A 72,089-nucleotide genomic window follows, 5' to 3' on the forward strand; every position below is an offset into this window, starting at 1 on the left:
GACTTCCCCCTATTTCCTCCATGGAGTCTTATTTTAAGAATCTGCAACTGCATATTCATATGTACTCCAATTTTTATATCAGATCATATTTGCCATAATATTCTTTACACTACAAATGATTCAAAATCCTGCTTGTTTTAGTCTGCTTACAGTGGTCTCCTAGGTAACTTTAAAAAAATTTTCCTTCTTTTATAAAGTTTTAATCTTCTTGGTTTCCAAGTTTTCCAGTCAGCTTTGCCATCTCAGCATAGCCCATCAGCTTGGTTTACCATTTTTCTCTGGCAGGGACTTTATCTTCTTGCCAGCTCTGGGCTAATAACATCCGGATGGCTATTGTTCCATACATAAAAAGTATTTTCTGCTCCTTTGGTACTGTATGTCAGTACCTGTTCTTCCTAATAGGAAAAAACCCACAGGTATTAGGAATTTCTATTAGTGCCTGTGGGTGGTGGTGGTGGTGGTTGTTTAAACAAAACAAGTCTGACAGGGTTCCCAGCTTGCAACTAAGAAACACCCCCCCCCATTACCATCAAATGCACTGCTGAACACTTTGGTTTGTCTTGGAAAGAGCTGTAGGTCAGTAGTAGAGCATATGCTTTGGGTGCAGAAGGTTCCAGGTTCAATCTCTGACCTCTCCAGGTTGTGCTGAGAAAGCCTCTGTGTCTGAAACCCAGCATCATGTTGGAGGATATGTTGGTCACCTTGGGCCCAGTCACTGCCTCTTGGTCTCACCTACCTCAGAGCAGTGGCAGATTCAGGGCAGAGCGACTGCTTCCCCCCCCCCCCGGCTGCAAGGGCCAAGGGGGCGCCTTCCCCTTTCTTCCCAAAGTCTAGTAAGTGCTGGATTTGGGAAGGTGGTGTGAGGGCTCTGACAGGGTCCCGGAGTCCCCTTGCCTCCTTCCCAAAGCTTAGTCACCACTTGTCCAGCTTTGGGAAGGAGGTGGTGAGGGAGGACCCCGCCAGAGCCTTGCACCTCCTTCCCAAAGCCCAGCGCCTGTCAGGGACTGTACTGAGGAGGGCTGCACTGAAGATGAATGGTGGGAACCACCCCTCCTCCTGATCCTGAATCTTCCCAGGAGTAGGAGGACAGTATAGATTTGGAACAGTGGTTTGCAGAGGGGCATAGTTCAGAAGGCAGAAGCTGGGAAATACTGGATGGGGAACAGCTAGCAGAAGAAACACTGGAAGAGAGAGGGTTAACAGATTCAGTGTCTCTGGATAGTATCCACCCCTCTTCCCCCAAAGTCTCGGAGAGCTCAAAAAGTGTCATAACAACAACAACAATAATAATATAATAATATAATAAAAAAATAATAATTTATTTATACCCAGCCCATCTGGCTGGGCTTCCCCAGCCACTCTGGGTGGCTTCCAACCAAATATTTAAATACAGTAATACATCAAACATTAAAAGCTTCCCTAAACAGGGCTGCCTTCAGATGTCTTCTAAATGTCAGGTAGTTGTTGTTCTCTTTGACATCTGATGGGAGGGCGTTCCACAGGGCGGGCACCACTACCGAGAAGGCCCTCTGCCTGGTTCCCTGTAACTTGGCTTCTCGCAGCGAGTAAACCGCCAGAATGCCTTTGGCGCTGGACCTTAGTGTCCGGGCAGAATGATGGGGGTGGAGATGCTCCTTCAGATATACTGGAGATATCCTTCAGATATACTATCAGAACAGAAAGCACAGAGACTACAAACTCAGATTACAAAATGTAGGAGTGATGAGGATTAATAGGGACGGAGGGGGGAGTGACCTTAATTGGAAGCACTGCAATTCTGGTTAGATGCTTTCTTTGGCCCTTCGCTGTGTTTACTAAAAGACAGTTTGATCTGCTCATTTACGGCCACAGGGGAGGAAGCTGATTCCCCGAAGCCTGACTGTGCCTCCCTTACCTAGCTTTGGGAAGGCAGCTTTGAGCTGGGGGAGGCATCAACTTTTGGCTTTGCACAGGGTACCGTATTACCAAGGTCTGCCACTGCTCACAGGGCCATCATGGGGATTAAATGAGGGGGGAACCACCTTGAACTCCTTGGAGAAAAAGGTGCCACATAAATGCAACAGGTTAATGAAATACATGTGTACAGCAAAACACATGAATAGCCCTGGTGATATATCCAAAGGAATCCATGCAGATATTCAGCCCCAGTGCAGCATTTTACCCATGCATCCTGTTAAACTTAAGCAATTCCCCCCCTCCCCTCCAAAAACTCAATTCTGCTTTGGAATTGCATCAGGATCAGCTCGAGTTGAGGAGGAGCAAGAAAACAGATTCAGGTGACATTCTCCCGAGCCCACCAACTTAGTGCATTATCATTCATGCTCCTTTTGCATTTCCTTTTTAATTTCCGATGGCCTAATGAACGAGGAGGCAATCATTCCATCCGACTAATCACAAAGCATGCATACGACTCCGCTCAAAGAACCTGGTGAGTCTGCTAAGCCGAGCCGCACAAAGAAGTGTGCTGTGCAAAGAACTGCATGAGTAATATGTCTTGAGGGGCCGGCACAGTTAACTGCACAGTAAGTAAGGTCAAATTATGTGTGAAGCAAAGACATTTAGCATAAAAACAATATTAATAATTCAGCGGGCGAGCAGGAGTGTGGAATGATAAGATACAGAGATGGAATAATGCAGCCAGCAAACAAGGGGGACATGAGGAGCTGGGGCGAGGGCACAGGGCAGAAATGCCAGTTGAAGACTCCTCTGATCATGGCGTCACGCAGCACTGGGCTTGCAATAGCCTGCAATGTTGCCATTCCATTCGGCTAACTGTTATCTCCGGCTAAAGGGAAGTTGGAGTCCAAACTTGATCTCATCTGCCGATAATGCAGAACAGAACTCTGTGGGTAGTCTCTCCGCTGGACACTAGCTTCAAAAGCAGTGCTTTTGAGGCAGCCCCCTCTAAATCATGATAGTAATAATAATGGAATAAACATTTCGCTTTGGGTGTGCTTGTTTGTGGCTGTTTCAGTGGCGTAGCGTGGGGGGTGCAGGGGGGGCCGGCCGCACCGGGCACAACATCTGGGGTTAGGGCAAATCCATGGGTTAGGGGGCGCAAATCCACGGGTTAGGGGGCGCAAATTACTTGCCTTGCCCCGGGTGCTGACAACCCACCCTACGCCACTGGGCTGTTTCGATCCAGTCCAGCGACCTTTCGTTCTCCTGCTTCTGCTTCTTCTTCGCACTGTAAGATCCAGGGTGTCTAGCAACTGTCCCAACTCCTAAGGCTGGAGGTGTCTGTTGCCCCCTCCATGATGAGGGCATGGAGGAGGCCAAGCGCACAGCCAAGCATGCCACAGTTCAGTGGTTGGTTCCTCCTGATCACAAGAGAGAAAGCCGAGATGGGGTGGGCTCTGTGCTTGGCCTCCTCCCAACAATGCGATGTCACACACGCATGACATCACGCACGGAACATGTGCAAAGGCCTCCTCAATCTTGGGCACAAGACAGAACTGTTAGAATTTGTGCTCCACAATTGCAGTCATGGGATTTTTTGTCTATAACATGATATGTTTGGACTCCACAGAGTGGGAAGTGGCGGAGACAGGATGTTTGTGCTCCTGTGTTCCGTGAAGTGGGACTATTGTCCTTTGTTCTTTTTCTCTTTGCTGTCTGATGCTAGAGAGAGAGGGAGCCATGTTGCAGTGCTCCATGTGTGTTTATATGTAAATAAAGGAGAGTAGCCAAAATGCTGAGTTGCTGAGGTCTGTTACGCAAGCTGCGAAGACTCTGCAGATCCCTAAGTGTGCCGGTGTCTGTTGGCATCGGTCGCTGTGCTGTTCGGGCTGAAGAGAGCTTTTGAAGCTCCCGAAGGATCGACCAGGAGGGAGGGAACATGCCAGTTGGGCATGTGTGTCTGCCAGGGTCCTACTCGAGAGTAGGATGAGCTCCTGATGAGCTCCTCTGGTCCACAACCTGCTGGGGGAGTCTGTTCCACTGTCAAACATCTCTTACTGTCAGAAAGTTCTTCCTGATGTTCCGTTGCAATCTCCTTTTTTGTAACTTGGACCCACTGATTCAATTCCTACCCTCCAGATCAGGAGAACAGACTCCCTCAAGAGGTCATGGACTCCCCTTCCTTGAAGGTTTCCAAGCAGAGGTTGGGTGGCCATCTGTCATGGATACTTTAGTTGAGATTCCTGCATCACAAGGGGTTGGAGTCCCATCCAACTCTACAATTCTATGATTCTATGACTCATGGCAGAAAATCCCGTGCTGTGGTTCCTGTCTGTGGCAGCACTGTGTAAGTTTTCCAGATGGAAGAAGTCAACTCTGCTGTGGGGGAGAGCTGGAGGGCAAACGTTTGTCAAGTAGCTTGCGGCTCCAGACGTTGCCTTCGGTTCATGGCTGTCAGGTGTGTGTGCAGGAGCCAGGCCCTGTGACCAATAGGACTCTGCAGGACTGGGGCCTTCCTAAGTTTGTTCTGAAGAGGCAAGGCATGGCCACACAGGTGAGGCCGATTGGTAACTCACTGCACCTTGTGGCTAGAGCTGGGAAGGGATATAAGGTCAGCATTTTCCCTTCGGCTCTTTGCCACAGCAACACGTTCCCAGCCTTGCTGTATTTGACTCCTTGCTTCTTGATCCTCAGACCCCTGACTTCGTGACTCCTTGCTTCTTGATCCTGGGACCCTTGACTTCGTGACTCCTTGCTTCTTGATCCTGGGACCCTTGACTTTGTGACTCCTTGCTTCCTGACCCTCCGACCCTTGGCTTCTTGACTCCCGGCTCTCTGACCCTCAGACTCTTGGCTTTCTGACTCCTGGCTTCTGGACTCCCCAGTGGCGTAGCGTGGGGGGTGCAGGGGGGGCGGGCCGCACCGGGCGCAACATCTGGGGTTAGGGCAAATCCATGGGTTAGGGGGCGCAAATCCACGGGTTAGGGGGCGTAAATCCACGGGTTAGGGGGCGCAAATTACTTGCCTTGCCCCGGGTGCTGACAACCCACGCTACGCCACTGGGACTCCCATTCCTGCTCCACCCTGCCATCTTGCCCTTGGTCCCGACGTCCCCAGCCGGGACTTTGATCGCCCATGAACCAGACCGTAACAATGGCTGTGCTGCAATGACACCCCCCCCCATTTGACAATAAGCATAGCTTGCGGTATGGGCTCAACTGCACTTGGAACAAAGTGTGGAGGCTGCTGTGCCAGTTTCTTCTGGGCCAAAATATTGGAGGGTTTTTGAGAGAACCAAAGAACAGAGGTAATAACAACAGAAATCAACACCCGCTTTTCAGCTGGACTTGCAAAATGCCTGAAGGGAGTTCCGCAATCTGTAGTTGCGTACACTGTGGGGCCATTTATGCTCATGTTTTCCTGAGTGAAAGACCTTCTGTGCTAGACTTGTTTGCTTTCCACCCACATTTCTGCAAGTTAAGGGCAACACAACTGCAGCCTCTTTCCATTCAACACCAGCTTCTCCTTGTAACACAGGGCAATCAAATTCACAATATTTGAATCATATCCAGTATCTATTACTATTGGAAAATAGCCTTGTGGCACTGAGTGTGGGTGGACCAAAGTCTACCAATAGGCTTAATATGTGCTGTTTCAAAGATGCCTGGCCCCATCTGTTACTATTCTTATATTACAATTATAATGATTGTGAGGAGGCAGCTGAGGCAGTTCCTCCTGGCCTCTGTGTTGTCCTGTTTTTGCCCTGGCCAGATTGAATACGTGCAAGCCACATATGCTGGGTGTGGGCTTAGGGATGCATGCCATGAACTGGCTGTGTCAGGACAATGCAGATGGAGGGTTAAGGACCCCAAGGAGGGATCCAGCAGGATATGCCACGAGTGGGGGAAATCTGCCATTGATGATTTTTTGGGGCAGGCTTTCTCAGCTTGTTCTCTTGCCTCATCCATCCCCATGATGGGAGCTGCTAGTTCGACCCCTCTCTCTGCCTCCCCTTTGCTATCCAGGCTTTCCTGGCTTGGCATAGTCACTCCTTGACATGTCTGCCTTCACGCTGACAGATACTGGGAGTAGCTCTCTTTCCAGAGGGAGACACCTCCCTTGTCACCCTGGTCTAGGAGGAGTTTACTGACAAGGGGGCACAGGGCATTTTGATGACCACAATGCCATCTGCATGCTGCAAGAAGCTTACATGCATGAGGAACATGCATCCCATAATAGACATTTGTCCAGAAGCACCCTAAGAAGTTCAGCCAAAAGCTTCATGGAAAAAAGGTGGGTTGTGGATTTTGAACGATGTTCTAGGATGGACCATGCATAAGAAAGGAAGAGTGGCTAATAGGTGAAGTCATTCAAGTGATCAGGAGAACTTTGGATGGCCAAGAATGGTAGAGCAGTACAAGTGAAGGCCACAGGAATATATGCCCAAGGTAGAAGTCGAGAGATGATCTAACACAGGTGTAGTGAACTTTTGGCTTTCCAGATGTCATTGGACTGCAACTCCCATCAACCCAGCAAGCGTGGCCAGTGGCCAGGGGTGATGGGAGTCAAAGTTCAGCAACAACTAGAAGGCCAGGTGCTCTTCATACCTGATCTGAAGTATGTGGAAGAGGCAACTGTTTCTTCACCTAACTCTTTGTATATTGCTGTAGGCTGTGTACATCTGGTTTAGCAAGTGAGCTAATCACTGCTTCTTCAAAGCTGCTGTTAAGGGGATTATCTCAATTATCAGAGTTTTTTAGCAAGCAGGTTTGTGAGGACAGCAGGAACGATAATGGGATTAGCGGTCACCTTAGCAGTGCCCTATAAACATGTTAGCTTCCTTGATGAGCATGGAAGAAAATGACATTCAAGAATATGTGTTGAGATGTCTCCCTGTGCATCTGTTGATGGTGATTAAAACACAGCAGAGGGATTTTTTCCACTATGCCACTCATTTTATTTTATTTTATTTTATTTTATTTTATTTTATTTTATTTTATTTTATTTTATTTTATTTTATTTTATTTTATTTTATTTTATTTTTAAAAAACCTCAAGTCAGGGTGTATGAACACACACCTCGTATTGTATACAGTTCCGGCCCACCCATAAGGCGGGGTGAAGCAGCTGCCTCAGGCAGCAGCCCCACCCCATCTACTGCCAGATAAGGGAGATGTCCGCTGTGGCAGAGCAGGACAAGTCCCCCATCCCATAATAATGCTGAAGACATTCCCACTGGGGCTTATTCTTTGTAGGGGTGTTTATGATCACAGCTACAGTGTTGCAATTCTAAGTAGCTAAGTCACTCCTTTGCAATATGCATATATTAAGACACTGGGGAGTGCTAAGTCTCCATTTCTTATCATATTTTGCTAAATGCCCCCCTTTTCCTAGCTGTCATGGGCCAGGAGTCAGCTTCACCTGCTGAACAGCTGCCTGAAGGGGGAGAAGGCAGAAGGACTCCACCTGCAGATGATCAGCCTTGAGGGACAGAAGAAGACACTGATGAGAACCAGCTGAGTCTGGTTTTTTAAACAGAGCTCTCAGCAGCAGTCAGATGCTGGAAACAATGCCTGTGGTTCCCAGTCCTAACTTGCCGCTCTCCATCTGGCTCTTTTGCTCTGTGATCATCTGGATTCCCTGCCTTCGGATGTGGAGCTTGCTCTCAGGTAAGTGTTCCTTGGCGATTCTTAGCCCCTGTTTGCTCAGCAACAGAACTCTGACAGGGCTGTGGCACTAGTCCAGAGAAATGTGTTGAGATGCTGCTGTTACGTTCTCAGTTTGGCATTAGCAGTATATGTTGGAAGAGTCACAGCAAACAACAAAGGTATATTTGAAATTTGAAGAGAAGGGGGTAGTTGTAAGCATGCCCTCCTGGTTTAAAAGCACCGTATGCCATTCTGAATTTGGTTCAAACTCCTTGGAAGTTAGGGACCAATTCAGAATATTACCAGGACTCCCTGCTGCTAACATCCCCACCTTCCTGGCTTTCCTACACACATCTGCTAGAATTCCTGCTCCATGACTGCAGTCATGGGATTGTTGTCTTTCACATGGTGGTATATGTTTTGACTCCACAGAGTGGGAAGTGATGGAGACAGGATGTTTCTGTTACTGTGTTCCATGAAGTGGTACTATTGTCCTTTGTCTTTCTCCTTGCTGTCTGATGCCAGAGAGAGAGGGAGCCATGTTGCAGTGCTCCGTGTATGTTTATATGTAAATAAAGTAGATTAGCCCAAATGCTGAGTTGCTGAGGTCCATTACGCAAACTGTGCAAACTCTGCGAAGCCCTAAGTGTGCCAGTGTCGGTTGGCATCGGTAGCTGTGATGTTCAGGCAGAAGAAAGCTTTTGAAGCTCCCAAACGATTGACCAGGAGGGAGAGAACATGCCAGTCGGGCATGTGTCTCTGCCAGAGTCCTACTCGAATGTAGGCTGAACTCCTGACAGCATCTACCTGGAAGAGGGGAAGAGGAAGATACTTGACAAGTCTTCAGTGTTGCTCTGTTACATTAACCCAGCAGTGTCCTGGGTACCTGGGGAATGTAGCATCGGTTTATCTCACATGAATAAAGGTAGAGATGGGAATCTCCAGCCTATGGACTAAATCCAGCCCAAAAGACTTCTCACTTTGCCCCCCAGCACCCTCTACAGGCTGATTTCCCAAGAATCCTGGTCAACAACAGACCCCTCAAGTGTCCTGATTTAATTGGGACATCCCAAATTTACAGAAGCTGCCCTGGCTCCTGAACTCGATCCAGGATGCCCCGATTTTCCCAGAAGTCACTCCAGGCCATGCTGCATCTACTGACTTGGCGAGGGCTGGGGCAATCTTCCCAGGGCCGCTCTAGAGCCCAGGGAGGGTGTGGTATAGTGGTTAAGAGCAGTAGACTCGTAATCTGGTGAACCGGGTTTGCATCTCCGCTCCTCCACATGCAGCTGCTGGGTGACCTTGGGCTAGTCACACTTCTTTGAAGTCTCTCAGCCCCACTCACCTCAGAGTGTTTGTTGTGGGGGAGGAAGGGAAAGGAGAATGTTAGCCACTTTGAGACTCCTTCGGGTAGTGATAAAGCGGGATATCAAATCCAAACTCTTCTTCTTCTCTTCTAGGGCTCGCGGCATCTGGAGACACAACATCTCATGAGCAGGAGGCTGAAGATGGGGAGGGGAAGAGCAGGTGGGCAAGGAAGGGTTTAGTGGCAGGGAGAGGGCAAGCGACAGAGATGAGGGATCATGGGGAGGACTCCCCGGGTATGAAACAATATACTGCTTTGCAGCATTCTGGGACACAACGGAGGTCCCATTGCAAGTCCTCACCATTGTACAAGATGCATGTCCATTGCAACCTCAATATGAGTTCTTGTTTCAGGGTGGTGTGGTGTTTGTGATTGGTTTTTGTGGCACTCCTGCAATATCATGTGGTCTATGACAGGAATGAGCTTCATAATGGCCTCAGAATAAAAGGGATGGTTTTCCTTTGGTGTGGGGATAAATAATTTTACCTAATCCCATTCTGAAGTGCAGGAGGAAGTTCATCCACCACTACAGGTATTTGGAAGACAAGTCAGACATATTCTTGCACGATTAATAACCTGAGATTTCCAAGATTTCCCCACTTGATCTTCACCTGTCTGTTCATATTTAATGCTAAGATATCAGATGTTTCCCAATTAACCTTCTAACCAGAGATGTTGCTAAATATGCTAGATAACAAGAGCGGTTCTTGCAAAGATCTTGGAACTCATTCAGTCTGTCATCATTGCACAACAATGCTATAAATGCTATAGCTATGTCATCTGTTTAGCCAAATTGTTGTTGATTTTGAACCCCCAGATAATGAAAGCCATTGCTTTCACCAAAAAGTTTCAATATGCCCTCCTTAACACTTGATAATCCAAAAGCAGCTTGCAATGAGATATTCTCCAATGAGATGACTCCTATACCATTAAAGGTAAAGGTACGCCTGACAGTTATGTCCAGTCGCGGACGACTCTGAGGTTGCGCGCTCATCTCGCTCTATAGGCCGAGGGAGCCGGTGTTTGTCCGCAGACAGCTCATGTGGCCAGCATGACTAAGCCGCTTCTGGCGAAACCAGAGCATGGAAACACAGTTTACCTTCCCGCTGGAGCGGTACCTATTTATCTACTTGCACTTGATGTGCTTTCGAACTTCTAGGTTGGCAGGAGCTGGGACCAAACAACGGGAGCTCACTGGCGGAAATGACTGGCAGAATCCGTGACCTGGGAGAAGAGTTGGTGGAAGAAGACTGGAAGAAATTTAAAGACTATCTTCAGAAATACTGTAAAATTAATGAATGTTAAAATGATGTTGGATTGAAAATAAGTGGCATTAGCAACAAAGTTAATAAGAATATGCAAAAATGAATTGATAAATGGATGAAAATATAGAGTTATAATATGTTAAGATATAGAGTTAAGATAAACGAAAGAGGGTAAGGATTTGCTGATTTGATTATTTAAATGGGAATACAAATAGGGGAGGTGTGAGGAGGCCAAGGAAATAAGATAACGAGTTAGGGTTACAAAAATGGATTTGTTTTATTTTCCTTTTCTTATTTTATGTATTTTTCTATGTTTCTTTTATTGTATTTCTTTCTTTTTATATGATCTTTTAAATTCATGTCTTTGTAAAACTCTAATAAATATCTTTAAAAAAAAACAAAAAACAACGGGAGCTCACCCCATTGCGGGGATTCAAACCGCCGACCTTCTGATCGGCAAGCCCTAGATTCTGTGGTTTAGACCACTGTGCCACCCGCGCCCCTTATTTCTTTATTACTTCCCCTTTAGTGCAATGCTATGCATGTCTACTCAGAACCACAAATTCAATCGGTCTTACTCCCAAGTAAGCAGATATAGAAATGCAGCTTTATTCTCTGGTGCTCATCACTGGTCTTACCTCCTATATTCCTGGGTTTATTTTTGAGCAACAGTTGCATCTGCCCAAAACAACAAAGCGGCTCGAAAGAAGGTGACAACCTTTCATATGCAATTGAATGAAATCCGCAGTCATCCAACTGGAGAAAACCAGCAGCCGGCAGTGACAAGCATTCATTGTGTCTGCCTTTCAAACAATCAAGAGGACAATAAGGGTTGAGCAATCAGTCAATCAAGACGACAATTGGAGAAAACCAGTGTCTGGAAATCTCAACATGAGTATTGAAAGGTGGGTTTTGTGTGTGAAAGTATGGAGGGGTGAGAAATGCAAATGTTGGCTCCCAAACCAAATATTTGAGTGGGCAACTCTTAACCAAATTCTGCAGTGAAGAGACAGTTTGTCCCTGCCCCAACTTCTCTGAATAGCAAGAAGTTTCAGAGGTGACCTATTTGAAGAGAGCAGTGATTTACTGTATAGTGGATTTTAAATACCTATTTATAAAAGTAAAGTCAGGTTGCTGAGTGCCAATCCATTTGGAAAAAAAGGATTCCCTGGAAACAAGGTAGAAATTTCCTGTATGCTTGATGGACTCCTAGATATTTAGAAATTCAACCTTTGGAAATTATGGATAGTATTTTAACTGCTTTGGTTCAGCTGTATTTTTGCATTGTGTTATCTTGTTAGCTGTCAAGGGTTTGTATCCATGAGTGGCAGCTTAGAAATGTCTTAGAAGTGGCTAGATATTGGGGGAACACCTGGAATAGAGACCAGGGAAGCACATCATCTCTGTGTGTATCCATTGTCTCATCTGCCTTGGTACCAAATTCTGCTAAGGAAGAGCTATGCTTCGTTGTTCTTTCCCATTTGCATTTAGGGGCAGGTTTGAATATATTTTGGGGGTTTCAACATGATGCGAGACGGTAGCAATTTAGAGAGAGAATCTCTTACGTCTGTTGGTTTCCAGGCTGCGGAGTGTCAAATTAATCCTGACTTGGGGAGAACATGGTGACAGGAATTCCCCCCTTGACGTTCTGCTTTGTCTCGAATCATCCTAGTAAATAGTTTTCAGCGGATGCATTTGCATGGAAGTGGCTAGGTCTGATAAATCAGCGAGGCTGGAGTCAGATTTGCTTCCCGGCTTCCCTCTCCTTCCCTCCCTCCTTGTCTTTCTATTTCCCTCCATCCAGTACATTAATATTGATTACTTGAAAGTAATTCCATCTCTGAGTGTGAAGGGTTACACCTCATTGGCTCCAACAAACCTTTAATCTCTGTTAAGATAGTGTATGGTAAATTAACTGTGTGTGTAGACATCATAGAGATTTGGCAATGTGGCTATTGTGGGCATCCTTTTAAGAACATGAAAAACAAAACTTCCTGAATCAGGCCAATGGCTCATCTAGTCCAGTATCCTGTTCTCACAGTGACCAACTAGATGCTTATTTTTATTTTATTATTACATTTTTATTAAGAGAATTTCATTTATAAAAAGAGTAAGGAGGGAATGAAAGAAGAAGAAAGTGAGAAAGAAAAAAAATACTGTTACATTGCCATGCATTAATATAGTAAAGGTAATGGTACCCCTGACCATTAGGTCCAGTCATGACCGACTCTGGGGTTGTGCGCTCATCTCACTCTATAGGCCGAGGGAGCCAGCGTTTGTCCACAGACAGCTGCTCATGTGGCCAGCATGACAAAGCTGCTTCTGGCGAACCAGAGCAGCACACGGAAACGCCGTTTATCTTCCCGCCGGAGCAGGAGCAGGGACCAAGCAATGGGAGCTCACCCCGTCACGCGGATCCGAACTGCTGACCTTCTGATCAGCAAGCCCTAGGCTCTGTGGTTTAACCCACAGCCCCACCCGCGTCCCATTAGAATAATATACACATCTGTATATTAATGCATTCCTGCCAACCTAGCAGTTCGAAAGCACATCAAGATGAGCGCCGCAACCCCAGAGTCGGTCACGACTGGACCTAATGGTCAAGAGTCCCTTTACCTTTATATTGTACTAATACACATATAATTGTCAATAACCTAATGTATTCTGTGCAAACTCATTCCAAATATAATTGTGTTTATCCAAAGAAAGTTTGTGTCTATAAACTGGCAACGTATGAACAGACATTGTTGTCATGTCACCAAACCATTGATTAAAGTGAATTGTATCTCTATTCTTCCAATTCATCAGTATCAGTTTCTTGAACACCTTTAGTGCACACAAAATTTATTTCTGTTGTCCTGTTGTCAGTATCCATACAATGGGTATGCAGTTCAAGAGCATATTCACCTCTGGAAATCTCTTTCCCTCCCCCTGTAGTTTCTCTGGTTTGCCAGGACCCATGGTAAGAAATCTATATTATAGTGTTGTGGCACCTACACTTCGGAAACCCCTGCCTACTGACATCAGGCAAGTTCCCTCTATTCTTTTGATACCTGCTATTTAAAAAAAAATCCTTTTAGACAAACCTACCCAGAAACCTAGAATCCTGGTGCATATTCAGTTTATTGCTGGTTTTCATTTTTAAAAAATGTCTTCATGCTAATTTTTTCCTAATTTTGCTTTACTCTTTTCGTAAACCACTTTGAGGTTTTTCACACTCAGTTTCAATGAAATAAATACATTGCTTAATTTTAAAAGGCTGATGGTACCTGCCATATAATGTAAATGCCTTCACATTTGATAAGGACAATAACCTCATAAGACAGATTTATTTAAAACCTCACCAGGCAAAGCTTTATTTGGAAACAAAACGTCCATTTCCCAAAACCCTTTGGGTGTTGGAAGTGGGCATCCAGGTTGAACCTCTGCATTATGTGGGAGGGATGATAGTTTTTAAGCAGAATTTAAGAAATCGGAATTCACTCTGTTCCTTTATATTCCAACTTCCTTGTATCTTTTTAAAGGCAGAATCCCTTCTGAATCATGTCACTAAGGTGAAGCCTCTTACATCAGCCATGATGGACAGTACAATTTTCCCCACAACTCCCCCCAAGTGATATTTTGATTCCGGTTGTTAAAAAAAGAGAGAGATTGCTTTGCAAATATGGGAATGGTTAAGCAGGTCTTTGAAAAAATGTTGCTGAAGGTCAGGTCTTTCAGTAGGGAAGCAGCTGTGAGAGAAAGGCAAGGGAGTCACCTGGCAATTTTAGGCTCTTTAGGTATTGTAAAGGTAAAGGGACCCCTGACTATTAGGTCCAGTTGTGGCCGACTCTGGGGTTGTGGTGCTCATCTCACTTTACTGGCCGAGAGAGCTGGCGTACAGCTTCCAGGTCATGTGGCCAGCATGACTAAGCCGCTTCTGGCAAGCCAGAGCAGCGCACGGAAACGCCGTTTACCTTCCCGCCGGAGTGGTACCTATTTATCTACTTGCACTTTGACATGCTTTCGAACTGCTAGGTTGGCAGGATCAGGGACTGAGCAACAGGAGCTCACCCCGTCACGGGGATTCGAACCGCTGACCTTCTGATCGGCAAGTCCTAGGCTCTGTTGTTTAACCCACAGCGCCACCAGCATCCCTTTAGGTATTGTAGGAAACAGCTGAAAACCTGACCTGTGCAGATTTGAATGTCATTATGTTAGGTCTTCTGGCCATTTGCAGCTTTCTTTAAAAGAATGGTGTAAAGGGATCTGAGAGAAATCCAGTAGTACATGGGTTATTTTGGTGTGTGTGTGTGTGTGTTATTTGTATGCCACCTTTCTATAATTCAAACCATGCCCAAGGCAGCTTACAGCATGAAAAAATACAAACATAACAAAAGCAGTTACGAACAATAAATAAAACGCCCAAAGTACACAACCAAATTAAACAATTTCCACATAAGATCTGCATTAAAGATAAAAAGCTTAATATTAATAATGGCAACAGCCTCTGCCTGCACCCAACAATGCCCTCTAAACAATTCCGCAACCAAAGGTCTGTTCAGCAGTCTCATCTTTTGTAGCTGGAGACAGTCCGGGCCAGGTGGAAAAACGCCTGCGAGGCAGAGAGCAGATCTCAAAGCCAGGATGGTCTCTGGTCTCTTCAGCGGCCTCAGCTTTTGAGGCTGGAGTCAGTCAGGGCCCCACCCTCCCAGGCCAGGTAGAAAAAGGCCTGGAAAGCAGGGAGCAGGCCTTCCATGACTCTCAAACAAGATGGTTTCCACAGATTAAAATTTGGGCTCAGCAGAACCCTATTTCTCCTCTCCCTTACTCAATCCATATGTTCAGCACCTGCATCTGGTAAACGGGAGGGATATGGATCATGGGAAATGGAGTCCTGGAGAGTGACAGGTTCGTCACCCCTGCTGTTCTCCATCCATCCATGCTTGTATATTGGACCCATGCAAGAAATTGCTGAAGCAGACCATGCATAATGATGCGAGCAAGCCATTCATTACCTGCTGGCCAATAGCGCGTTCAGCAGAGTCGAATAAGTATTGGTGGCATATAAGGAAGGCCTGGCAATTAATCTCTATTTAACATTAACATATGCTCATTGACCCTGATACTGATTAAATTAAACATGCTTCTTCTGGCACCTACTTTCCAAATGAAATATTCAGTATCCCAGCCTTGCTACATCTTATTTATTAAACAGCTGATTAATTAAGTGGTTTTTCCTAAAGATGGAAGAATGGGGGCGGGGTGATGGATAATAATCATGGTGAAACCCGTTGTCTAGGATGAAGGCCATTTTTAAAATTATTTTTTGCATAGACTGTAAAATCAAAGTTGAAATTAAATCTGGATCTGTAGGCTGCTACACACACATGAGTGTAAAGACACACACACACATACCTCATAACTCTCAGAAACCGACAAGGGCATGATTAATAACTCTGACCTTTTAATGCAACAGGGCTTATTCGTCTAGTCTTTCTGCAGTTCCCTCCTGTCGGGAAAGGAGAAGGAGCTATACCTCAATGGTAGAGCTCCTGCTCTTTCATACAGAAGGCCCCAAGTTCAGTTCCTGGAATTGCCAGCTGAAAGGCTGAGCTGGAAAATGGCCATTGCCTAAGATCTTGGCTGCCAGCTGGGGCAGCGAATACTGCCTGGTGACCCTTAGAACTTTTGCAAACTGGATATATTAAACGTGTACGGAGAACTGAATGATAAGGTTTTTTCCCCCCATGTTCTTACAAGGATGCCCACAAATGCCACATTGACAAATCTCTATGATGTCTACACACACACTTACTTAACTATGGATGAAGGGCAGTGTACAAATTTAACAAATAATAGCTCAGTTGGTTACGATGTGATGCTGCTAACACCAAGGTCTCAGGTGTCCATGAGGGACAGCTGCATATTACTGCATTGCAGAGAAGTTCTCACAGTGACGAGCTAGATGTGGTGTAGTGGTTAAGAGCGGTAGTCATGTAATCTGGGGAACCGGGTTCGCGTCTGTCAGGGCAGCCCTGACAGCGTCTCTGCTCCTCCACATGCAGCTGCTGGGTGACCTTGGGCCAGTCACACTTCTTTGAAGTCTCTCAGCCCCACTCACCTCACAGAGTGTTTGTTGTGGGGGAGGAAGGGAAAGGAGATTGTTAGCTGCTTTGAGACTCCTGAAGGGGAGTGAAAGGCGGGATATCAAATCCAAACTCTTCTTCTTCTTCTAGATGCTTATTTTTATTTTATTATTACATTTTATTAAGAGAATTTCATTTATAAAAAAGAGTAAGGAGGGAATGAAAGAAGAAGAAAGTGAGAAAGAAAAGAAAAAATGCTGTTACATTACCATGCATTGATATACAGATGTGTATATTATTCTAATACACATATAATTTTCACAGCATAAAAATACAATATAAAAACGAAAGGCTGATCTGTTGGGGCAAACAGGGCACTGCCCCGTCAACCTCAGTCAGTCCTCCTCCTCAGTCTACTATCACCCTTGTAGAACTGGGTAGAAGATAGGACAGAAACTAGACTTAGTTGGCTCCACTTATCAATGGCGCTGGTTGCACCTGCTCTTGGGCTTCCCATTTTCCACCCTGCCAGTTCCAAGGGGCACCAGGCAGTATTCGCTGCCCCAGCTGGCAGCCAAGATCTTAGGCAATGGCCATTTTCCAGCCCAGCCTTTCAGCTGGAGATTCCAGGGACTGAACTTGGGGCCTTCTGCATGAAAGAGCCTGGACTCTAGTCTCTAGATGATCCCCGGGGTCCCTTCCAACTCCATTCATCTATGGTAAAAGTAACCTGACTTCTCTGTGGGATGATAGGCCATTCAATCCACACAAGGAAGTCAGAAGAGCTGTCCAGCACTGTCAGAAGCCAGGAAGCCTCATAGTGAGTTGGAGAGAAGTTTTCCTGAAGGTACAGTAACTAGACTACCAGCAGGCTTATGAAGACTGTCACACCAGTAGCTCCCCAACAAAAACTGAATGCTCATCTGGACATCCTCCACTCCCTGGTTTATTAGAGGAATCCTGATCCTTCATATGACCGTGTTTCCTCTAATTATTAGGATTCTGATAAAGGATGCTTTGTGCTGCCAGGCAAGGGGTGCACTGGTGGGACTGAGTATTGGCTCAGGCCGATTGCCACCTCCTCCTTCAATATCTAGTGGTGGTTCTGGAGCTTCAGAACTGAGAGGGTTATCCAGCTGGGTACATAAGTCCTTCTGGTTCTCTGGCTGAAGTGATGTCCTGGAGTACCCCATCTCCTCCTGGACCTGTTTGGTGCTGGGGCCCATAGTGGAGTCCTATTCACAAGGAAGTGAGAGCTGGACCATAAAGAAGGCTGATCACCAAAGAATTGATGCTTTTGAATTATGGTGCTGGAGGAGACTCTTAAGAGTCCCATGGACTGCAAGAAGATCAAACCTCTTCATTCTTAAGGAAACCAGCCCTGAGTGCTCACTGGAAGGACAGATCCTGAAGCTGAGGCTCCAATACTTTGGCCACCTCATGGGAAGAGAAGACTCCTTGGAAAAGACCCTGATGTTGGGAAAGATGGAGGGCACAATGAGAAGGGGATGACAGAAGGCGAGATGGTTGGATAGTGTTCTCGAAGCTACCAGCATGAGTTTGACCAAACTGCAGGAGGCAGTGAAAGACAGGCGTGCCTGGCACGCTCTGGTCCATGGGGTCACGAAGAGTCGGACATGACTAAACGACTAAACAAAAACAAATTCATAAGGAGGTCTTGCCCAGTTCCAACTCAAGGTCCTGACAACTACCAGCAGATGCTGGTTGCCACACTGCAAAAGGAATAATCAAGATGTGTCTATTAATCTGGGCAGATGAAAGGAACATGGTAAGATTCTTGGGGGGGGGGGATGAATGGGAAGACAGCTGAGGGTTAGGGTCACATTGCAACATTTGCTCCTGCAAGTCATCAGGAGACTCATAATTTAATGATGTCTTGACTTGCTTTGCAAAGAAACCAGTAATTGGAGCACTAATTAAGGAAGAAAGTGGGATGAGGCACAAAAGGTTTTCACTGACCAATGCTGGGGGAAAATGAAGCTGCTACAGTTAGATGTTTATGCATCCGTTGTGCAGACTTAGTTGACCATGGGGCTGAGGGACAGGGTGGAGATGGTGTTTGTGCATTTGAAATGCTACTCTTTTGGGTTTTGCAAACTGGATATATTAGACGTGTACAGAGAACTGGATGATAAGGCTATATTCTATTTCAAGTGTCAGAGAAAGTAGTAATGGGGGACTTCAATTACCCGGATATTTGTTGGATGTCAAACTCAGCCAAGAGCATAAGGTCAAACAGATTCCTCACTGGCCTTGCAGACAACTTCATTGTCCAGAAAGTGGGAGAAGCAACAAGAGGAACAGCCATTTTAGATCTGGTCCTAACCAATGTTGATGACCTGGTTAGTGGGGTAGAAGTGGAAGGATCATTAGGCGCGAGTGATCATGCTCTTCTGAAGTTTACTATACAGCGGAAAGGAGCAGCCAAGCATACTAGGACACAATTTCTCGACTTTAAGAAAGCCGACTTCATAAAACTTAGGGAAATGCTGGGTGAGATCCCATGGACAGTAATACTAAAAGGAAAGGGAGTTCATGATGGCTGGGAGTTTGTTAAGAGGGAGATAGTAAAAGCACAACTTCAGGCAATACCAATGAGACGGAAACATGGAAGGTGCCTAAAGAAGCCAGGGTGGCTATCTAAAGAACTTTTAACTGAGTTAAGATTAAAAAAGAATGTGTACAAAAAATGGAAAAGGGGGGAAACCACCAAAGAGGAATTCAAACAAATAGCCAGCACGTGTAGACACAAAGTCAGAAAAGCTAAAGCACAGAATGAACTCAGGCTTGCTAGAGAGGTTAAAAGCAACAAAAAAGGCTTTTATGGGTATGTTCGTAGCAAAAGGAAGAACAAAGAAACAGTGGGGTCACTCAGAGGAGAAGATGGTGAAATGCAAACAGGGGACACAGAAAGGGCTGAACTCCTCAATGCCTTCTTTGCCTCAGTCTTCTCCGATAAAGAAAACAATGCCCGACCTGAAGAATTTGGAGCAAATGATTCAGCAGAGGAAACACAGCCCAAAATAACTAAGGAGATAGTACAAGAATACTTGGCTAGTCTAGATGTATTCAAGTCTCCAGGGCCAGATGAACTGCATCCAAGAGTATTAAAAGAACTGGCAGATGTGATTTCAGAACCACTGGCAGTCATCTTTGAGAATTCCTGGAGAACAGGCGAAGTCCCGGCAGACTGGAGGAGGGCAAATGTTGTCCCTATTTTCAAAAAGGGGAAAAGAGAGGACCCAAATAATTACCGCCCAGTCAGTCTGACATCAATACCAGGGAAGATTCTGGAGCAGATCATTAAGCAAACAGTCTGTGAGCACCTAGAAAGGAATGCTGTGATCACCAATAGTCAGCATGGATTTCTGAAAAATAAGTCATGTCAGACGAACCTGATCTCGTTTTTTGACAGAATTACAAGCCTGGTAGATGAAGGGAATGCAGTGGATGTAGCCTACCTTGATTTCAGCAAGGCATTTGACAAGGTGCCCCATGATATTCTTGTAAAGAAGCTGGTAAAATGCGGTCTTGACTATGCTACCACTCAGTGGATTTGTAACTGGCTGACTGACCGAACCCAAAGGGTGCTCATCAATGGTTCCTCTTCATCCTGGAGAAGAGTGACTAGTGGGGTGCCACAGGGTTCTGTCTTGGGCCCGGTCTTATTCAACATCTTTATCAACGACTTGGATGATGGACTCAAGGGCATCCTGATCAAATTTGCAGATGACACCAAACTGGGAGGGGTGGCTAACACCCCAGAGGACAGGATCACACTTCAAAACGACCTTGACAGATTAGAGAACTGGGCCAAAACAAACAAGATGAATTTTAACAGGGAGAAATGTAAAGTATTGCACTTGGGCAAAAAAAATGAGAGGCACAAATACAAGATGGGTGACACCTGGCTTGAGAGCAGTACATGTGAAAAGGATCTAGGAGTCTTGGTTGACCACAAACTTGACATGAGCCAACAGTGTGACGCGGCAGCTAAAAAAGCCAATGCAATTCTGGGCTGCATCAATAGGAGTATAGCATCTAGGTCAAGGGAAGTAATAGTGCCACTGTATTCTGCTCTGGTCAGACCTCACCTGGAGTACTGTGTCCAGTTCTGGGCACCACAGTTCAAGAAGGACACTGACAAACTGGAACATGTCCAGAGGAGGGCAACCAAAATGGTCAAAGGCCTGGAAACGATGCCTTATGAGGAACGGCTAAGGGAGCTGGGCATGTTTAGCCTGGAGAAGAGGAGGTTAAGGGGTGATATGATAGCCATGTTCAAATATATAAAAGGATGTCACATAGAGGAGGGAGAAAGGTTGTTTTCTGCTGCTCCAGAGAAGCGGACACGGAGCAATGGATCCAAACTACAAGAAAGAAGATTCCACCTAAACATTAGGAAGAATTTCCTGACAGTAAGAGCTGTTCGACAGTGGAATTTGCTGCCAAGGAGTGTGGTGGAGTCTCCTTCTTTGGAGGTCTTTAAGCAGAGGCTTGACAACCATATGTCAGGAGTGCTCTGATGGTGTTTCCTGCTTGGCAGGGGGTTGGACTCGATGGCCCTTGTGGTCTCTTCCAACTCTATGATTCTATGATTCTATGATTCTATGATTCTATGATTCTATGTCTCTGAATTCCCGCTTCCAAGCATCACAGGTGGGAAAGTGCTGTTCCCCTCAGATAGGCTTGCTAGACTAGACGAGCCTTTGACCCAATCTAGCAGGGCTCTTCTTATGAAGTCATGGGAGAAGAACTAACGCAGTGAAAATAAGAGTTGGTGGATACGTAGCTTTTGGGTGGAAAAATCGGCATTTTCAAGTCTGGTTTTAAAATTCTTTCTGCATATCTAGCTTGGGCTTAAATTGTGTGAGAATCTAAATCCAATGATTGATGGGGTCCTAAGGTGATTTGGGTTTTTATTTCCTTCCTTCATTTCTAATTACTGGTTTGGATGCAATCCAAACCAAGTGAGTGATGAGATAAATAATCCCATTTATTCTGAAAACATGAAATAGCTTTCATTACACCGTGTGTGTTTCTTTTGCTTTTGTTTGATATTGCAGGTATTGTTAACTCTTGTTCTGGTACTGTACTCATAATTAAAGCAACAATGGGCATTTCCATTAAAAAAAACAAAAACCTACAGAATTGTGGAAACAGAAATTATGTCATGCTGGGCTGAAATTCTGTGCTCGCTGCATCAGTACGGGAACAAATATTTCCCTGAAGTTGAATGCAGATTACTTTAGAAAAACAAAAAGCATATGCATCCAGATATTAAAAACAGATTTCTGCAGATGTAGCTCCAGTTACAAGCAAGAAGGAACCTGCTGTGTGTTGGGCAAAGGACTGTATATAGTTATTTGGTACGGCCTGAATTACTCCACCGAGATGCGCCGAATTTCTTAATCGAAACATATGGTGCAGCCACATTTACAGAGTACAGTTAAACCAAAGGCTGTCACTCAGTTGGAATATGGTTGGGAAAGGGCAAACCAAAATGATCCAGGGAGCCTCAGGTTGACCCACCCTGGGGATTTTTTGAATGGTTTTTCACCCTGGCTGTCTGTCCTTCCTACCTAATGTCCAGCCCCCTGACAGCCACAGTTTGTGCTAGCGCATCTGAGACCCTCTGATTATGTCCACTTTGTTTTGGCCCTCAGATAAATCCATTGCACAGCCTTAAAATATATATTCATTAATGCTTCCATTCTCTCTGTCACCTACTATTCTCAAACTAATAAGAGCAATTTCATTACATATTCGAGGAGGAGGGTGGGGGAAGGGAAGAAAGAAGGAGGAAGCCAAGCTTTTGTGTGAAGTTAATAATTCCCACTGATTAATCAAAGGTAATTACATTATGAGAAGTTATGTCTTCGCGTATCCCGAACCATAAAATGAAATTCTCATTAAAATTATATTGCATTCATTACCTGTGTATACCCAGATTCCCCGAGATATACATTATATAAGAATCTCCACTCCAATATTGTTCAGAAAAACTCATTACTATGATTCAAGACAAGATCTTGTTTGGAGGAACCATGGAGATTAGTGTAGGTGAAACCCCCTCGTTGTTCTGCTTTGAATATAATTTTGCAAAGGCCACAAAGTTCCTTCATCTACAAGTCAACGCTCTACAGATTTCTGTCCAGGATTTCCCCCCCCCAAAAAAAGACTATTATACTTTCACTCACTGAGGAACAGAAGAAGCTGTCCATGCAGCTCAGCAACATCTCAGGCCAGGGTCTCTCTTGGAGATGCCAAGGTTTGAACCTGGGACCTTCTGCATGCGAAGCAGAAACTGAGCTATTGAGCCAGAGCCTTTCTTCTTCACCTATGTATTGTATTGCTTTTATACAGCACACCTCTATAGGTGCAACATTTCAGGAGCCAAGCAAGAACTAAATGGTACATACTTCAGTTTATGGAGAATGTCCAAAAATGTGTGTGTAGGTGTTTGTTATTCTTCAGAAGGAGGGTATAATTCTTTGATGAATTTGTGACATTTGAGTGTGTGGTGTTGATATCCACAGGTAAATATTGGCAATCCCAGTTGGGTTTGTGAATGCCTGGAAACCAGCAAAATCTCCTACTTTTTGAATGCTGCGCTGGCAAAAGCTGACAATTATGAGTAGGTGCAATGCTTTTTTTCCCTGGGAGGATGCAGGTGTACGCATACCGCTAAACATTTTGTGAATCTTTGTACTTTTGTCCATTTACTGTATTTATTTTCCCCGATTAGAACTGTAAAATCATGATTTTCTTGAGCCAAAATGAGTACCCCATAACATTTCTTTTTTAAAAAGAAAAAAAGCACTGAGTAGGTGACATGCTCAGTTGTGTCCATCTCACTGAGTTGTCTCCTTAGACTTGTGTTCTTGGTCCCGTGGACGGTGTCTACTAATTGAGGAGGCCGTTTTTGCTGATTCCCTGAAAATTGGTTCTTGAAGGTCCCCTGACCTTTCGGAACTGACTTCTGGAGAGCACTGAGGATGGAGAGGGAGCCAGCTGGTATCACTACCTCTCCCATTGGTGGGCGCATCCTATCGAAGCAACAGCATGAGGAGGACCATTTTGGCAAATTCACAGAAACATGGGGTTATCAAAAGCTGCCTTATGCAAAATCAAACCTATCGTCCACCTATCAGTGTTGTCAACACTGACAGATGGCAGGTCTTCGAAGTTGTTGCTGTAAAGAGCAGAGAGTAACTCCACACACACACACACACACACACACACACACACACACACACACACAACGTATGTGTACCCTGAACAGAACTCTGTAGGTACGTCCCCTTTAAAATGTAAATGGCGCCCCTAAAAAAAAAATAGCTTGACATTAAGGAAAGATAGATCTCGCAAGATGTTAATGGTTACAATGAAGTTCTAGAAATATCACGCTTGCTAAAGCCATTATGTTTTTGTCAGAAATTAGCAAAAGAACATTCTGATCTGACATTCTCCTTTTATGCCCCAATCTCTTTGCAGCTAGACACTTGTAACTTTATAGATGATAGCTTATAATTATCCGGTGTGTACCTGTTGGTTTCTTTAAAATATAATTTCCAGGTTAGCACTTTACATTCTCCTTTCTCACTGGATCATTTCACTAATAAAGTCTCAAAGTGTTTTTTTGTGAAGAAGATTGCAAGCACCAGGCTCATCGTTATTATCTGGATGACATCTTCCGCGAATACACCTACAGGGGCAGATAAAATTGTTGGGGCGATGTAGGGGGTGGCAAATCTGCCTCCTAGAATGCCAGTTAGCTCTTCAGACTTCAAATAATCTCCCTGGGATTTTGTCGTTGTTGTTCTGTTATTATTTTTCTTAAATTGTATGGGGAATTCAAATTTCCTTTGCAACTGCATTATTCTCTGGGAAGAAAGGAGAAATCAGTTTTGAGATGACGTAGCTGAAAGACAGCAAGCAAATGAATGTATGGAGCAGATGAGTGTAGCTTAAGAAATCCCAAGAGGACCCACTAATTATACTTCACACAGAATTGTTAAGATTATTGTCCTCCACCATCTCAGCTAGAGAATCATGCCACAGAATGATTGACAGAGGAGAACCCATTTCTCTGCACCACAGAGACACAAACAGGCTCCAGAGTTGCTGCTCGATTGCAGAATTAATAGTAGTACGACTCATGCAACACGTTGGCGAGTAATATACACACAATAATTACCAAAATAATTATATATTCTTTATCAATCTTCTGAGAAAAATAGAAAACCTTGTGCAAGGCCACAGAAACTTGCGAACTACCCAGCCTAAGGTGAACTTATAATGTCTGATTTCAATAGATTTTTCAAGTGCTGAACCCAGTCTTTTGCTTTCTTTATCTTTTTAGGTAAGTTCATGAAGATACCAACAAAAGGTAAGTTCGGTGTTGTTCACAATACTGAGAGATGCCAGTGAAGTGGTAAAGGTAAAGGGAACCCTGACCATTAGGTCCAGTCGTGACCGACTCTGGGGTTGCGGCGCTCATCTCGCTTTACTGGCCAAGGGAGCTGGCGTACAGCTTCCGGGTCATGTGGCCAGCATGACTAAGCCACTTCTGGTGAACCAGAGCAGCGCACGGAAACGCCGTTTACCTTCCCACCAGAGCGGTACCTATTTATCTACTTGCACTTTGACATGCTTTCGAACTGCTAGGTTGGCAGGAGCAGGGACCGAGCAACAGGAGCTCACCCCGTTGCAGGGATTCGAACCGCCGACCTTCTGATCAGCAAGTCCTAGGCTCTGGTTTCACCCACAGCGCCACCCAAGTCCCACTTATGACTATACTTAGGCCCATTACCAAGATGCTGGCCTGGCTACTTCAATAATTGAATCCTCCATTAGATTTTAACCCTTACTGGATCCAAGGGATTAGAAGGGATTCGGGAATCATACAACCCAACCCAGCCCCCAAACTCTCAACAATATTAAAAGTAAAATATCAGAAATTTATAAGTTTTAACAAAAAAAAATCTGTATGAAGCACTACTCCTCAAAAGTCGGTATTGCACCCCTATGAGGTTCTGCGCCCTGGGTAGGGATAATAAAATGTTACTCATGCTTATAAAAAGTTCCCTCCCTGTTGGCCGCCAGAGCTGGGCCTCTGCAGCAGAAGTTCTTTGAGGTGTTTCCTGGCAGAATGAGACTGAGACAAAGCCTCTGGGAAGTTTGTGTTTGTTGTTTGGGCTGAACTTGTACAACCAATAAAGAGAGGTTTCCAGTCTCCTCGGTTGTTAATCTCAGAGCTTGGCACAAACAGCCAGCATTTTTACTGTGCACAAATTCTCTTTCTTCTTTAAAGTCATGTTCGACTTGCTTGAGGTTACTTTTTACGTGCCCCTGGAGTGTGTGGCGGGAGAGGCCTAATGAGTGAGAAGCAATGTGAAACCTTTTTTATTGCCGTGTGTGAAGGCTTACAGACTGACGTGCTGTGGCAGGGGATATGGGACCTGTGGCCCTGCAGACATTGATGAGTTTCTATTCCCATCAGCTCCAGCTCCAGCTCCCAGCATGGCCAGTGGTCAAGGCTGATGGGAGCCATAGTCTGACAACATCTGATGGGTCTCAGGTCTCCCCACTCCTGCGCTTCAGGAAACATGATCCTGGTGGTGTTTACCTCTGAAATCTCATACGCAACAAATCTGATAGAACTCCAGGTTGGGCTGTGTTACTCACAGATTCTACTTAGGCAGCATTAGAAGTCACATGACTGCCAATTAAGTGCATGGTCAGGTGACCCAGGGAACCAATAAAGTCCATGGCTATCTGATGCATGGATGAAAACTAGCAAAGATTGGGGAAGGGCCAGACCACAGTTCAGAGGTACCAGCTTGCATGGGAGATTGTGGGGCGGGGTGCCAATGACACATGTAATGTTTTTTTTTATATATAAAATATTTATTAAGGTTTTAAAAATTTATATAAAATAGAAAAAACAAAACAAAAAAACAAAAACAATAAAAATACATACAAACATACAAAACACATACACCAACAAGTATAATTTCAATCCCTTATATTCATAAAATTTACTTTCCCGACCTCCTCATACCTCCCCTTTCTGTATTCCAATCTCTAATTAATTCAATTCAGCAAATCCTTCCCCTAATTTCTGTATAATTTTTAACCTTTCTTTTCTTGATCACATAATCATTACAGCTTATAACCACTTAATTTCTGAATCAACATCGTTCTAACCTTCAATAATTTTACAATGTTTCCTAAGATAGTCCTTAAATTTCTTCCAATCCTCTTCTGCCGTCTCTTTTCCCTGGTCTCGGATTCTACCAGTCATTTCTGCCAGTCCCATATAGTCTATAACCTTCATCTGCCATTCTTCCACGGTGGGTAGATCTTCTGTCTTCCAATACTTTGCAAGGAGTATTCTTGCTGCTGTTGTAGCATACATAAAAAATGTTCTGTCCTTCTTTGACACCAATTGGCCGACCATGCCCAGAAGAAAGGCCTCTGGTTTCTTCAAGAAGGTATATTTAAATACCTTTTTCATTTCATTATAGATCATTTCCCAGAAAGCCTTGATCCTTGGGCATGTCCACCAAAGGTGAAAGAATGTACCTTTGAATTTACGGCATGTAATGCCTTGAAAGAAAATATGAAAATGATTTATAGGTGGTACATGACTCCAGTCAAGCTCGCAAAAATTTACCACTTGCCTGATAATAAGTGTTGGAAATGTAAAGAGACTGAAGGTACAATGACACATGTAATGTTGTGCACAGCATAAGGTTGTTGTCAATCATAGAACTGTAGAGTTGGAAGGGATCCTGAGGATCACCTGGCCCAACTCCCTGCAATGCAGGAATATAATAATAAAATAATAATAATAACTTTTTATTTATACAGGAATATAATAATAAAATAATAATAATAACTTTTTATTTATACCCCGCCCTTCCTGGTTCAAAAACCAGGCTCAGGGCGGCTAACAACAAATTTAAAACACTTTAAAACACTTAATTATAAAAGCAGCATAAAATACAGTATAAAAACATGAATAACAATAAAATTCAAAAATCAATCAGATAATCCCCAGGGCTAGCTGGCTGAATTCTACCTGGGCCAGCGAGGAGACCAGGGGAGAATTAGCTGTGGGGTCTCAGAGTGGGTGATCTTTATAAAAGGGGAGGGGGAGGGAAGAGAATGGAAATAAAAGATCAGGCTGAATTCAAATTAAAGGCCAGGCGGAATACCTCTGTCTTACAGGCCCAATGGAAGGAGGTTAAATCCTGCAGGGCCCTAGTTTCCTGGGACAGAGCATTCCACCAGGTCGGAACCATCACTGAGAAGGCCCTGGCCCTGGTGGAGGATAGTCTGACTTCCTTAGGGCCCGGGACCTCTAAACTATGGTTTTTCATGGACCTTAAGGTCCTCTGCAGGGCATACCAAGAGAATATGTAGCTGTCCCAAAAAGGGATTGAACCTGCAACCTTGGTGTTATCAGCACCATGCTCTAACCAACTGAGCTATCCAGTACAGCTCCTCTCTGGCACTTGGCCTCTTCCTCCTCCTGCTGCTGCCGCCACTGGCCAGGGGCCGCTTCCCTTGTCTTTCTCTTACACAGCAGGAGAAGGAGCTGTTGGCTACTGGACTGAAGCCATGCTGCACTCAACTCCGTGTTTGCCCTTCTCTGCCCCCTGATTTTATTTTGCTTTTTGCCAATTAATTTTCATTGCTTTTCAAAAACGTTAACCAATTTAACATCGCATTAATTCAAACTGAATGCAAATTTAAAAATGACTTCCCACCCCGCCATCTTGATGTTTTGATTTCCACCCTTATTAGCTGCTCAGTATCACATACCTTTTCAAATGACATTTCAAAAACTTAAAATATTTTAGCATTTTATCTTTGATTTGTTCGATTTTCTTTATCTTCATTTCCCATCGGCTGCTCATTTTCGATTCCTGCTAGACTTAACTATAACATATTCCCTAATGTCCCTGTTTTGAACATTGGTGGGGCCTGCCCCCTCCCCCACAAAAAATATTGGAGGGGCCAAAAGTGCTGGGCCCCAAGGATTTGGTCCCTATTCCTCAGTGATCAAGCTTCTGATTTGCACCCAGAACTTCCTTGTTGCCTGCTATCTTAGATAATTTTAATGGGGGATGCCACTGGTGAAACCTATGGCCTTCTGCATGCAGAACATGCAGCCACACAATCATGCATTTTCCTAAACCAGCAGACCACTTGGGTCCTAGGGTTTTTAACCAACGCTGACAGGGTTTCCAGCTGGCAACTAAAAGATTTCCCTCCTCCCATTAACTTCAAATGTGCTGCTGAATCATGAGATGGGAGCCCTGTAGTTTGCATGGGGAAGAGGTCATAGCTTAGTGGTAGAGCATCTTCTTTGTGTACAGAAGGTCCCAGATTCAACCCCCAGCCTGTCCTCATAGGGCTGGGGAAGATTCCCTGCTTGAAAACCTGGAGAGCGACGGAGATGGACCAATGGCTTGACTCAGTAGAAGACAGCTTCCTATGTCCCTGTGTTCCAGTTGACTTTAAAAGGAACTTAGATTGCTAGAGGATATATCTATCACTAGCTCTTAGTCACAATGACTAAATGAATTTTCCAGATTCAGAGGCAGTATTGACACTGAATGTTTGGCTGTTGGGGAGAAGTAGAGCACGCTATGCCACTATGTCTCATTTGAGAGGTTCTCAGATGTTTCTGAGAACATTTGGCCATTGTGGTAAGTGATGCAGTGGCGCCTTGGTTCTCGAACTTAATATGTTCTGGAAGTCCGTTCGACTCCCGAAACCATTTGAAAACTAAAGTGCAGCTTTCGATTGGCTACAGGAGCTTCCTGCACTCAAGCAGAAGCCACGTCGGACGTTCGGCTTCCAATAAACTTTCGGAAACCAGAACACTTATTTCCGGGTTTTGGGTGTTCAGGAGCCATTTTGTTTGTCAACTAAGCTGTTTGAGAACTAAGGTATGATTGTACGTTGGACAAGATGGCTCTCTGGTCCGATCCAGAAGGTTCTTCTCAAGTATTCTTGTACATTCCTGGTGGCTGCATATAACCATGGGTGACTAACAGGTATGCAGAGACATCCTGCATGATTTTATCTAAGTTCCCTTTACTCTCACAGGTCATGAAAAGGCTGCCTGTGTCTGACCTTGCAGGTTTGGGGCAGAATCAGTGCAAAGGCAATTTTAGCTGAGAGGTATTCAGCATCAACATATGTATTTCTGATGTTTGTTTATTTAAAATTTATAGACCATTGCTCTGCTCTATCAAAGCTTCCAATGCACTTCACAGTTCAAACAAAAAACAAATGTGGTATTAAAATCAGTTCTACAATCAAAAAGCCATGAATACTAAAGAGTTTGGAATTAGATGAACTTCTGTTTATTGTTCTGTTCTCCTAAACGAGTTATTGTTGCATATTGTGTAATGCTACATTTTAATAAGCGCTTGATGGTTCAAGTGTTTATATGAACCTGTAACTTAATTTATTGAGGGGGGTTGTAAATTGACTTAAGGAAAGGCAGGATATCAGCACAGAAAAGTAAAGTAGCAGTCATCACTTGAAGTTATAGTCATCACCTGATAAATATTCTGGTTGAACATATCCTTGTTTTGGATTGAACAACCTGTTGGTTGCAAATTCAGCCATTTGGCCAGCATTTGTCTGAACAAGACTAAAAATGCTGGTATGACTAGCTGGACCTAATACTGAGTTTTTCCTCTTCCACTTAGGAAACTGCTGCTTGGAGGACCTGACTAAGCCAAGTGGTTTAGGATCCAGGGATCGTGTCAGGCGGTGCTTGCAAAGAGCAAGGGGAGTACTCACAGGTGATCTTGAAAAGTTTGGTCATCCATTTTTGCTAGAATGTGTTTAAAAATAGGAATGGCCTGATGGATCGATCTGACTTCACTGCCTCATCCATCAATTGTTTGTTGACTTAGAAGGAAAGGCAGCAGCGACTGTCATTTATCATTGGAGAGGATCTTTGGCCATAATGAAGGTCAAGGAATAGGAAAATGTGTTTATATGGATCCCTATAAATGGGTTTTGAATTGATAAGTCCTTGGACTTGCCTTAGAACTCAGAGTAATGCACCTGCCCTTTGCAGCCTTTGACTTATTTTCCCATCAGTCCTGTCTAGCTCCCTTCGTTGTCTCACAGCTATTTGCTTATTAATTAAAATATTTTTTTAACCACCTGATATCATTCGAGCTTAGGGTGGAATGCAACAGTAAACAGAAAATGTCTTCATTTTCACCCACAACCATAAAACAGGAGCATCTCGTCCAGTTTCCTGTTCTCACAGTGGCCAGCCAGATGGAAGCTTCTTTCATTTGAACCTTGTCTGAGGCAGGTGTTCTTCCTGAGCTCTGGCCCAGTCCTGTATCCTTGGCTATTCCTCAGTCTTGACTATGTTCTCTTCACTTATGAGTTGATGCAAGCCTTCTGGCTTCTGGCTCGACTCAGTCCACAGAGCCTGACAGGTGCTCATCTAGCAACCCCTCAGCACAATTGCTGAATTCTCCTACCCTTACCCATACTCCTAGACACACAGTAGACCAAAGATAGGAACTTTTTCCCAGCTGAGGGCCATATTCCCTCCTTGGCAGCCTTCTGGAGACCAGATACCAGGGAAAGCAAAGCATGGGTAGAACCAGGAATGTGATTCTTATCTTGTACAGTAGGCAACATTCCAGCCATGCAAATGTCAAAGGTTTCTATGAACACACAGCTACCTTTCCACCCTCTGTCCGGGCAACCAAGAAGCATTAGTAAGGTTTAAGAACACATTCCAGTCTGGCAGAAACACTGAAGATGGTGTGGAGCAGGGACAACGAGGGGCGTGGTCTGGAGAGGAGGTGTGGCCCAGGAGAGTCCCAAGGGCCAGGAAGAGAGGTCTGGAGGGCTGCATGAGCTCCTGGACCTGAGTTTCTCTCTCCACCCCTGCAGAATACAGAGTAGAAACAGATGTCCTACAGCCTCACTAACATTTTGGAAGAGGGTAACATCCTGTCCTGGACTCAGGAGAGTCTTCTCTTATAGGAACCCTACACCACAGTCAGGAAAAATGGTACCTCTCCCCAATTCTGAGACATGGAAAACACAGCAAAGCAGAGGCTCATGTGCAGTAACTGGGAAGCTGTAGATTTAGCGGACGGGTCACATTTTTAACCTCCAAAATAATGTCTTGCAGCACTAGGGAGAATAAGGATCTTGATACATCCCGATTAATGGGTGATAAATGATTTAGAATCCACTGAAAATGTAGCTGCAGGCGATCTTGAAGTCTCTAGAGAGGATTATCCAACAAAGAGATTTCATTTATCACTTCCCCCTCCCATTCCATACAGGACTGAGAATGAATTCTTTTTATAAAGTAAAGCAGCCAAGTTGTTAACTGGGATCTGCTGGACTGAGCATCAGTGAGCATCTCTGGTCAGTGTTTAAAGATTTCCATTAGCTCCCAATATGCTTCCCAGTGAAATTCAAAGAATCTGGGGTCAGGGTATCTGAGGAGTATCTTGTGGACTTTCCAGTCCACTGAAATTGTCACCAGAATTCGAATTCTGGGTGCACCCACCTTCTTCGGTAAGATGGGGGGGGGTAATCAGAGACACCATCTTTTCTGTGTGTTGTTGTTGTTGTTTAGTCGTTTAGTCATGTCCGACTCTTCGTGACCCCATGGACCAGAGCACGCCAGGCACTCCTGTCTTCCACTGCATCCCGCAGTTTGGTCAAACTCATGCTGGTAGCTTCGAGAACACTGTCCAACCATCTCGTCCTCTGTCGTCCCCTTCTCCTTGTGCCCTCCATCTTTCCCAACATCAGGGTCTTTTCCAGGGAGTCTTCTCTTCTCATGAGGTGGCCAAAATATTGGAGCCTCAGCTTCAGGATCTGTCCTTCCAGTGAGCACTCAGGGCTGATATCCTTCAGAATGGATAGGTTTGATCTTCTTGCAGTCCATGGGACTCTCAAGAGTCTCCTCCAGCACCATAATTCAAAAGCATCAATTCTTTGGCGATCAGCCTTCTTTATGGTCCAGCTCTCACTTCCATACATCACTACTGGGAAAACCATAGCTTTAACGATATGGACCTTTGTTGGCAAGGTGATGTCTCTGCTTTTCTGTGTACTGCACCTCAGTAATGGAGCATACATTATTTACTTACTAGATTTAGATCCTGCTTTTCAACTAGAGCCCTCAAAATGGCCAAGAACATTTTAAAAACACAACAGATACACCAAGAACCACATGTTCACAAATGCTCCTTCCCATAGGGCAGATTATGTCCACTAGCCTGTGATGGCAAGGAGGGCAATCTGCTAAACATATTTACTCAGGAGTAAGCCCCACTACATCCAATGGGTGCTACTGCCAAGTTGACATGCATAGGAATGCACTCTTAGCTTTTGCCAGATCTTCTCCATCATGTACTTCAGTCTGATTAGTTTAATTGGGTTTAATTGTTTATTTTGACTGCTTTCTGGAACTGCTGGTTAAACCACTTAGAACTACCTATGGTGGAAAGGCAGGGCAGAAAGGTTTTATATTCCATTGACTGTTGGTTAGAGCATGGTGCTGAGAACACCAAGGTCACAGGTTCGATCCCCATACAGGACAGGTGCGTATTCCTGCATTAAAGGACTAGATGATCCTCAGGGTCTCTTCCTGCTCTGCAGTTCTATGATTCTATAGGGTACCACTGCCCATGATGAAGGATGTTGTTTTCTTTTTCTGTATCTGTATCTGTATCTGTATCTGTATCTGTATCTGTATCTGTTTGTGTGTTTTTTTAAAAAAACAACATCAGAAGCTTCCTCTCCACACTGAGAGTCAGTATGGTGTAGTGGTTAAGAGTGGTAGACTCGTAATCTGGTGAACTGGGTTCGCGTCTCCACTCCTCCACATGCAGCTGCTGGGTGACCTTGGGCTAGTCACACTTCTCTGAAATCTCTCAGCCCCACTCACCTCACAGAGTGTTTGTTGTGGGAGAGGAAGGGAAAGGAGAATGTTAGCTGCTTTGTGACTCCTTAAAGGTAAAGGGACCCCTGACCATTAGGTCCAGTCGCAGGCGACTCTGGGGTTGCGGCGCTCATCTCGCTTTACTGGCCGAGGGAGCCAGTGTACAGCTTCCAGGTCATGTGGCCAGCATGACTAAGCCGTTTCTGGTGAAACAGTGCACGGAAACACCATTTACCTTCCCGCCGGAGCAGTACCTATTTATCTTCTTGCACTTTGACATGCTTTTGAATTGCTAGGTGAGCAGGAGCTGGGACCGAGCAATGGGAGCTCACCCCGTTGTGGGGATTCGAACCGCCAACCTTCTGATCGGCAAGCCCTAGGCTCTGTGGTTTAACCCACAGGGCCACCCGCATCCCTTGAGACTCTTTAGGGTAGTGATATAGTGGAATATCAAATCCAAAGTCGTCGTCATTGTCTTCTTCTTCTTATCTCAGATCAGACTCAGGTTCAATATTGTCTATAGCATAGCATTGGTGGTTCGGAGAAGTTGTCTTTAGCCAGCATCAGTAGTAGGTGTATAGCAGTCTAGGAAACAAACCTGGGGCGCTCTGGATGTTGTTGAATGATATCTCCCATAATCTCTGGCCACTGCCTACGCTCACTGGGGATGGTGGGAGTTGAATCCAGCTACTTCTGGAGGGCCTCCAGTTTTCCACTCATGGCCTAAAACACTAGCAACATCTCCCCAGGAAGATCTTACCCTGTCCTGCCTGGTTATGCCAAGGTTTGAATCTGGAACCATCACCATATGAACCATATGCTTCGCCACTAAGTTATGCCCAAGATGCTTTTAATGCCATTTTTGTGATTTTCGTGTTGATGAATTTCTGCGTTGCCAGAGTGTCAGAAAGAAACACTAAAACCTTTTGTGATGCAATTGTCTTTTGAATTCAGTCTTTATGAAAAATTCACAAGGAGTTTATGTTTTGTATGTTTAGTGATGAATCCCGTTTGCAGATCAAGGAAGATTTTGGGGGGTTGGTAGGCAGACAAGATCTTTCTAAAGTGACTATGGATTTGTCTTGTCTGTTTATGTACTACAATATTTTTTTTAAAAGCAACACCATTCCCCCGCCCATTTTTTATTCAGGTTCTCGTTTATGATGAAATATTATTTCATTTTTAATTTCCTAAATATAATATCACACACACGCACACAGTTCTAATCTCTAATGTCATACACAGGAGTATTAGGGGGAAAAAACAAATGTTATGAGCAAAATGAATGCTTTCTTGAGGATTGCCTGTAATATATTATTTAGCTTGATATCTCCCACGATGGCAGAGGGAATAGCACGGTACGCTTAATTCCTGAAGACAATTTATACATTAAAAATAAATTGCGAAAACCCCAGTGGCTTCCAGCATGTTGACACATTTTAAATTAAGGATAGTAATGGGAATGACTGCTACCTCTTTAAATGAGAAAAGAGCAATCATTAGCAAGGACTCATTTCGATAGTGCAAGGGGAAGAAACGTCTTTGTAAAAAGTATCCCCTGCAAAAAAATAAAAAATAATATCACCTGTCAAATTACACCACTGCTCTTTTGTCTTTGTAGTGTGGAGTCTTGATGCTGACAACAAATCTCTCAGCTCTTTCTCCTTTTGCTAAAAAATAAATAAAAATGCTATGTCTTCTTTTGACACATAATCAGCACGCCTGCTTCCACATCTTCATAGCTTGATCAGTGGTTATAATAACTGATATAATAACATATCAGAAGCCTACCTGGGCAAGATCAATGGGCTGCCCAGCTGATAACCCCATCTGTGCCAAAATTATTTGGGGGGAAGTCGTTAAAGTGGTATCATTGCACTTCAGTCGTATGATGTGAAATTTGGCCGAAGAAAAGCTACACAGGATAGATCAGGATAACGGGTGGGGGGGCAAGTAAGCCACTTCCCTCCACCCCCATCTCCACTCCCCTCGGCTGAATTTGACCTGGAGAAATATGCCTTGCAAATCACTCAAAGGGGACAGTGGCCCCACTCCCCCTGGAGTGCTGTGAATTAGACGAGTTGCATGAGACGAGTTGCATGAGACGAGGACCATGCAGTAGCTGTCACCATCAGCATACCCCGAGGCCTTGTATGCAAACAGAGTTCAGCCAGAGCTCTGCTGGGAGAGACACAGGTGGGACTGCTCTCTCAATTATTCCTTTTTTCCTGGCTTGGAGGCAATGGAGGCAGAGAAAGGTAAGGATGCTTTGCAACAGGAACGGATAACCTTTTCCCTGCTTGTGGGCCTCATTGCCCTCCACGGAGCCCTCTGAGGGCCAGACACCCACAGCTCACAAAGAAGAGTGAGATGAAACCTCTCAGCCGGGTACAGCACAGCAAAAGGGAGAGCCAGTGTGGTGTAGTGGTTAAGAGCGACAGACTTGTAATCTGGGGAACCGGGTTTGTGTCTCCGCTCCTCCACATGCAGCTGCTGGGTGACCTTGGGCCAGTCACACTTCTCTGAAGTCTCTCAGCCCCACTCACCTCACAGAGTGTTTGTTGTGGGGAGGGAGGGAAAGGAGCATTTTAGCCGCTTTGAGACTCCTTCGGGTAGTGATAAAGTGGGATATCAAATCCAAATCCAAATTCTTCTCTACTCATCAGCTGCCTGATCTGATAAGCAAGAAAGGGGCCATATGCATCCCAATTTGGGCAGATGAGGAATGAGTCCATTGAAAAGGCAACAGCTGGATTTTGTAATCACCACAAACATCAACGCCTCACCCATTGCTATTGCACATGGGCTGTTGGCAAAGTTTATTTGTCTCAGGCGCAAATAATGGTTGGGGGTCCAGAACCTGGTCTACTGACTAGAGCAGGCATCCCCAAACTCGGCCCTCCAGATGTTTTGGGACTACAACTCCCATCATCCCTACCTAACAGTACCAGTGGTCAGGGATGATGGGAACTGTAGTCCCTAAACATCTGGAGGGCCGAGTTTGGGGATGCCTGGACTAGAGGTTCTCCACCTCTCCTTTTCAATCTAACCTCCCTTCGTCCAGGCTCTTTGAAAACTTTCCTTGAAAAAAAATAAAGTTTCTGCTAAGGTAAAGACCTTGCCCCATGGCCACCGGCTTCCTCCTCTGCTCCTCAAACCAGCACGTCTGCTGTACAACGTTTAGCCTTGATGAAGAGGTGCTCATGGAGATGGTAGCTGTGGTGAGTTGCTTGAGGTGGAAGAAGAGAGGACAGCTAGGGTTCAGTCAGGATCAGGATTCTTAAAAACAAGGGCAGTCAGAGGCAGGTCTTTCAGGACCCTGGACAGAGCTAGATCAGGCAACCTGTTCCAAAAAAAGAGCCCATTCTCAACTGAAATACAGGAAGCTGCCTCAGACAGTTAGTCCAACTAACTTGGTATTGTAAATATTAACTGGCAGCAGCTCTGTGGAGTTTCAGGCAGGGAGTTTTTCCCAGCCAGGAGATGCTGGGAACTGAATCTGAGAATATCTGCACATTTCTACAGCTGAACAACTCTCCTTCCCCTCAAATACTGTCGTTGGTATCCATCTCTCTCAAGAGGAAATGGAATGTGTCTCTGTGGGTGAAGTCAAACCGCAATGTTGGAAGCACCGAAGTGACTTCACCTGGGCAGTGTTTATGGAAGTCCTGGGCTGCCCAGATGAAAATACCCCCTCTCGGCCTCACTGATGTGGTCCAAAGGAAAGCAGAACAACACATTTGGCACCAGCTTGGCTACTGGAGTTGCTGGAAGGAGCCGTCCAAGGCACCATCCCACCGTCTTGGATTTGTGTAGGCTGATTCCTCCTCACCCTTTTATTCTCCTGCAAGGCAGCGAGGTTTAGGATCAAAGTTTCCTTTTCCAATCCTAATTGCTAAATACTGGAAAAAAGAAACTGTGCCAACAAAAAAGGAACAGCAAGACAAACTAACAGAGTATATTGAACTGGCTAGAATAACAGAGGCAATTAGAGATCACACTAGACAAGAGTTTCAAAAAGCATGGGGGAAATGCAGAGAACATTTCACAAAAACAGTGCTCTAAAATACATAACTGGACTTGTTTCGATTAATGTCTGCAGAAGACTTTGTAGATATTTAAGTTATAATTAGAAAAATCATAATAATTATTCATAAAGGAAACAGCTTATAAGAAGTAAATACAGGATAAAGGAAGTCTTTTATTTGGTTGTTTGTATTGTTGTATGTTATGCTCATTGTATGTTATGTTCACGTTTAATGAGGGTGGATTTCTGTATTGGGGGGGTGGGGGTTTATGTTATGTTGTAAATAAAATTTCCAATAAAAATTAAAACAAACAAACAAAGTTTCCTTTCCCTAGATGAGCTACCTTCCCAGGCGGATGAGCGCCATCTGCCTCTCTCTTCCCTCTACAGCAGGCATAGGCAACCTCAGCCCTCCAGATGTTTTGGGACTACAACTCCCATCATCCCTGACCAGTGGTCCTGTTAGCTGGGGATGATGGGAGCTGTAGTCCCAAAACATCTGGAGAGCCGAGGTTGCCTATTCCTACTCTACAGCATGAGCAGAAACCACCTTCTTGACCGTGGGGCCCGCTATTGGTCTTGTCCACTCATTCTGCCGGAGCCCATCTCCATATGCAGGGTATGTCCCTAACTCAGAGGGTTTGAGTCCCATTGGCTACCCTCACCTGGTTTCCCAGGGTCTGGTTGCTGTCACATGTTGACTGCTTCTAGGACCCACAGGTGAGAGCTGAGTGGAGGGTGGGGGCTAAAGGTGAACAAATGGCCCCAGATGGAGCACGGGAGGATGCCCCCACCATACCTAATACGCCATACCCTCCATATATATATATGAAAAGCTTTTCATTCATAAGACAAATATGACAACCCCTACACTGTTGTTGTTGTTGTTGTTGTTTAGTCGTTTAGTCATGTCTGACTCTTTGTGACCCCATGGACCAGAGCATGCCAGGCACTCCTGTCTTCCACTGCCTCCCACAGTTTGGTCAAACTCATGCCGGTAGCTTCGAGAACACTGTCTAGCCATCTCATCCTCTGTCGTCCCCTTCTCCTTGTGCCCTCCATCTTTCCCAACATCAGGGTCTTTTCCAGGGAGTCTTCTCTTCTCATGAGGTGGCCAAAGTACTGGAGTCTCAGCTTCATGATCTGTCCTTCCAGTGAGCACTCAGGGCTGATTTCCTTCAGAATGAAAAGCCTTTCATTCATAAGACAAGTATGACAACCCCTCCACTGCAAAAACTAGGGAGACCAATAAATCCCAGCACCGCCTTCATTGTCGTAACTGCAGTGCAGCTTTCCCTGCCTTGCATTTCCACAGCTTTGGCCTGGATCCTAGCATGACCGAGACCATGCGAACTTACAGCCTCCCCTCCCCTCACCTGTGTTCAAGTAATTCAAGGCCTAGAGTCAGAAAACAATAAAATCTCAGGCAGCTGAGTCAGAGCTTTTGCTGTCACACTGAAATCCCCACATCCCTGATGCAAAGCGGAGGCAGAGGAAAGTGTTTCTCAGCAGTATTTGGAAACTTTCAGGGGGTCTCCCCCCCTTCTGGGTCCTGAAAATGCTTTTAAGTAATCAGGTTTCTATGTGGGAAAATCCGTTGGGGCTTTTATTTGTCAAATTGCATGTACAATATATATCCCAGTGGACTCCAAGCTTGAATTCCCTCAGGAGTTAGCTTTCAAGTTATTAAGCGGGGAAATCTTGCGTTTTCTATGTAGCTTTGTGTAATTCAATCTGGGTCTTCGTACGACCTTTTTTCTTTTTACACAAGCACCCCAGGTCACTTAGCTTAGCTTTGTCCGGAGACATTTCTTTGCGGGGTCATTTTCTAAAACTAATTCCGGCCCTTTGCTACATGGAGAGAAGGTTGATCCATCATTTCTCCCTCCTTCCTTTCCCCCTCATCTCCTTCTGTCACTAAGCTCACGGAAAACATTGTCCCGTGGAATATATTATTCACGAATTAACCGCAGCTCCCTTAAGTTAACAGCGCCGACGCTGCATGCTGCCTCTGTGATTGCCGGACAGGCAGAAAGACCCGAAAATCCCAATACCCATCATCTTTTTAGTTCATCACCATCACCCTTCATCAACTGCTGTGCCACATATCACAATTCTTCCCTCCACCCCAGAGTGCAGGGCTGGTTTTGCTTCATCTTGATCACACATTGATTTAGGACTAGCAAGAAATAATACTTAACACACTGGGTTGCTGAGTGAGTCATAACTGCACCTGATTGACTGAATAACTTTTGGGTGGACACCTGCAGGGCTTCTCTCTGCAAGGAAATGGAATCCTTCCTCACATCCCAGGTATTTTCAAGCTGCCAGAACAACCATTGTATATTTTATTCTTCTCTTCCTCTCTAGCAATGTTAAAACATGAGTTGTGCTGAAATTTTTGTTTCAGAATTCTGAGCTTCCAAATGGATAGAATTGGGGATGGCTCCAGGTATTTTGCAGGAGGTAGGGGACTCGAGAAAGATGCTTTCATTAAAAGGAGTTGGGGAGACAATTGCTCAGTTTGCATTTTAATGCAGATTTACAGTTCCTGAACTACAACGTACAAACCGGAACATAGCTATCCTTCGAATTCTGTAGTGTGGTTCTCCAACCTGAAATGCAGATATGACCTCGCCCCCCAAAAAGGAAGTAAAGGTAAGGGTAAAGGGACCCCTGACCATTAGGTTCAGCCGCGGACGACTCTGGGGTTGCGATGCTCATCTCACTCTATTGGCTGAGGGAGCCGGCGTACAGCTTCCGGGTCATGTGGTCAGCATGACTAAGCTGCTTCTGGCGAACCAAAGCAGCACACCGATATGCTGTTTACCTTCCCGCTGGAGTGGTACCTATTTATCTACTTGCACTGTGTGCTTTCAAACTGCTAGGTTGGCAGGAGCAGGGACCGAGGAACAGGAGCTCACCCCATTGCGGAGATTCGAACCACTGACCTTTTGATTGGCAAGCCCTAGGCTCTGTGGTTTAACCCACAGCGCCACCTGCATCCTTAAAGTACTTTGGGGTAAAGAGTGCCATTGATTCCTATGGTGTATAAATTTAAAATTTAAAATAAATACATAATTTACAGTGTGCATATTAGTAAAAATATCACCTGGCATGCATAATACTGAGGGGAAAATGCTTGAGGAAATGTGTATATTAGGCAAAGGTTGAGGCACAATTAGGAGAGATATGCACACTGGTGCATGTGAATTTGCATTTGGAGTTGCTTTAAAAAATAATAATCACAAACTGGTGTAGTAATGAGGTGGGCTGAGTTTCAGACTGGAAAATGAGAAACTGATAACAGCTTCTCAAAATAAGCTGTGTGGATATTTGGAATTTGCTAAAATGACTGCGGTAATCAGGCAACAATCAAACCAAAAACTTTAAAAAAGCATGGGAAAATGTGGAAGAATATATGATCAAACATTGTTCCCAAATCAAACCCTTGATATGTCGGGAATTCAAGCTCATATCAGGAGAAACTGGCACCAATCCCAGGCACCCGGCTTGATTCCCTGTTGACCTCCCTGGCTGCATTCCCCAGCAAGCGCAGGCAAGGTCTCGATAGGCGATTCTTCTCAAACGTGAGAAGAACACCCCCCCTCTTTCCTGCCCCCCCCCCAGCAGGGGAAAGAGATAGACAGAAACGTATTTACATGCCTTTATTTCTGTCTTTGCAGCATTACAAAAAACATGACTGCTCTCTCCAAACTCCAGCAGTGTAGTAACAAACACTTCCTGTACTTCCTGGACAGGAACAAACGGAAGAGCTCATATTACACTCTGAGCTAATTCCGGTGCTTCACACTGTGAATTGACTGTCCCTCTTTTTCCCACGGACTGTCCCAACATTCCCATCATGTTTACTTTTCAAGCTAGCAGTTTGCAGCAGCTTTGCATCCATATCGTAACATGATATGCATCGACTAAATTTCACAAAGTAAAAATTCAGATAGATAAGTTATTTATTGTGTGTAAATGAGATAACGCGGGTGGCGCTGTGGGTTAAACCACATAGCCTAGGACTTGCAAATCAGAAGGTTGGCAGTTCAAATCCCTGCGACGGGGTGAGCTCCCGTTGCTCGGTCCCTGCTCCTGCCAACCTAGCAGTTCCAAAGCACGTCAAAGTGCAAGTAGATAAATAGGTACCGCTCTGGCGGGAAGATAAACGGCGTTTCCATGCACTGCTCTGGTTTGCCAGAAGCAGCTTAGTCATGCTGGCCACATGACCCAGAAGCTGTACGCTGGCTCCCACAGCCAATAAAGCGAGATGAGCGCCGCAACCCCAGAGTCGGTCACGACTGGACCTAATAGTCAGGGGTCCCTTTACCTTTAAATGAGATAACAAAGGTAATCAACACAATTGAAAGAAAATAGAAAAGAAGTAGCTGTAATGGGCTGGTGGGAAGTCACGGGCGAAGAAATGCAGATATTTATTATTTGGATTAGTTTTACACTTAACATAAGTTGAAGTATATATGCAATTGTGTAACAAGAGAAAATCAAATAAAAAGCATAATGGGGGAGGAACTGCTTTGATCACTGGAACTGGCAGTTCGATGGGTGCCTCGTTATACCCGCATTACGTTGGTAAGAACTCAATTGTTTAGTGTGGCAGCCCCGACACTTTGGAACTCCCCGCCAATTGATATCAGGCAGGCGCCTTCATGGGCAATTTGAGCTCATTCCCAGCATCCTATGAATTGTTGGAATAGGCTTGCCAGATCAGGTCAAAGAAACGCCACCCAATCCGTCATCTGGCACATCTATACTTGTGGCCAGCCATATGCTCCTGGGAATGTCGCTGGCAAGCCATGTCGCGGGTAACTGATTGCTCCCTGAGCATGGCAGCCCAGGGTTCTGCTGTTGTGAACGCCACATCGCTCTTTCATGCTGCGATAGTCTCTTCCGTTCCCTAGGCTTGCTGGCGTTTGGCCTTTGGCAGCACACTCTGAAAGAGCCGTTTGGCAGCTCCTTGCCTGAGTTGCTTTGTGGTCTGCCAGAACCACACCCGCCTACCTAAAGGGCGCTGGCAATCTGTTTGGGCCTGGTTCTGGGGAAGGCGTGTGAAGAGCATTTGCCAAGAGAGCTGCAGAGAACAATCTGAGTCTGTAGTAACTGGGCTGCAAGCGAAACAAAATTAAAAAAAAAATTCCTTCCAGTAGCACCTTAGAGACCAACTAAGTTTGTTATTGGTATGAGCTTTTGTGTGCAGACCAACATGGCTACCTACCCGTAACTGGGCTGCAAGCATTGCTGAGAGGATGGCCACGTTTTGGGGTGCTGAGATTTCTCTAGAAGCGGTGCAGCTTGCAGTGCGCTTACTCCGTCTGCCCTAAGATCCCATGTACACATTCATTTACAAACATGCCATCTAATAACATGCCTATCCTCCAAGGAGTTTTAGGTGGCATTCACGGCTCTCTTCCTCACCAATTTACCTTTACGACAACCCTATGAGGTAGATTAGGCTGAGAGGCAGTGAGCAACCCAGAATCACCCAATGGACTCCATGGCGAAGTGGAGATTTGAACCCTGGTCTCCCAGAGTAGGGATGTGGGTGACACTGTGGTCTAAACCACAGAGCCTAGCACTTGCCGATCAGAAGGTTGGCGGTTCGAATCCCCACGGCAGGGTGAGCTCCTGTTGCTCGGTCCCTGCTCCTGCCAACCTAGCAGTTCGAAAGCACGTCAAAAGTGCAAGTAGATAAATAGGTACCGCTCCAGTGGGAAGGTAAACGGTGTTTCCGTGCACAGCTCTGGTTTGCCAAAAGTGGCTTAGTCATGCTGGCCACATGACCCGGAAGCTGTACGCCGGCTCCCTCGGCCAATAAAGCGAGATGAGCGCCGCACCCCCAGAGTCAGCCACGACTGGACCTAATGGTCAGGGTTCCCTTTACCTTTCCCTCCCAGACTTTAGTCCATCCCGCTAACCTCCAAGCTATATCATACCCTCCAACATTTCTCCAATGAAATAGGGATGTCCTATTCAACAACAACAACAACTTTTATTATTTATACCCCACCCATCGGACTGGGTTGCCCCAGCCACTCTGGGAAGCTTCCAGCACATATATAAAAACATAATAAAACATTAAACATTTTTTAAAAAAACTTCCCTATACAGGGCTGCCTCAGATGTCTTCTAAAGGTTGTATCGTTACTTATCTGTTTGACTTGTGGGTCACATAACTCCCTACCCTCCACCATTTCTCTGTTGAAAATAGAGACGTCCTAAGGAAAAGGAGGACATTCCAGGATCAAATCATAACCCAGAATGGCTTCTGCAAATCCGGGACTGTCCCTGGAAAATAGGGACACTTGGAGGATCTGCTACACTGGCTTCAAAGAACACACACACATATTACTGATCCATTTTACCTATTACTTGGTAAGAAAGCCCAATGGGGACCCCTTCACAGGTGCCATTTTTCCTGGAGCCTCAAACTTGGCTCTGAACTTGGCAGTCATTGTGCTGCTTCTAAATATGTTTCCGAAGCAGAAGATCTTTGTGGCCTTGCTATGAGAGAAAACAGGAGTGTTGGAGTAGGTTACAGTCAAACTCTCTTCCGCCACCCTTCTAAGATTCCTGAATGAAAAATGTGAATGGCGAGGATTTGAACAAGGAATCTAGGATGATAATTGGGAATGGCTGCTAAGGAGAGCTCTGAGCACATCACCAGACTGCATCTTAAATTGGTTTCACTCTTGTTTCTGCCTCTGAAGGACCTTGAGAGTTATTGTTCTGGGCTGCGGAGAAATCTGGGGGAAAGTTATTATCATACCGCAAACCCCAGGATAAATTGGGGGAGTGGGCAGAGACTACAGTTAAAGTGCTATGCTGGGTGTAAATTGGGCTGGAGGGACTTGAGCTTCCTTACCTGTGGGGAATTGGAGTTGGCAGAATACTTTCCTCCTGGCTGTGAGGCGTGTCTGACTCTGTCCCAGCAGCAAATAGAGAAACGTCCCCTCACACAACCAGGAGGCAGATGTTGACAGTAGGCTAGTCTATTCACAGCATATTCCAAGGTGGGGAACTTTGGGCCCATTAATGTAGCCCCCTAGACATCTCTGTGTGGCCCTCAGCACTCTCTCCCTGCCATGCCCCCACCTCAGGTCATGCCCCTCCCTGACTATATCCTGCCTGACACTTCCCCAGAGAGCTTTTGACTGACTGGAATGTGGAGTGTCTCCACCCCATCGCTCGGCCTGGACACTGAGGTCCTCCTCCAAGGGTCTTCTGGTGGTTCCCTCCAAGGGCCTTCTTGGGATAGCACCTTCCCTGTGGAAAACCCTCCCTTCAGATGAGATAAAGGAGATAAAGAATGAACCAACTTTTAGAAGACACCTGAAGGCAGCCCTGTATCGGGAGGTTTTTAAAGCTTGATGTTTTTAGATATGCTGTAAGCCGCCCAGAGTGGCTGGGGAAACCCAGTCAGATGTGTGTGTGGGGGGTATAAATTATTATTATTATTATTATTATTATTATTATTATTATTATTCTGTAATAAAGTCTCTTGCTGGCCTGAATAAGAGTCAATGTTGTGCAGTGGCTAGAGTGAACCTGGGTGAGGAGCCTGCCTCAGGCTACAGGATCCACAGGGCAGCAAATTTGGCCTCCAAGGAAAGCATCACATGCCGCTGCTTCTGCTATGGTGACAACGGCTGTGGCACACACCTTGGAGGCTGGATCTGCTGCTTCCTCAGTATCCCTCCCCCAACGCAGCTTCTACAGTGGCCTGTTGTTGAATAGGATGATCTGCTGGTCTCCTTCCTAGGGAGGACATGGTGGGGCCCGTCCTCTGGGTTCTCCTGGTCCCTGCACCCACATGACATGACTCAGAGCAGGGGCATCGCAAGGGGGATGTGGTCTGCCCTGGGTGTCATGCCTGGGGGGTGACAAAATCCCCCCGGGCGTATTGGTGTGGCGGCACTCGCACCCCCAGTGGGTGGATTTTCACGATTGTCACCATGAAAATCCGCCCGTTGATCGCACAAATACCCCCTGTGATCAGCCTGGCACCCCCTGGTGGGTGGCATATCTGTTTCGTGGCCAACCCTCCATAAAAAAAGGTCAACTTTGGGTGGGCAATGTTCCCAAAAATTGCAATGGGGGGGGGATTTGTACCGGGTACCACCTAACCTTGCTACGCCTCTGACTCCTTTCCTCCCTGCACAATGGCCTTTCATTCCCACTTCAACCATCAGGTAAGGTTGATTTGATTCCCCACTTTGTTTCTTCGCTCACCCCTTCTCATAGCTGTCAACTTTCAGATTTGAAAATAAGGGATCAGCAGCCTCACCTGTCCTGGGGACAGTCTATGGGATATCTAACAATCCGGGACAGCAGCGGGAAGCAGCGGGAAACGGCGCTGGAATAAGGGAATTTCCTGCAAAAAAATGGAAGGTTGACAGCTATGCCCCTTCTTCCCTGGCAGGGAGGGAGAGCACCATTTTGTGCCAAAATGTATTGGGACAGCCCTGCCTGGGACCTTCTGCTGCCTTGCCACTCAGCTATGGATTTTGTTTGAATGCCCCCGCAGTGAAAAATGGAGAGCATCTGCTTCCGAAGGAGAAGCCATGTAGCCACAATTGCCATGGGTAGCTTTAAAAATATGGAGATGGATGCAATACACAGTATGTTCCATGGAAGTTGCTACTTCACGACATCAACTTGGATATACATCGCCAGCAAAGAAGAAGTGGGGTGGCGGTGGAGGGGGGGGGAGAGAAGAGAAACTAGTGGAAATGTCAGCCATGACCCAAATAAGCTGTGTTTTGCTGAGATGAAAATGAAATATGAATGCAAAGTGGGACCTCCATGTTCATAGCCCTGAGCTCTGCAGAGCCACAAATGGAGGTCGTCACTTTGAATTTCCAAATCAAAGTTGCTCCTTAAAGAGAGCAAAGGAATAATAGGAGCTGAAAAAGTTGCTTCTCTCTTTATGGGGCCTCTCTGCGAGCGAAATGCTTGGGAACGAGGCAGTAAACACCGTACAGCAAAGTTTGAGAGGGAAAGTGGGTGATGAGATGGAAAACATTTCAGAGTCTGCATAGTTTTGTGGGTGGGTGGGTGCGGGGAGAGAGACTTTCCTTTCCAACTCTCTTCGTCTGTGTCTGGTGTCTGCTCATTCTAGGAATGAGAACACACCCCAGAGGAAGAAGGAGACGGTACACAATGAGGGATATGGCATCCCCTTTTTGGACCATGCATTATGATTCAGTACAGTGGTACCTCGGGTTACAGATGCTTCAGGTTACAGACACTTCTGGTTACAGACTCCGCTAACCCAGAAATAGTACCTTGGGTTAAGAGCTTTGCTTCAGGATGAGAACAGAAATTGCGCTGCGGCGGCAGTGGGAGGCCCCATTAGCTAAAGTGGTACCTCAGGTTAAGAACAGTTTCAGGTTAAGAACGGACCTCCAGAACGAATTAAGTTCTTAACCCAAGGTACCACTGTATCTGGGACTGGGGAGTTTAGAAGAGCCTAGCTGCCAGGGACAGGGCAGAGAAGGAATGGTAGAGGCCGCCTCGCCAGCCTGACCCTCCCAGAGAAGACGAAGACAGTTCAGAATTGCAACAGGGGTTTGAGGGAGGTCACAGCTCAGAGGAAGATGAGGGAAGAAGCTGAGAAATAATGAGAGAGGAGGAGTAGGCAGTATTGGTGTCTTGCAACTTTGACCTGTTGCAGGACCTTAGCCAGACCTTAGCAGAGCATACTCAGAGTTCCAGAAAGCAGAGTTGCAGGCAGGATGGATGAAGCAGTAACCAGAACGCTGTTACTAGTAACTTGGTTACTTAGAGGTGTTTATTATTTACAGCAGGCTCTACAAGTTACTATATACATGAACAGAAACACGGATCTTAACTAGCTCTCTCTTAACAAACTCCAAACGACTCTCAGACTCCACCCTGACCAAAAAACACATTCCAGTCAGTAGGTCATAAATCATGATGCTTGTGTGAAACTTCAACCAATTGTAAAGCTGTTTCTAGGCTCCCATATCTCTAGGCAGGTAACTCCTCTCTGCTCAGTTATCCTTGGCTGTAAGCCAACTCTTAATTGACTCTGTGTGAAGCTGCACAGAATTGCACATAGTCAAAAATCCCAAGAGGCAGAGCTGGAGCAGCTGGCTGACACGTTATCACTAGAAAGCATTCCAGACCCACCATCTCCCAGAAACCAGCGAGCCTTAAAAGTAGGAGAGCAAAATGCTCAGAAGCAAAGGGCCCTCAGTGCCACTCGTGGAAGGACTGACAAATGAGGAAGTGGGAGAGAAGGGAGTGGAGATTTACTCGGGGCAATGCCATTATCCCAAGAGGCTGCATTCCCAAGCTTCTCTCTGTGAATATTCAATAAAAGCAGATGGTAAGGACTTTTCCTTGCCTTATCCGTTCCTGGCAACCTGCCACCTGCCACCAGCTAACGATGAATGGGTTCCACCAATTCTGCGTCACTGCTACTCTGTCATTCTGAAATCACTTGGATCCCAACCTGACAGGCATCCAGCAAGGCTAGCAGATACCGGATTGCTGAAAATGAATATGTGCACATACCCCAGCTTTTAGATTGTAAGCTCTTTGGGGCAGGGATCTTCCTCCTTGTTACTCTGTAAAGGTCTATGAGCACTGAGGCAGTATAGCAAATAATCCTAGAATCATAGACCCCAGGGGGTCCAGCTCCCTGCAATGCAACTTGATACATTCCAAAAACATTTTTTCAAAAATCCCTTAAGAGTGCAATTGCACTCCTGTAGGAGGAAATAAATAAACAAACCACACATTTCAGTACTGTTAGGAAACCAAACTTCTGGCAACCTGTCTCCCATTTTGCCCACCCACGTGAAGGCCACAACACAAGCAGAATATATTAGCGCAATAGCTATATCTGGGCATAGTTTTGAAGGAACTGGCACTCAGAGGCATGTGGCTTCTGATACAGGGGGTAGCGCATAGCCACTGTGGCTGGCAACCATTAATGGCCACAACCTTCACTGATCTCCTTCGTTGGCCACCAGCACATTCTTGTGGCCATGAGTTCCATAAATTAACTTTTTTACTGCATGGCAATGTGCTTTTTTGTCATCTTCTAGCATCTTCTATCCCCTCCCATCCATAACTTGACACATCTCTATCATGTCCACCTTTGCTTGTTTTAGCTACCCCACAGGATAGGAAACCCCACACATTGTATATTTTCCTCTTAGGGGAATTGCTGCAGCACTCCGATTATTTGGGCTGCCTTTTTCTAAACCCTTTCCACCTTTACAAGATTCTCCCCCACATTATTCTAAATGTGATCACACTGTTAATTTGTGTAAAGGAATTCCAATATTGGCAGTGCTACTTTTGAACACTCTCCTAATGGTCCTTAACATAGAACCCCCAACCCCCTACCCCGTTTTCTGCAACCAAAGCATTCTAGGTCACAAATTTCACTGAACTATCCAGAGAACCCCATGATTTCTTTCGTAGTAAGTCATCATCACTAGTTGAGACCCCTCCACTCCAATCAGTGTATATATGGTTAGGAATTTTTGCCCCAGCGTCCATCATATCACACTTACTTGATTTGCCCATTCCCCCACTTGCTCACTGCAGAGACTTGAGATGGTTTTACGTTTTATTTCCCCCCACCTTCCTGCAGGAACTCAGTTGCAATCTTAGAGACTGGCTTTCTTAACGGAACTGGTCTGCAGAGGGCACTTGTACTCCTGCTGTAAGAAAAATACCAAAACATTAAAATACTAGGAGTTGGCATTCCTTAATTGCTGAGACAAGGGGGTTTAATTTTCATTTTTTTAATCATCCATCACTTGCACTTTTGTAAGTCTCTGCTTTTCAAGTCCAGCAAGTTTTTGATTTTGTTTTCTGGAAGGGGTTCGAAGCTATAGCTACACAAGGCATATGTTCTAGATATACAGCTCTGGAAGAAACACAGATTTTGATGTGCATTGGTCCCAGTATGGCAGGTATTCCCGGTAAAGCATGAATCACCATGACTGGGGGAGGAATCTGGCAAAGGTGCATCCTATAAGCAATGATGGGTCAGGAAAAAGAACACTGCTTCTGTCCCCAGACTCCATGTGTTCCATAGAGATCGCATGTGTTCATTTACACACGTGTGTAGCCTCCTTTTGTGAGCTGGTACTCTGTGAGATACAAGGTACCACATTGTGTCTGAGTTGGCTGGGCCCTGACTGACTCCAGCTACGAAAACTGCTGTTCATGCTGAAGGGGTCAGAGACCAACTGACCTGTGAGCCCTGTGAGATCATCAGGGGGTTTGGGCTGGGTGTTCATCAGTATGTGGATGATACCCAGCTCTAACTCTCTTTGAAATCAGAACCAGTGAAGGTGGTGAAGGTCCTGTGTGAGTGTTTGGAGGCTGTTGGAGGATGGATGGTGGCTAACAGATTGAGGTTGAATCCTGACAAGACAGAAGCACTGTTTTGCGGGGACAGGAGGCGGGCAGGTGTGGAGGACTCCCTGGTCCTGAATGGGGTAACTATGGCCCTGAAGAACCAGGTGCGCAGCCTGGGAGTCATTTTGGACTCACAGCTGTCCATGGAAGCAGAGGTCAATTCTGTGTCTAGGGCAGCTGTCTACCAGCTCCATCTGGTATGCAGGCTGAGACCCTACCTGCCCGCAGACTGTCTTGCCAGAGTGGTGCATGCTCTGGTTATCTCCTGCTTGGACTACTGCAACATGCTCTACGTGGGGCTACTTTTGAAGGTGACCCAGAAACTGCAACTAATCCAGAATGTGGCAGGTAGACTGGTGACTTGGAGCAGCTGCCGAGACCATATAACACCAATCCTGAGCGATCTGCATTGGCTCCCAGTACGTTTCTGAGCACAATTTAAAGTGTTGGTGCTGACCTTTAAAGACTTAAGTAGACCTGAAGGAGCGTCTCCACCCCCATCGTTCAGCCCAGACACTGAGGTCCGGCTCCGAGGGTCTTCTGGCGGTTCCCTCACTGCAAGAAGTGAGGTTACAGGGAACGAGGCAGAGGGCCTTCTTGGTAGTGGTGCCTGCCCAGTGGAACGCCCTCCCATCAGATGTCAAGGAAATAAACAATTATCTGACTTTCAGGAAACATCTGAAGGCAGCCCTGTTTAGGGAACTTTTTAATGTTTGATAATTTATTGTGTTTTTAATATTCTGTTGGGAGCCACCCAGAGTGGCTGGGGTATAAGTGATATATGATGATGATGATGATGATGATGATGATGATGATGATGAACCTGCTGCACGGACTATCAGGCTCTTCAGGAGCTTCTGTTGAATTTTGAAGATGCTGATTTTTTGCTGTTATTGCACTGCGTTTTTTAGACAGTTCTTAGACAGTTCTTTCCTGATGTTTTCATGGGGGCATCAGAAGCACACATGTGTGGAAAGTGGGCGGGGGGGGGGGACCATGATGTTGTCCGATGACATTCATTGTTGTGTCACATCACTTCCACTGGAGTGACTGTAACTTAGTGAGACATGCCGGTAAATTGGTCAAAAACTCTTCAGTTCCACAATACAGCAGGTACTGTAGGCATTATCATCCAATATTCACCAAATCTGAAGACTTGAGGGACTCTGAAATAATCTATTGAGCTGGTACATACTTTGGGGCAATACATCCAGACACCTGACTCATGAACATGTTGGCTGGGACTGACAAGAGTTGGAGCATCTAGAGCAGGCACCCCAAAACTCAGCCCTCCAGCTGTTTTGGGACTACAATTCCCATCATCCCTGACCACCGGTCCTATTAGCTAGGGATGATGGGACTTGTAGTCCCGAAACACCTGGAGGGCTGAGTTTGGCGATGCCTGATCTAGAGGGCCACAGGGTTAAACTGAAGGATGAGTTGCGATCAAATCATAAAATTTACCGAAGAACTGAGTTATACGGAGGGGGGGGGGAGATAGGTCTCAAGATTTGTTCTGACGAGGTGCTTATGGTTTGGTGAGGCGGGGGGAGGTGAGAAGGAGCAAAGGGAATATCTGCTGCTACAAGACATCCTTATCTCTCTGCTCCCTCTGGACTGGAGTCATGCCACTGGGGACATTTCTTTCCTTTGGCCTTTGATTTCTGCTGCCGTCATATTTTCCCCTGCTGTGCTTTGACGGCATACCGCTGCTGGCACAGCTGAGCTCATGCTGGGATGAGATTCCTTACAGTTGGTAGCAGGTAGCTCTGTGAAGGCTGACTTACCCCTGGAGGGGAGCAAGGTGAGGGTTTGTTTTTTCCCCCTCTTCTTCTCCTCTCCTATCCCTTTAGAACCGTCTAACTTGGGAGTGCTGCTCTTGACCACATCAAAACCTTTGATTTCTTTAAATTAATAGCAGACGAGACACGCCAAGCTTCAAAGCCTGGCCCTGAGGTTATCTATATATTTAAATGGAGAAGCCAGGTTTTTCAGAGGATGGGATGTTAAGGCACTTCAGGAAGCTCACATAGCCAGGGCTGCACACCTTGTGAAAGGCTATGGCAGAATTGCAGTACAACAACCATGTATTGTGACCTGTGTGATGCTTTGCGTCACCAGACTCAGCGTCAAGATTAGGCATCATTGAGCACCTACATGTGGGAGATGTACTGAGGATTAAATTTGCACATTAAAATTTAAACCTTGTATCCCACATGTGTGGGAGAAATACAATAAGTAAACGGGCTGTGTAGCCTTTTTAAAAGAATAAAACACTTACACATTTTACAGCTCGCTAAAGTTTAGGAGTAAAGAAGTACATCATTTTATCCCCTTTATTTGTGGTCTGCTGACCTCCCCCTCTTCCCTCCCGTTGCAGAGAATGAAGCACACATTTTTAGTAAGCTAAAGAAAAGAGGTTTACTTACAATTCCATGCAGGCAGCAAATATAATACAGCTAAGAAAAATTCCCAGGTACAAAATGAAAAAAAGTTGGCTTCAACATGCCTGATCAGTTTGAAAGCATGGTGGAAGGTTTTGCCTTGCCTAACCTGGATTTTTCTCTGCAATTGCCACCTATCTGAAAGGGTTGTCCCAGCCACTCTTGGCAGCTCCCAACGGAATATTAAAGCCACAGTAAAACATCAAATATTAAAAAGATCCCGATATAGGTCTGCCTTCAGATGTCTTCTAAAAGTCCGTTAGTTGTTTGTTTCCTTGACATCTGATGAGAAGCCATTCCACAGGGAGGACAACACTGCCAAGAAGGCCCTCTGCCTGGTTCACAGTGAGGGAACTGCCAGAAGGCCTTTGGTGCTGGACCTCAGTGTCTGAGCTGAACAATGGGGATGGAGTCGCTCCTTTAGGTATACAGGACCAAGGCCGTTTGGGGCTTTAAAGGTCAGCACCAACGCTTTGAATTGTGCTCTGAAACATACTGGGAGCCAATGTAGGTCTTTCAGGACCGGTGCTATGTGGTTTTGGCGGCCGCTCCCAGTCACCAGTCTAGCTGCCACATTCTGGATTTGTTGTAGTTTCCAAGTCACCTTCTAAGGTAGTCCCATGTTGCAGTAATCCAAGTGAGAAATAACCAGAGCATGTACCACTCTGGTATTGCTTCTTGTATTCTGTTATTGCTTCTTGCTTGCATGGATGGGAGGACAGAGAGGGGAGTTTGAGTTGGTGTAGAAAATCAGCCTACTGTACAAAGATCCCCTTCATGGATCTCTGCCTTGCCATGGCAAAGGGGCTTGAATAACTCAGAGAAGCTATGAGCTATGCCTTGCAGGGCCACCCAAGATGGGCAGATCATAGTGGAGAGTTTTGACCAAACGTGATCCACCTGGAGCAGGAACCAGCAAGCCACTCCAGTATCCCTGCCAAGAAAACTCCATGGACAAATGCTCACTGGAAGGACAGTGAGGCTGAGGCTCCAATACTTTGGCCACCTCATGAGAAGAGAAGACTCCCTGGAAAAGACCCTGATGTTGCGAAAGGTGGAGGGCACAAGGAGAAGGGGACGACAGAGGACGAGATGGTTGGACAGTGTTCTCGAAGCTACCAGCATGAGTTTGACCAAACTGCGGGAGGCAGTGGAAGACAGGAGTGCCTGGCGTGCTCTGGTCCATGGGGTCACGAAGAGTAGGACACAACTAAATGACTAAACAACAGCAACAACAACAAAGATAGAAACAATGCATTCATTGCTCCACCCACTTTTCCTTCTGGCTCCACCCACCACTGGCTTTTGATCCCAGGAAAGTTGCCCAAAGGCATTCCCTGGGCTGGAAAAATGCCCCCATTGGGCATCTTCAAATGGAATCTGCAATTTAAGACGTGATGATCAGCATGGAGGAATTTCATCTCTAGTGAGAACTACTGAAGGTATTTGTTTGTTTGTTTGTTTTCTCACTTGCTAGTCCTTGGGAATTATCAATAAGTCTCTCTTTGGGGTTAATGGGACATTGGTGTGTGCTTTTGCCCATTCCTGTTGCCAGGAAACCAGGCCATTAAAGACTCAGGAGGAGTTTGGGTGATGAACTGAATAGGGAAGGCACGTCTCAATGTGAAGCCTTGCTTATTTACAGGTACGGTTTCCTGTGCTTTAAATCATATTGACATGCAGGTAACATTTTTTTAAAAAAACTATTTCTATAAATTAGCCCTGATATGACACCTGCTGACTTCTGCCCCCATTCTGAGCCCAGGCAACAGAACAAAAATACGAGTTAAAATATTAGCCTATCTGCAGACAGCCAAACAGATCAAGGATTTCTGGATTAAAAGGGAAGGAATGCATTTAAATTGGGCAGAATCTCTGATCTTGGCCCCAGCAGGTCCTAATAATAATAATAATAATAATAATAATAATAATAATAATAATAATTTATTTGTACCCCACCCATCTGGCTGGGTTTCCCCAGCTGCTCTGGGCAGCTTCCAACAAAGATTAAAAATACATTAAAATGTCACAGATTAAAAACTTCTCTTCTTTGCCAGAACAAAGGTGGCAACCCTAGCTTCACAGCAGAATGGGGGATTTGAACTCTGGTCTCCCAGTCTTACGTCTAACCACTACACTACACTGATTCTAGATGCCTGTCATCCTGCCCTCACCATCATTCCCACTCCTCCATCATTCCTACTCCTTCCCCCCACTACACCAGTGTGGTGTAGTGGTTGAGAGCGGTAGTCTCGTAATCTGGGGAACCGGGTTCGCGTCTCCGCTCCTCCACATGCAGCTGCTGGGTGACCTTGGGCCAATCACACTTCTTTGAAGTCTCTCAGCCCCATTCACCTCACAGAGTGTTTGTTGTGGGGGAGGAAGGGAAAGGAGAATGTTAGCTGCTTTGAGACTCCTTAAAGGAAGTGAAAGGCGGGATATCAAATCCAAACTCTTCTTCTTCTTCCTCCCCCCTTCCAAAATTTGTCTCATCCCTTGTCCCTCAGAGGTGTGTTTTTCTGGTTCCTTTAAAAGCTGCAATACCACACAAGCATCACCTTGGGGGGGGAGAGGGGGGGACTTCATAAATATTGAGAGCCAGTTTAATCTGCAGCCTTTACACATGAAGCCATGAATCAGACTTGACTCTTTTTTTTTCTTTTTCCTATGGACCACTAAAATAAACAGACCTTCTGTCTCCAGCACAAGATGTCTTCTTTTCAAGCCAGCCATGGGTTTGGAAATACAAGACAAAAGTGGAGTGTGCAGAAAGGAAAAGGTGCTGGAATGAATTGCTATGGGCCTGCAAGATCTTCTTTGTATTCATATTTTCACATGATTCGGTCCTTTTGTAAAGTGCCTGAAAGGCTTGACGCCTCATTGCCTCTGCTGAATTCAGGAAGATTCTCTATGCAGACAATAGATTATTGTGTGTGTGTGTGTGTGTGTGTGTTAAACCAACATGGAAAGAGACAATTACCTTCCAGGTAAATCTAAACAGACAAAATGTGCCTTTCTAGGACAATGGGCACAATAAGTTCCATTAAACTTTAAGGGCAGGGTAAGTTAGAAATATGTTAGGAACTGCATAAAATAGTCTCAGCTGTTTCCCCAACACATCGCTTGTTTGTTGCTTGGTTTTTCATTCTACTGAGATATATTAATTTACAACATTGAGGCTGCAATCCCACACCCAGTTTCCTCTGTGTAAACCCCCTTGGACTTTCAGAGACACCCTCCAAGTGTCCCTATTTTCCAGGGACATTCTTAATTTAGAGACGGCACCCTGGTTTCTGATCTGATCCCATAACGTCCAGCTTTTCCTTAGGATGTCCCTATTTCCACTGGAGAAATGTTGGCGTGTATGGAGTTATCCAACTCCCGAGCCATCTGAAGGCAATCCTATATAGGGAAGTATTTTAAATGTGCAATGTTTTGTTATGTTTTTATATATGTTGGAAGCTGCCCAGAGTGGCTGGGGCAACCCAATGAGATGTGTGGGGTATAAATAGTAAAATTATCATTATGGAATGGGACGTCCCTATTTCCATTGGAGAAATGTTGGAGGGTATGCTTTCAAAAAGTATATAAGAGAGGCAGGGAACCTGTGGCCAGGCAGAAGTTGTTGGACTCCAACTCCCATCAGCCTCAGCAAGCATGGCTGGTGGCCAGGGATGATGGGAGTTGTAGTCCTGCAACACCCAAACATTAGGTTCAATCCCTGGTATCTCCAGGTAGGGCTAGGAGCATCCCTTATATTAAACCCCCAAGGCAGTAGGCAAGACTACTAATGTAGTCTTGTGAAGTTTGATAGCCTTTCTTCTTCTCCTTGTCCTTGTCCTTCTCCTCCTTCTCCTTCTCCTTCATATGTCACCTATCTGATTGGGTTGCCCCAGCCATGATGGGTGGCCTCCAACAAATTAAACACATTAAGCACAGTAAAACATGAAGCACTGAAAACTGCCCTATACTTGGTATCAGGCAGCTTCCTACATTCCATCTCTGAATCTTCATCCCATTTCAAATGTATATTATTATTGTATGCAGTAGGCTTGGTTATGTAACGGACCTCTCTCTATCTCTGGAAAACCCACCCATGAGGCTAGGTGAGGACCACCTCGGGTGGCAGGAACAGCAGACCTGGCCTCCAGGGAATGTATCACCCGCTTCTGCTGTGGTGGTCGCAACAGCTGCTGTGTCCTCCTTGGAGGCTAGATCTTCCACCTCCTCGGCAGCCGTCTGCCATGCTGCTGCTACAGTGGCCTCTCAGAGAATAGAAGGTGCTGCTGTTCCCCTCCCACCCCTAGGGGGGAAAGGGTGGGGCTGCCCCCTGGGGTCTCCTGAGCTCTGCACCCAACAGGCATGATTCAGAATGGGCCCTTTTCTTTTACATAACGGTTCTTGATTTCTACTTTAACCATTGGTTTAGGATGATTTGATTCACCGCTTGGTTTCTGATGTAGATCTTCACTCGCCTCTTCTTCCTTCTTCCTCTTCTTCCTTGGTGGGGGAGGGCAATTTTGTCGACATGCAGAGGGCCAGGAGGCCAGCTGGCTAGCCCTGGCTGGGCTGTCTCCTTCCAGCTATCCCGCTAGAAGACCCATTGGCTTCTGCTCTGATGTAAATCAGCGACCCGGGCTTCAAAGCCAGGGCACACTATCAGCAGATCGAACTGCGCACACAGAATAGGCATGAGGCTTGTGGAAGCATACTACAACTACAGATTTATTCATCATAAATCAGGACAAAGAAACATGTCCCCCCCCCCCCTCTCTCTCTCTCTCTCTCGTCTTCTCAAAGAGAACGGGAAAAGCAAAAGCTATACGCAACAGAAGTTCCCAGCAAGCTGTGCTGGAATGTAAACAGACATGTGACACGCAACAGTTCCACACGTCTGCTCCTTAAGGTGGAATGGAAATCTCAACAATTTTGTGGTTCCCCTCAGTTGCCCAAATGGCTTGAGCCAGCCCTTCTCCGTCTCTGTCAGTCAGTCTGTCTGTCTCCCCCAATGCCATTCTAAATCACTGTTGCATATTTCACAAGTTACTGGCCTTACTGCACAACAACTTCTGCATCTCATGGCTGCTCCACACAAACTAACAAATCTGCAGTGGGGGGGGGGGGGAATCACAAGTTCTTTGATGGGGGTGGAATGCTTATCTGCAGAAGCAAATATCAGAAGCGGGGTGTGTGTGTGTGTGTGTGTGTGTGTGTGTAACTGGCTGATAATCCCGACGCCCGTAATTATTAGCAACCGCTGACATGCAGATCGTCAAGCGCCGTCTCCTTCCAGACAATGCAAAGCAGAATGTGTGGAAAAATTTACCTACAGATACGAGACGAAGTAAATGAGCTCCTGCAGATGGAGAAGACTCTTGCAAGTCTATATTTGTACTTGTCTACCAAGACAGGGCAGATAAAGTAGCTTTTTACTAGATCAACAAATACCATAACAGACATTAAAGGTCAAAATGGATAAATATCAAGCTCCACGTATCCCATCCTTAGCTGAAGGCAACCGGAGAGGATGGTGCTGTTTTTTTCTATGACAACCCGTATTTTGACGTGCCCTGGCTGCTGTTGCAAACCCATCACAGGGAGACTGCAGGAATCCTGTATATCGAAGCCTTATCCCCCAAACTATTAATAAGGCAGCACAAGGAGGATCCCATCAGTGATTTTCAACCATTCTTCATTCTTTTATTCCTGAGGCCGACTGAATTAAGCTTCTATTGATTTCCCCGTTAGATACAATCTGATCCATTTTTACCGCATTGACCGGGGAATGTAATCGCACGAGGGGACGCGCAATGTTTGGAGGCATTTCTAACAAACGGATTGGGCTTGTAGATTTTGTTTATTTAAATTTTATGAGGATTGATTTGACAATTCCTAGTTCTGAAAGGAGGTTGCTTTTATGACTCGAAGCAAGAGTGGACAGCACGCAGGTGATTTCCTTGTGGTCTGATGGTGACAGTATGCCATTGTTTCCATAGTCACCATGGTGTACCTTTCATAGAGGAAGTAAACCTGTGTCTGAGCTACCCCAATTCAGACTGTAGGAAGGGCTCACAAGACATGACTGGATGCTCATGCTCAGTGCTTTTTTTCTCCCTAAAAAAATGTTTAGGGGTACTCTCATTTTGACTCAAGAAAATGATCATGTTATAGTTCAAATCGGGGGAAATAATCGGGGGAAATAAATACAGTAAATGGACACAAGTACAAAGAACATGCATTACCTCAAATGCCGTCCTTTCAAAAACCATGAGTTTACCAACACCACAGCATTCGAATAATCTCAGTAGTAGTTTCAAGAATGATGTAAAATCTAAGAATGGTCGATAGAAAAAGACCATCTTTATTTTAAGGTTTAGAGATTACTAGTTGATGTATCAATTTTTTTCTTTGTTGTCTTTTGGTGATGGATAATTATTTTCTTTTTCTGTATGGTGTGTTAAAGTGAATGATAATAATAATAAAATAATAATATTTTTTTTTTTACCAACACCACAAATCCACATTCCACACTGCTTCACACATTAAACGCTCGCTACCGCCTGAGACTCAGGAAGCACCGTGACAGGAAATGAGGTCGCCAGTGGGGATAGCAATGGAACTGACGATTCACTGTGTGCTAGAGAAGAAACTAAAAAATCTAAAATTTTTAGTTTCTTCTCCCGTTAGATTTGCAAAATGTTTAGGGGTATGTGTACCCCTGTATCCCCCCCCCAGAAAAAAGCACTGCTCATGCGTATAATAATCCCTTCACAGAGAATCCTAGCATCATTGCAAAGTGTTCTAGTCTCATTTTCCTTGACGTAATAGTTTTCTATGTGTGGTGATTTTTGTTTTCAAAGGAGCAGTCAATCATGTGAGGCATTTACCTGTAGAATTAAAGAGAACCCAAAACTCACATGAGAGCCACCTATTGCTATGAAGATGGATGAGGCATGAGGGGTTCCCTAAGTTATTTGTGGTATATGCCATGAATGTCACTGACACCCTTAGTAAGACTCTTGTGCTACTTTAACAGCCCTGCAGAGAATCCCAGGAATTGCATTTTCTCTCCCCCCCCCCCCGAGCGCTTAGTGTGGTTTTTTGTTTTGATTTGATTTATTACCATTCTGTGCCACTTTTCATTCAAATGCATCCCAAAGCGACTTAAAAACAAAAAAAATCAATAACAAAATAAACCCGATGGAACATAGTAGAACATCACAAATACAGCGTAAAACATATAGAACAATTAACAAATCATCGGTGAAACAATTACAATCCGCAAAGCACTGTTAACAAAGCAACAACTGAAAAATAAGCAAAAGTCATGTTATATGATCAACAAATCAATACAGGATTTTAACCCATAAAACAATATTAACAACATTAACAAAATAGCAACCCAAAAATTAACCATGCCCTGTTAAGTTCATACACACTCTCTCTGCACCACCATGACTCAAAATATTTTATTTCATTCAGTTCATTAAAATACGCATCCATCTAAATGCCTGTGGCAGCAACGCCTGTCTGAAGGTTTCTTGGGCAGCACAGGCAAAAACAACCACCTCCTGATTGCAAGCAGGGACCCTCTCCCCACACGGTTCTTCCCATGGAAATAGCTCCATTATGAAGGCTCCTAGGAGACCCCTCCCAGAGCCACAATTCCCAGCACCCCCAGCAAAGCATCTCATAATTATTTGTCGCTGTTCAAGTGGTTCAAGTGGTATAAGAGTGCTTTAAATACTTGGTGTGGGCTGGATCTGGGCGCAGGCTGCAATCGTAACCATGTCAACTCAGAATTAAGCCCCACTGAATTCAGTAGGGCTTAAAGGTAAAGGACCCCTGACAGTTAAGTCCAGTCGCAGACGACTCTGGGGTTGCGGCGTTCATCTCACTTTACAGGCTGAGGGAGCCAGCGTTTCTCCGCAGACAGTTTTTCCAGGTCATGTGGCCATCATGACTAAGTCGCTTCTGGCGAAACCAGAGCAGCGCATGGAAACACTATTTACCTTTCCGGCGGAGTGGTACCTGTTTATCTACTTGCACTTTTTGGCATGCTTTCGAACTGCTAGGTTGGCAGGAGTTGGGACAGAGCAACAGGAGCTCACCCTGTCATGGGGATTCGAACTGCTGACCTTCTGATCGGCAAGCCCAAGAGGCTCAGTGGTTTAGACCACAGCGCCAGGCAAACGGGGTTAGGAGTGGAGCCAAAGTGAGCTGAACTTAGGTCCCTCGTTGAAATTAAGTGTACGCATATGTCATGATGCAGTTTCCACTGTATTCAAAATTCAGCCTGTAAGCACGTCGTTCTTGTTGTCAGCAAAATACTGTGGTTGTGTCTCAATGGTTGTGTGACTCGGTTCTTTTATGGAGTCAGCCAGAGCCACGTCCATCTCCCAGGTCACATGCAGGGGGAGGATGCTCCAGACCAGTGGAAAAGGAAGTTACACTGGCTGGATGTCCCCCTGGCTGTGTCCACTCTAGGGAAACAAGGAATGTTGCATTTGACTGCACCAGTGGATTACATCCCACAGGCTGACCCCCAGCCAACAATTTGCTGTGAAGCAAATGCCTTCCTCTTTCCTCAGGGATTTCTTCTAGAAATCTGGGGGGAGGGGCTGAAACCTAAGGCCTGTGTGTGTGTGTGTGTTTAAAAAACATTCCGTAACATTTTTCCAAATGATTAAATAAAGACTGCGATAGACCAGAGAACAGGTAACAGAATAAATGGACCATCCAGCACCCAACAGAGGCTATTTAATTGTACATTTATAGATAGGAGGGGACTGAAATGTGTTGGATTCCAGCAATTCGCTCCCTGCCATCACAGGGGGCGATACTTGAAGTGCAATCACTTTGCCCTGGGAAGAGGATTACAGTGGTACCTCGGGTTACATACGCTTCAGGTTACAGACTCTGCTAACCCAGAAATAGTACCTTGGGTTAAGAACTTTGCTTCAGGATGAGAACAGAAATTGTGCTCCAGCGGTACGGCAGCAGCGGGAGGCCCCATTAGCTAAAGTGGTGCTTCAGGTTAAGAACAGTTTCAGGTTAAGAACGGACCTCCGGAACGAATTAAGTACTTAACCCGAGGTACCACTGTACTAGAGTCGCTTGCAAGCTGACTCTGTGCTGTGCATCCGGCCTTGAAAACCGCATTGTTGTTTCTGAGACCTTACTAAACTTTTAAATATGGATGAGCACAGTTCATTCATACGTGTCTGCGAAGGAAATCAAAACTGTGTTTCAGCCTCACAGTCGCCAGGACCCAAAGGTCAGTGACGTTGCGCCTCATCGCTGGGATGCTCAATCTCCCTGGCTTTTGCCTTCTCTGTTCTCGCTTTGTTTAATAAAGCGAGTTTTAAGTGACTCCCTGCCCCCCACACTCTTCTTATAGCCAGATGACCTTTCTTGGCTCCTAAAATTTTGATATCGCATATTTATTATGGGAAGCAATAACTCACAACGCTGTTGCTCGCTGATACATTCCTTTGGCACGCCCAGATGCCTCTTAGACTATGGAGGCTAAACTTATCAAATGCAAACACAAGGGCCATTTCATTCAACTGCGGCAGACTCAAGCAGAGGAAAGGCGATTTTCCCCACAATGAAAACCAGGGATAGGTAACCAGTGACTTGATTTCTCTCCCCGCTCCCCACAATGTCTTCCCATCCAGCCTTTAAAACCAAACCCAGGTTTCTTACGCACCTTAGGCTGCATTCACACAACTGCTCATTCCATCTTCCTGACGTTCCCCTAGCTGTTAATTTCCACAGTATATTTGAGCTTTTCCCAAGGCATAAAATGCTTTTGAATTTTGGTGCTGTAGGAGACTCTTGAGAGTCCCATGGACTGCAAGAAGATCAAACCTATCCATTCTGAAGGAAATCAGCCCTGAGTGCTCACTGGAAGGACAGATCCTGAAGCTGAGGCTCCAATACTTTGGCCACCTCATGAGAAGAGAAGACTCCCTGGAAAAGACCCTGATGTTGGGAAAGATGGAGGGCACAAGGAGAAGGGGATGACAGAGGACGAGATGGTTGGACAATGTTCTTGAAGCTACAAACATGAGTTTGACCAAGCTGTGGGAGGCAGTGGAAGACAGGAGTGCCTGGCGTGCTCTGGTCCATGGGGTCACAAAGAGTCGGACATGACTAAACAACAACAAAGGCATAAAAGTAGGGACCAGCAGATCTCATATTCAGGGACTACGTACATCCAGTTTGTGTTGAACATTTGCAAGCTGAAATCCTACTGCCCTAGTATGTCCATTCAGTTTATACCAACACAGCCTCTGTATAGTTCTAGAGTCCTCCCCTTATGTTCTTCATCTGCATTCTCTCTCTCATTTGTCTGGGTCACGCAGAGGAATTAGCAGCTGACATGTACAGGGACAGAACTGCAACACATCCTCTCTTGCTATTCATATGGAGAGGGAAGTGAATTGCAAAGCTCTTTGCCTGCTTGGAAACATCTTTTAATTCATTTCCTCTCCCTTGGACTGCCCACATTAGGCTGCTTGGAAACTCACTTGTTCACAAACACACTTGGGGGGGGGATCCTATGGCAAGATCCACCAGGATGAGCAGTTTAAATAGGCAGCAGATCTCCAGCTCTGGCAGGAGCTTCCCAGCTTAGCTGGTGTTACATCCCCAACCCCATCTTAGCTGAAGACATGCCAGCACAACTTGCACATCCCAGCTCAGTCTGGGCTGGTGTAAATCTCCCAAAGTGGGTATGCTGGGGGCCAGAGCAGGCAAGCAGGACTTAAGCTGGATCCTATTTCTGGTAGTTGCTTCAGAGGTGGGTTTGGGCAGAAAGACCCGTTTTTCCCCCCACTGGGTGCTGAGCCAAGGTGTTGGGGTGGGGTGCCACAGGGTGCTGCAGATACAATGTAGTGCATGCACAGAACAGAAGGCAAGAGGCAGGGGGTACAAATTTCTGGCCTTGCACAGGACGCCGCTGAAATTGAAAGGACCAAAGCCCGCCCCTGATTGCATGGCCAGGAAAAAATGGTAGTGTGAGTCAAACTGTATTTTAAAGTCTTGTTTTCCCACTGACAGACTAAGGATGGCTTGGCAAGCAGTGTCCTGGCTCCTGCACACTCTCCAACATCTCTCTGACGAAAATAGGGATGTCCTGTCCCATAATAATGCTGGCTGGCAACAGCGTGTTTATTTATTTTGCATTGGTTGCAAAATTTGCCTTGGCGGCAAGTAAGTTGAGAGCTAGGCACCAAGACAGGAATCATAAGGGGGAGTGTGAGACGTGGAGTGCTTAACTTATGCAGGTGTGGTTTTTGCATTTTTGTATGTTTGCTTTGCTGCTGTTGTTCAGTTTCAAAACAATTATTTGTATTTTACACATTGTGACCAATTGTGATGGCTCATAGCTTTCAGCAATAAGGATTTCATTCATTCATCATCATCATAATTTTATTTTTTTATAATCCACCCAACATATGTGGCTTCCAACATATATAAAAACAAAATAAAACATTAAACATTTTTTAAAAAATCACCCTTCCCTATACAGGGCTGCCTTCAGATGTCTTCTAAAGGTTGTATAATTAATTATCTCCTTGGCTCGGGGGTCACATAACTCCAACCCTCTGATGAAAATAGGGTCATCCTATCTGTTACGAAAAAGGAGCAATGCTGCTGAGTGCTCCAGATGGCTGGAAAGCCAAACAGGATGTTGATGTTATGGGACTGTACCGTGGGAACAAGGGACAGTCTATTATGTGCACTGAGCACCGGATGTTAGCTCAGAGTGTCACATGACCCTGTACTGGAAGTACATGGGTGGAGTTATTCTCTCTCTGCTGTTGGTGTAAAGACAGTGCAGACATGTTTTCTGTGCACTGCTGGAAGGACAGAAATAAAGGCATGTAAATACATTTCTGTCTGTCTCTCTCCCCTCCCTGGGAGTGAGGGAGGAGGGATGGTTGTGTTCTTCTCACGTTGAGGAGAATCGGCCGATAGAGACCTCGCCTTGTCTTGCCGGGAGTCGCTGACGGGGAGGTCAACATGGAATCAAAGCCGGGCACCTGGAGAGTGCCAAATTCCTCTGAAGATATGGCTTGATTCAACATATGGTAGCAGACGCTGCTGGTTATCTGATCCATGGGAATCAGCATGAGAGGTGAGAGGTTGATGGATTGTGTGCCATCCTCTGCACCAAGGAAAGAAAATAACGTCTGATCAGCTGAACACCAAGAGGGGGTGTTTTCCAAGCAACGGAGCCCCAAAAAAGGTATGCTGAATATCGGGCTAAGAGTGTGAATGCAGATTGATTTATTCTCTGGTTCACGGAAGAGCTGCGTTTGGAAAGACAGCTCTGAGAGCCTAGGCTTGCATACCAGGCATATTTGCTGTGAGATAACGAAGAGGTATGCACAGTTGCTAAGCAACGACAGTCAGGACAGTGGAAAACTACTGACACCTGGGGCTGGCTCAGTCAGAGCCGGGAAAGCGAAAGTTGTTGTGACTTTGAGACAGCTTGGAGATTGCCTGCCTGAGAGAGAGGCAGAAAAACAGCTTTTGGATTTTACTAGCTCGAGAGTGGAGAGCTGAGACTTGGATTCAAAATGGATGCCAAGGACAGGGGGAGGGAAGAACGGAGTTCTAATTCCCCCACTGATGTAGCTACTGGAGAGGATGCTGTAGCTTTGAACGTTGTCCGATGCTACAATTGTGGACAGGCTGGGCATCTTCAGCGGAACTGCAAGAAGCCACGCCAGCCGAAAGGAGCGAAGGGCCGCTCAGCAAAGCCTGAGGCAGCAGGCAAAGGTCCAACCACGTCTTCAGTGAAACCTGCAAAGGCCCTGATGGCGAAAGGAACCACGCCAGATGTTGGAAATTCATTTGTGATCGATACGGGCTGTAATTTTCATATGTCCCCGCACAGAGGACTCTTTTTGACGTTTAAGAAGCAAAGCTTCGCTGTGGAACAAGCCAACGGTCAGAAGCTGGAAGCGACCGGGGTTGGAACTGTGTATCTTAAGAGTCTGAACCTGACTATACACAATGTTTACTTGGTTCCTGAATTGAAGTTCAATCTGCTGAGTGTTTCGCAGATTGCAAAGAAAGGACTGAAACTGTCCTATGATGATAAGAGCTGCAAGATCTTCAAAGATGGAGAGTTATATCTTTCTGCCAGACAGAAAGATGGACTGTATTTGTTGACTTTTGACCAAAGTGATTACATGGAATGTAATTCTGAGTCTAACTTGATTTCTCTTGCAGGTGTGACCAAAACGAGCGCCAAGAAGGTGGCCAGGGTCGACAGAGCGTTTCAGCGGGTGTATGCTGATGTGATTGGTCCTCTAGAACCATCTAGAGGCAATGCAAGATTTTATCTTGTGTGTGTGGATCATTTCTCTAACTTTGTCTGGATTTATGTGTTAAAGAGGCCACAGGAAGCCTTGGAAAGGTTTCAGGAGTTTTGTGACAAAGTTAAAGATATGCATGATGCTAACATTGATTGTCTATTCACAGATGAGAAGCAGATTTTTCTTTTACAGGATTTCCAGAGTTTTCTGCAGAAGAAAGGAATAAGACACAAAGTTGCTGTTTCAGCGGAAGCGTGGAACAGGGGTGTCTGTGTACGGGTGAACAAAGAATTGCAAAAGGGGATGAATGCGCAATTGCTTAGTTCACATCTGCCACATGAGTTCTGGGCGGAGTCACTCATGTCGTTTAATTATGCGTGGGTGAGAAAGGTTTCAAGAGAGTTGGGAAGTTCTCCTTTTGAGAAACTGTTCCAGAGAAAACCTTCTGTTGCCCATTTCAAGGTTTTTGGGTCTCATGTGAGGACAGAAGCTCCAGGTGGAGTAAAGAATGCCAGAGGCATTTTTGTGGGATATGAAAAGGGTCTCTACAGAGTAATTTTGTCTGAATCTGGTCAGGTGATTCTCACAAAATTTCTAGAGAGTGCTCCAGAAAAGGAGAGAGTGATAGTACACACATTTCCCACAGAGGACGATTCAGATGATGATGATGATTTCACAGAGTACAGTGGTACTGAGAGCGACAGTGATAGCTCAGAGAGCTCTGTTGTCACAGTCATTGAGAGGAAATCTCACACAATGGATAGACCTTCACAGGTGAAGGTTGAACCACTGTTTACTGTTGGAACTGGTTCTCCTAAGAGTCCTGAGACAGAACCAGTGAGCAGAGAGGATCAGCACCTCATACGCAGGTCTGAGAGAGTCACAAAGGGTGAACCACCCAAAAGGTACTCAGAAGAGTATGCTAATTTAGCTGTTGCATGTGTTGCTGTTGTACACAACCGAGGACAGGTTGGAGCTGTGTCTAAGTCAGAGACAAAGACACAACGGAGAGTTGCTAGCCAAGGTAATGCAGATGTACTCATTCCTTGGAAGCCAGACAACCAGAGAGGTACACTGGGGAAACCAGTGGCGGGTAGTTCCAAGGGTGGAACTGAAACAACAGGGGAGTGTTATGTGTATAACAACTGTTTGTTTTCTTCTCTGGATCACGCTATGCATGCCGCAACACGCATTGATTCTTTTGGGGGAGGTTGTTACGAAAAAGGAGCAATGCTGCTGAGTGCTCCAGATGGCTGGAAAGCCAAACAGGATGTTGATGTTATGGGACTGTACCGTGGGAACAAGGGACAGTCTATTATGTGCACTGAGCACCGGATGTTAGCTCAGAGTGTCACATGACCCTGTACTGGAAGTACATGGGTGGAGTTATTCTCTCTCTGCTGTTGGTGTAAAGACAGTGCAGACATGTTTTCTGTGCACTGCTGGAAGGACAGAAATAAAGGCATGTAAATACATTTCTGTCTGTCTCTCTCCCCTCCCTGGGAGTGAGGGAGGAGGGATGGTTGTGTTCTTCTCACGTTGAGGAGAATCGGCCGATAGAGACCTCGCCTTGTCTTGCCGGGAGTCGCTGACGGGGAGGTCAACATGGAATCAAAGCCGGGCACCTGGAGAGTGCCAAATTCCTCTGAAGATATGGCTTGATTCAACATTGTGACCAATTGTGATGGCTCATAGCTTTCAGCAATAAGGATTTCATTCATTCATCATCATCATAATTTTATTTTTTTATAATCCACCCAACATATGTGGCTTCCAACATATATAAAAACAAAATAAAACATTAAACATTTTTTAAAAAAATCACCCTTCCCTATACAGGGCTGCCTTCAGATGTCTTCTAAAGGTTGTATAATTAATTATCTCCTTGGCTCGGGGGTCACATAACTCCAACCCTCTGATGAAAATAGGGTCATCCTATCATACCCTCCAACATTTATCTGATGAAAATAGGAATGTCCTAAGAAAAAGTGGGACATTCCGGGATCAAATCAATCAATCAATCAATCAATCAATCAATCAATCTTTCTTACGGTCCAGAGACCCAATAAATCGCTACAAAGCAATGCACAATTCAGACAGCCTACCTTCAGGTTAAACAAGCATTTTGTGGATCAAATCAGAAACTGGGACGGCTTCTGTAAATCCTAGACTGTCCCTGGAAAATAGGGGCACTTGAAGGATTTGCTTGGATTTTGCATAACTTTACGCTGGCTTAATTTATGCCAGCTTACTTTACACCAGCTTTTTGAGTATAGGATTGCTCCCATTTTTGTTTATTTTCCAAGTGACTATATAGCAAATCGGGGGAAGAACTAATCTGAAGCTTTTGACGCGATGTGTTAGGTTTGTGTGTGCGGAGACCTTTAGCATTTATGCAAGGGAAACAAGCCATCTAATTGTGAAGGCTCTCCCATTGCCTGTCAAATGACCTAAAAAAGCAAGAGAATTGTTCGGAGGCCGACATAAATGTCCTTCTGGCCAAAACTATTCTGCATCTGCCGTCAATAAAAGATTCAGGAGCAGTGAAGGACTTTAAAGCTGGGGAAAGCAAAGCCCAGACTGATCCGTAATGGAATTCGATTCACTGCCACAGAAGGACCATTACTAGTGTCTTATTGTCGCATTGATGGCTTTGGGGTAACCACCGTGTGTGCACAGCCCCAGAGGAGAGCAAGTTTTTCCTCCTTGATGAAAAGGACATTCCAGCTAAGGAGTGAAAGGACAGCAAGGGAACGCCATAGCAAGTGGTTCTTTTTATTGCCAGCAGATCAATATGTCATAGTCCGTGGCATTTCTAAAAACAGAGAGCAGGAAAACACCAAGGCAGCAACAAGGAACAGAGGGAGCTGCCTTATCTACTGAGTCTGAGCATCGGTCCATCTATCTCAGTATTGTCTACACTGACTGACAGCAGTTCTCCGGGGTTTCAGGCAAACAGGAGATTGTGGAGAATGAACCAGCTGGGTGGCTCAGCTGGTTAGACCGTGGTGCTGATCATGCCAAGGTTGCAGGATCGATCCCTGCGTGAGACAGCTGCATATTCCTGCATTGCAGCAGATGATGCTCAGGGTCCTACAAGTCTATGATTCTGTGATTCTAACCTATGGAGTGCAAAGCAGATGCTTTATCACTGAGCTTTGCAACAGAACCATTGAAATAGGAGAGACTTGTAGTTATTTTACTGAGACACAGTTCTCTTCCCCACCCCACCCCTCCTTGTGTGTGGGTGGCGCTGTGGTCTAAACCATTGAGCCTCTTAGGCTTGCCGATCGGAAGGTTGGCAGTTCGAATCTGTGTGATGGGGTGAGCTCCCGTTGCTCTGTCCCAGCTCCTGCCAACCTAGCCATTCAAAAGCATACCCGCGTGAGTAGATAAATAGGTACCACTGTGGCGGGAAGGTAAATGACGTTTCCTTGTGCTCTGGTTTTCACAGTGTTCCATTGCGCCAGAAGCAGTTTAGTCATACTGGCCACATGACCCGGAAAGCTATCTGTGGACAAACGCCGGCTCCCTCGGCCTGAAAGCGAGATGAGTGCCACCACCCCATAGTCGCCTTTGACTGGACTTATCCGCCCAGGGGTCCTTTACCTTTTACCTTTTGTGTGTGCATGCAATTGCCAAAAATCGACAAGGAGTCCAAATAAGGTTTCTCATCACACATGTTGGACTAGAATTACTGGCCATCATGTTTTTTTTCCAAACCCCCAATTGATGCTTTTCATGGCAAAACCAGAAGAGAGGTATTTGCAGCAGAGACTCATCAATCAGCAGGAGGGTTACTTAACCCTTCCCTCACTTGTTACCTTAGTCATGCAACTCCCTCCACCACAACAATCTTTTTTCACTAGGTCAGAGGTGGAGAAAGTACACTGCTCACAGCTAAACTACGACATTCGCTCCCACAGAGGCAATGACAGCCGCCAGTGGCAGACCTTGGAGTCTCAAATTTCAGTGGCGCCCTGTGCGGCACCAAAATTCGGGGCCCCCACACCTCTTCTTGCCTTCCATTCTACATATCTGTTGGGCACACTCCCCTAAATCTGCCTCTGCAGCCACTCACTTTCATGGCCTTAAAAGAGGATGGGACCAATTCATGGAAGATAAGGCCATCAATGGCTTCCAGGCATGATGGCTATGCATTGCCTTCATGGCAGGAAACAATAATACTTCTGAATACCAGTTGCCAGAAGCTGCAAGAGGAGAGAGGGTTTTTGTGCTCAGGTCCTGAGTACGGGCTGATCAGAGACATCTGTTTGGCCTCTGTGAGAGTGGGATGCTGATGTTAGAATTCCTGCTCCATGATTGCAGTCATGGGATTTTTGTCTTTCAGATGACAGTATATGCTTTGACTCCACAGAGTGGGATGTGATGGAAACAGGATGTTTGTTTTACTGTGTTCCGTGAAGTGGGACTATTGTGCTTCCCCCCCCCCCTTTGCTGTCTGATGGTAGAGAAAGAGGGAGCAATGTTGCAGTGCTCCGTGTGTGTTTATATGTAAAGAAAGTAGATTAGCCAACATGCTGAGTTGCTGAGGTCTGTCATGTGCATGCTGCACACACTCTGCGGATCCCTAAGTGTGCTGGTGCCGGTTGGCATTGGTTGCTATGATGTTCGGGCTCAAGAAAGCTTTTGAAGCTCCCGAACGAAAGACCAGGAGGGAGAGAACATGCCAGTTGGGCATGTGTCTCTGCCAGGGTCCTACTCGAGTGTAGGCCGAACTCCTGACAGCTGAGAACTAGATAAGCCATTGCCTTGACCTCACAGCCTCTTCCTATGTGCTTTTTAATGCCCACCTCCCACACTGCTGTAGAGGAAACCTTCACAGAATGTTATTCCAGAGGATGAGCAGCAAGGAGAGAGAAACCCGTTTGCTATGTTGGTACATCCACTTCAGATTGGAATGGATTGATTGCTCTGATCACTCATTACATTGACAGAGATGTGATCAATACATTCCCCCACCACCCCCCACAAGCCGCTCCCGAAATCCATTCCCTATAGTATGTCTGATGTGAGCTTTCCTTGCCGTTTGACGCTTGCAAAGTGTTTCGCTGCAAGTGATCAGATTAGACCTGAAATGTTTACTATTTGCAAGCTAATTTCAGTTCCCTCGCAGAGCATACGCCGGGGGTAAGCTTGATTAAAATAGACAATTGACTTTTTGATTTATGCTGTACTTTGAGGGGCAACGTAACGGCCCCCGACGGATAATTAGATGAAGCGTGCAGAGCTCGGCGTGCAGGAGGAAAGGAGTCCTCCTGGCCAGTCTGCCACCTAACATTATGGAGCTGAGCAGAGTATGAAGGGAACTGTCACCAAGCAAGGCTTTGAAGTCAAAAGGCACAGAGGTAACATGCCCAGTCTCCGGGTGCTGGAACATGACCTTGAGACATCTCCTGTAAATGCCAAGCAATCTGGCTATATCCACCAACTTATATGGCTTGCTATATTCTCTGCATTGTAAAATGCAGCTCTTGAAATATTGCTCCTGGACTGCAATGCCTCTATTAAAAGAAAGAAAGAAATCCATCAGCAAGGGGGATTTTACACACTTTACACACACACACAAACACACCAATAATTTTCAAGCCTTATGCACAGGGCTGAGTGCGTTCAGCAGTATCAGAGCACTTCAATGCCATATTTCCATGCCAAAAGTTTTGCTAAGGAGACCCATTACATAAATTAAGTATATCTTTTATGATGGCTCCAATTTATAAGGTGCATAGCACTTTTAATATGCAACACGCAGGTGACAAATTGGAAGGCTTGGTATATTGTATCCTTTATTGCGTTCACCTTGTTCACCGACATATCCTTGTTATGTCGGACACTATTTCCATTCTATACATGGGAAACTGAGGCAGGCAAAGTGCATGTGACATGGCCAAGCCAACACTGTCCTTCAGGGCAGAGGTGCAATCTGAACATGCATCTCCCAGATCAACATCCAGGTGTTTAGCTTCTGGGTGACACATTTATGCCTTTTTATTGCCTCTGGCAATAGGACTTCGAAACAAAACCCAACCATATTGGAAGATACAAACCATGGAGATTTCAGTATTAAATCATGGTTACAAGGTTGGGTGATGGACATGATCAGAGATGCCTTTGAAAAAAAGATGCTACTTCAATGTCCCTCTCTCATAATACAGTGGTACCTCGGGTTAAGAATTTAATTCGTTCTGGAGGTCCATTCTTAACTTGAAACTGTTCTTAACCTGAGGTACCATTTTAACTAATGGGGCCTCCCACTGCCGCCACACAATTTTTGTTCTATCCTGAAGCAAAGTTCTTAACCCAAGGTACTATTTCTGGGTTAGCAGAGTCTGTAACCTGAAGCATCTGTAACCTGAGGTACCACTGTACTAGAACCTAGGGTGATCCAGTGAATCTGAATATTGAAAGATTCAGGAGATACACAAGGAAGTTCTTCATGCAGCACATAGTGTGGAGTTCTCGCCCAAAAGTGATGGCTACCAACCTCAATGGCTTTAAAAGAGGATTGGACAAACTTATGGAGCATAAGGCTATCAATTGCTGCTAGACGCAATGGCTGTGTTCTACCTCCAGTGTTGAAGCACTATGCTTCT

General features: G+C 45.4%; 1 long non-coding RNA gene across 4 annotated transcripts; it reads left to right on the plus strand.

Moving 5' to 3' along the window:
- The first annotated feature begins 2,251 nt into the window (after positions 1-2,251).
- LOC310766295 lies at positions 2,252-30,660 on the plus strand. 4 transcript variants are annotated; one of them, XR_014550027.1, is made up of 6 exons: positions 2,252-2,522; positions 7,293-7,567; positions 9,329-9,444; positions 10,850-11,082; positions 24,632-24,658; positions 30,006-30,660. It is a non-coding gene; the product is annotated as an uncharacterized lncRNA (long non-coding RNA). The 4 variants fall into 4 exon arrangements; XR_014550028.1 differs by lacking the exon at positions 24,632-24,658; XR_014550029.1 differs by lacking the exon at positions 9,329-9,444.
- Positions 30,661-72,089: the final 41,429 nt, after the last annotated feature.

Source organism: Podarcis filfolensis, assembly GCF_964270895.1.
Source record: "Podarcis filfolensis genome assembly, chromosome: 7".
NCBI classification, from domain to species: domain Eukaryota; kingdom Metazoa; phylum Chordata; class Lepidosauria; order Squamata; family Lacertidae; genus Podarcis; species Podarcis filfolensis.